This window comes from Crocodylus siamensis, chromosome 11 (genome assembly GCF_052110815.1).
Source record: "Crocodylus siamensis isolate JL-2025a chromosome 11, ASM5211081v1, whole genome shotgun sequence".
Taxonomy (NCBI): Eukaryota; Metazoa; Chordata; order Crocodylia; family Crocodylidae; genus Crocodylus; species Crocodylus siamensis.
Genome location: NC_143405.1, coordinates 20,503,532 through 20,575,039, shown reverse-complemented (window position 1 = coordinate 20,575,039; position 71,508 = coordinate 20,503,532). Strand labels below are relative to the sequence as shown.

Below are 71,508 nucleotides of genomic sequence, written 5' to 3'. Positions count from 1 at the left end.
CCCTTATGCAGGGGCAGGAAATTATTTTGGGCAGAGGGCCGCTTACTGAGTTTTGGTAGGGGATCGAGGACCGCATGACAGGCAGCCTAAGGGCAGATAAATATTAACTCTCTAAATTTTTTAGGGGCCTCATGGGCCGGATAGGATGGCCTGGGTGCCCATATCCAGCCCGCAGGCCATATTTTGCCCACCCCTGCCCTAGTGAATGCATATCGATCCTCTGGATGGCATTTTCAGAGAGAGGGGACAGAACTGTGACTGAACTTACTCCCCTTTGGGTCAGGAGTGAGACATGCTGAAGGAGGCAGGTGGTGTGATGGAAAACAGTCCTTCTGCTGCCTTTGTACTATCTGCCCTGTGAATAAAAAAAGGCATTCACTCAACTAAGTTGTGAATATGCCTGTTTCATTAACACTAACTTCCAACCAATCCATATTTCAACATTCCCTGTGGCTATAACCTGGGATGCTTCAGACTTTCATCCAAAAAACATCCTGCGGGCTGGGACTGTTAGAGCAGACCTTTTTGCAGGCCCCAACTGTGGCGTGCAGGAACAGCAGCTGAAAGGATCTCAAAGACATCTTCTTTTTCTCCATCAGTTAGGCTTCTGAGAGGGGACTGGTTCGCTCCCTTGCCTCAGAGGGAGCGTTTTACCTCTAGATGTTTTTAACCAGTTTGTTCAGGAAGGCTTACATGCATGGCTCAGAGAGGATGGTTTCCATGAATTTCTAACTTGCCACAACAACTACCCAGTATCTGGTATCTGCCTTGTCCTTTATATAGTGAGCTGTCTAAGGGAAATGCTGTAATCTATTACGTGGTTTACACAGCACTTGCCTCAGTGGGGCCCCTCTGGGTTTGGACATTTAAGTACTACCACAATTTAATTGCTGATTAATATCAAGTCCGATTGCTTGTCTCTTAGAAACTATCTGACCCCATAGATTTTGAAAACAGTCTAAAACACACAAGCTGGGATCCCACTCCACCATACCCCAGTCAGGTTTGTTTAAAGGAACAACTCATTTAAAGTCTTCAGAATTCAGGCTCAGACTTTGAGCTGTGCTGGAAAAGCTTAATGTGCAGCTCAGGTTGGGAGCTATCTGTGCATATGCAACTTCATAGTCCCCCTGTCCTGGCACTGATGATTGCAGACCTGATCTGCAAAATGTCCTCCACATTGTTCAGAGCTGAGTGAGCATCCCGCAAAGGCCACTCTACCTGTCTGAGTGTAAAGTTGTTCTGGTTATGCTCTTCTCCCCACTGGCTGGGCCCATTCCATCAGCAGGACATGGGAGTAGTAGTGCAACAGCCAAAGAATATGACAGACATCTGCTTTGTGCCAGAGCTGCTTAAAGGTACAATCCCTGACATCTTCCTTCTCTGGCCATACATAACAACCAGCATTCACATAATGCAGAATTTCAGACGTGTAAGAATTCTGCCGACGGTGTTCAGTCAGTCTCTGAAGTGCCTGGGCCAGATGTGTGGTCTCAAAGATCTCCTTTGAGACATCAGTACTGCTGTTTCCTCAGACAGAGTAACACAGAGCACTGAGGCATAAGCAAAGAAGAAAACAGAGTAAACCTGGAGAAAGCCCTCCCTTGCCCCGAACAATGAGTGCTCAAGGCTATTCATTAGCCTCTACTTTATCATTGACACTTGTTTCCTTAATGAGCCCAGAAGGGGTTCTGTTTGTGCACCAGGTTCTTGGCTGGATTTCAATATTTTTCCCAACTTTTGCAAAGGGCTTCATCAAGCAACTCCCTCCACCGTGCATTTCCAAAGAGGAGGCCATGAGCTGGTATTTATGCAATAATTCCCATGTCTGGGCAAGGTGCAGAAACAGGTGTTGAGTCACTTACCCTGGTGCAGCATCTCTGCACAGCTACTAGGATGATAATAACCTGGCTCTATAAGTAAAAAAATATAATTAGTGAATATAGAGCCAGGGTGTTTCAGATGTTGTCTGCTCAAGAGTATAAGCATTTCCTGCAGGTGACCATAAATCCTTTGATTCAGATGTAGGCGTAGACTAAAATTATCTGAGTTATCAAAGGTATGAATCACTAGGGAGGGACAAAAATCAGGCAGGATTAAATGTTCCACAATCCCTGCTTCAGGTGAGGTTTGCAGCCAGAAATCTAGTCAGTCAGCAGCTCTTCTCACATGACATCAAGATTAGAACAGGCAAAAAGAGTTATTTACATGGAGAGTCTTGATGTTGGAGGATTCCCTTGTCATTCTAGTTTATTCCATTAGGTAAATCATCTTGTTTGGGGAATTACCTATTGAACTGTTAATGTAACAGCATGAATGAATGAATGAATGAATCTCACAATTTTGAAATCTAGGTGCTTGAAATTCACCTCCTAAATCTGTATCTGAGTCATTGGCAGAAATTCAGCACAACTTCGATAGTCTTGGCTAGGGATGCTGTGAGCTCAGCAGCCCATGAAATTCAACTGTTTTCTTAGCTGTCTAACTTAAGCATTGACTTTTGGAATGGATTTTGTCCAATTTCTGTATGTAGCCTGAACATTGTAAAAATGAGACTGGATATTTGCAGGGCTACATGAAACCAGACAGCTTAGTGAAAGTGTTAGCAAGCAGAGACGCAAGTGAAAAATGCCCAGTTAAAAATCTGTGCTAAAACTGTTGCATCCTTTGTTCTTCACAAAACAAACACGACTTGAAGGAACCGTGCAGGCCCTGAAGGGTTCAGATAATTGTGTGTGTTGAAGACACACAGTGTAGACTCAAGGTACATGCACACAGCTATTTTAGCTGCATTCTGGCAGCTTCTAAAACATAGAATAGAACCAGTAGGACACTCCTTAGAAGATTACATACTCTGCTTCCCAAAGTGAAGGACAAAACTGGGCAAGTGCCATACTACTAAAATCACTATAATTTTATATACATATATACCAGTTCAGTCTGTGACACAGTTTATGATCTTCATGACTGTAACAGTCTCTGGAACAGCATCCACACTTTTTGGGCACCTGTTCAAGCAATGCCCCCCTTCTGTAAGCTGTCAGAGTCACTTATAGTAAATATGGGGACACAGCTCCTCCTAGTGCTGTATCACACATCACTATTTGCAGTTGTGGCATTGGCTCAGTCTTTTCAAGCATCTGCTAGAGCAGGGGTGGGCAGTTATTTTGGGCGGAGGGCTGCTTACTGAGTTTTGGCAAGCCATGGAGTGCCGCATGACAGGCACCCAAGGGCAGATAAATATTAATTTTCTAAATTTTTTAGGGGCCCTGCAGGCTGGATAGACTGGACTGACAGGCCGCATCTGGCCCCAGGCCGCATTTTGCCCACCCCTGTGCTAGAGCATTTAGTTGTTCCTTTGGTTCAAAAGCCAAAGAAAAATATTAAAACTTCTGTTTGAGCTGCCTATAAAGGAAAACCCCAACCAGTTTTTTATACTGGGCCAAACAAAATGTTTTAAAACCAGCTTGGGTATCTCTAGAAGAGCGAGACAAAGGAAGCAAAGGGGTAGACCTATGTGATAGTGGCACTGCTGACATCCCACATTTCACCCCTTAGGGCTAACCCAAGATGTTGAGACCAGGAGCCAATTCCTTCCTCTGTCAGGGGATTTGAACTCAGATCCCATCTCTTCCTAGATTGCCCAAGGTATTGTGATCTGGAGTGACTTTTACTCAGCTTCTCCTGCTGAATAAAATACTACTTATTGGAGCAGAAGTTTGAGCTAAAGCCTTGTGCCTCCCAGAAGCATGGAGTAAGCTAGAGGGAATCTTGGGGTAGATCTGATTTGATTCCTCCTTCTGGAGTAGATCCCTTTGTATGAAATATTTAATTATGAATTAAGTCAGAAAGTAAGAGAGAATGATTCCCTGTCTCTTGGGATCAGGAATGCTGGCTTCTATGTCACTCAGACTGAAGAGGGAATTGAACCGGTAAGAGTTAAGGCCCCAGTGCCTAGTTTAATGCTAAGCTGCCCCAGCTGAAAATTATTTATGTCACCTGGAGGAGACAGCGCCATGACTGTTGGGTGCATTTCTGATCCCCAGTCACCTCATGTCTATGGACAAATTTCTTCCAGGAAACGTTCACCAACCCTGTAGACTCCTTCTGGGAGCAGTGGGCTTTGCTAGCAGGACTGCCTGTTCAGTGTTCCCTTCTAGATCCCTAGTAACCTTCCCTGTCTTTTCTTCTGCTGTCCCAAGCCTCCAAGATATAGCAATCTTTCTCAGCTGCAAGACGTCTCCTCCCTGCAACCTGTAACTTTAAAAATTCCCTGTGTGATCTCAGACTCACCTGCCAGGTATACCTGAAGCATATATTTTTTTTATAAATATGGCCTCATGGCGTGTTTCTAAGGCTGCTGTAATTTACAAGGTGTGGTTTGCTAACTCCTTAATCTTTTTCTTATTTGTATTCATTGCTGGGCTACACCTGAGAAACACAACAGAAATGAGGAGAGGCCATAACCGGAAAGAAGATGAGAGACAAAATAATGCTACAATCCAGAAAGAATAAGACATAAAGGATAGGAATGTGATGACAGATGGCAAATATCCAGGGGTGTGAATGCTAACAGTCAGGATAATAAACCATAAGCCATAACTAGGAACCGTTGAGTGAAACTAAGAACATTTGGGATGAACATCCATAAGGGATTCTTAACATTGAGATCTACTGAGATGTTCACTCATTGTCTGCTGGAGGGAGGGATGGACAATTTGCCCTTACACCTTTAGCACTGGCTGAAGGCTTCTCCTGGTACCTCTAAGTCAAGGTAGAAGCAAAGATAGGTCACAAATATCATGGACCTAGAGGAAGAGAGCATTGTCTGCTTTGCTGCTGGGCAGTAAATCTAAGATAACGTTCCTGGTGGCTCTGGGTCACATCCCAGAATGCCCATTTGCCCCTGTTATTATCTACCTTGTGCCATCTGCACAATGATCTCTCACAGTGATCACTTCTGGCCTCCTGGACTGTCTCTGGTCCTCTCAAGTGTCCAACATGCCATGGCTACAGCTACCCATCTTCCTCTCCTCTCCCCTGGGATGCTTTCCCTGATTTCCTGCCTCTTACCGCATCAGATTCAAGCTCCTGGCTCTTACCTCCAAGACCCTCCACAGCTTTACACAGCACTACTGTGCTTTACTAACTTTATCCTTTCTTTCTGCCCGGGAAGCTCCCCTCATCTGCTTTGTAGCTTCTCTCATGCCAAGAAAAAAATTCTTCTCATGAAATTTCCAGCCCAGTAGTGCAACCTACTTAGGCCCTGAAGCTTCTGGACAAGTGCTTTTCATAGCTGAACCTCCACAGAGCCTGAGGTCTGCTGAGCTCACTGTAGCTGTGCTCACTGCTGCCTTTACATAAGTCTAAACACAGAGGCAGTAGAGGTTCTGGGTCTGGGCTGTGAATGCCAGGAACATGGCTATGGAGCAGTTAAGGATGACACCACCCATTGCTGCTCATGCAGCTGAGGCTTGCTAAATGATTGTGAATAAAAGGCTATAGGTTGAGCACGCTACTCTATCAAGATCTCAATTTGCCCAGTCATCTCTATTATATAATTAGTGAGAGTCGAACAGGAAATATGAGCAAGAAGGCCCAGAACTGCTCTATAAAACACAGGGCAGGGAAATCTCACTTGAATTAGCAGACTCTGAGTAGCACCCTTGGCATTGGCAGCAAACCTAGCTCCCACCTGTAGTTGGTCAGTCATAGCTAGCATGTGCTTAGCTTGGAAAGTGAATGCTTTCTGAGTCAGAGAAGTACAGTAGTTAATAACAGACTTCCTCTACAAAAGCTTCCCATCCACCTCCCCCACCCTTCTGCCCAGACACCAAGGCCAACAGCACTATTATTGGTACTACAGTAGGACCAAAAGGCACCTGTCAGTAGTGATGCTGCACTGGCCTGGACAGAGGACAAACATGGAGCACAATCTCTTGTGAAGGGTTTGCAATATAAAAAGACAAGACAGACAGTAACTGGATGGGAGGAGAACCAGTCTCAGAGAAAGCAGGGCCTCGCAAGAGGTTAGAAATGTATCCTAAAAGCACCTAACTTTTATACAGCACGTCCAAGGCAGAGATTTTGATGTACTTTCCTAGAGGAGGTCAGTATCAGTAGCCTCATCTTACAGATCTAAAAACGAATGCCCAAAGAAGGGAAACAGCTTGCCCAGGATCACCTAGGAAGTATGGCCAGGCTGGGAACACATCCAGAATCCTGTCTTTGGCTCTGTCCTGTCCTCGTCTATCTAGCATGAGGGAGTAGGAGGGAGCCTGGAGGTACTCACAGAGCCTTAAGCGCATGCCTCTGAAAAGTATTTCCAGGGCATTTGATTCCTGCAGAGACAGTCTCAGATGCAGTGATCATCAGTGTGGAGGTTACAGGGTTAATCAGACCCCTCCAGGTTGAATAGATCTCTCTGGACACATCTACATGTGCATTAATGCACCGCGGCTACTGTGCATTAAGTTTAGTACCTGTAATAACAGGTATACTAACTCAATGCGCAGTAGCTGCCTCTACTGCACAGCAGTGCCAGTGTATGCCTTTTAAGTGATGCTAACGCTCGATAGGCCGATTCTAGCACACATTAGCGCGATAACATGGCTTTCACCATGACACGCTAACATACAGTAGAATTAGTCTACTGCACATTTAGTGTCTCGTGTACATGAGCCCCCCGAGTGAGTTCTTCTGGATGGGAGGATAATGTAGAATAAAGGAAAGGCAATGTGGGTGAGCATGAGGGTAGCACAAGGTCTCCCCAAGCTGTTTTCCTTTGGAAGATGTAGCCGAATGGCTGAAGGGGAATACAGGACAGGCAGTGCCAAGACCATGCCTAAGTATAGCCCTGGAAGAGTGGGCTAGGAGGAAGACTAATTCATGGAGCATGTCAGGCAGAGCTCCAGCAATTAAACAGCACTTTCTCAGCCTGGAGAGAAAAGCTGAGACACCCTCCCTGCACATGGCAGGCTCCAGCAAACAGTCGCCATGCCAACGGGTACACAGGTGTAAATATTTACAGAACGCTCAGGCCCAGGAGGCCAAGCCTGTAGACTTCCCCGGCTCCTGGAAGAAGTTTTGCCCTTCTCTATCCTTTCTCCAGCGATGTTTACTGGTGGGGAGGTGGCTGCGAGATGCTGGAGGAGCAAAAGGAACCGTCCTCTCCAAAGAGCAGCATTTCATTTAAACCATCACACACACAAGTTGGGGCCCAGCTCAGTGAGGTGTTTTTGGTGCAGGTTTTCTCCTGAAACAGCAGTGTAGTCCACCATGCCTGTCTACTGAGGCATGCTGAGAAGGGCACCAGGTATTACACACCTCCTCAGTCCCCATCATCTGAAATATCTGCACAACCCCCCTGCTCTTGTCTTGCTGATTCCCCAAAGGCCAGATGTCTCCGTTCAGACACAGGCAGGTTCATAGGCTGCTGTGCCTGGAGCTGGACACTCCCTGGACACCAGCACTGTTCATGCCAGGGTAGGTCTGGGATCTTGAACAGCTGTGTTTCAGCTTGTCACACTTTTCATAGTCTTCTCTCTGGTCCTGGAGACATACACACACCCACACTCATGCCCACCCCCTTGCATTATTATCTTTAAGAAAGGAACAGGATGTAATTTCATGCATTTTTTTATTTTGGGTCATATTTAAAGGGCTTCCAGAAGGTCCCTCTGAATGGTCCCCTTCTCCAAAGAAATCCTCAGGATAGTGAAGCAGCTGTCTCCCTCTTCTGGCCCAGCAGCAGGCATGTTTAAGGAACTAAGCAGTAGAATAAAGCTGGTGCTGAGAACAGCAAATTGCTGCGACCACATGCTACCTTCTGGAGGCCCTGAGGTCCGGAGGAACCCGTGTAGTGGTGCTGTGCTGGGGCAAAAGAAGGCTCAGGAGAGACCATCAAGATATAAAGGGCAGCAAGGGCAGATGCAGAGGGGATGCAGTGGTACAGCTGCACTCCCCTTTGGGATTAGAGCACAGCATGAGAGCCTCTGGGGACTTTTTAAAGTCTCCAAAGGAGGTGCAAGTCCCCTCTCCCATCCCCTTTCTGCTCAAAGGCATGCCCCCTCTCTGCCTGCCTTTCCCCACTGTCCAGGGGGCAGGAAAACACCAGACCCAGTCCTGACCCAGCCTGTGCAGGGGCTGGGTTCAGCTGTGGACTAGGACAGTGTCTGCTCCAGGGCAGGGCAGGGCAGGGCAGGGCAGGAAACTACTCTCCAGATGCATTGTTGCTGCTGTCCCCTTCCCAGCTGAATCCCTTCGCCACTCAGCCCCACTGGCTCTAGATCTTCCCTGCTACAGAACAGTAGAGAAAACAGCAGGGACAGGCAGGAGAATGGAGGGAAGTGCCTCTGAGCAGGAAGGGGAAGGAAGGCATGATTTTTATCTGCTTTTGGGACTTGAAAAAGTCCCCAGAGGCTCTTGCAGCACCATCTGCCTGCACTGGTGGGGATGGAGGTGGCTGGGAGCAGGGGATGCACCTACCCTCACAGGATGGTTTGCTGCCCCACACCCCTTTTGGGAAATCCTGGACCTGCCCCTGCAAGCCAGCATTTCCCTGGAGAATTCTGAGCCTTGACTGTTCGCTTAGCTGTGTCACCCTGAGTCTCTGTCCCTGTAAAAAATCTTTCCCACTTTGATCTGCAGCAAGCTGTCTTCATCTCCTCAGATTTCTGCTTCTGCTCCTGGCCTCAGACGACAATCGTGGGCACTGAGGATACTATTGCTGTCCATGAATCTCCCAGCACCCTGCCTGCAATGCCTGGCTTTGAGCCTATGCCAGTGACATCTTCACCATGAGTGGATGTAGAGTCGGGCGAGGAACAAAAGCAAACACTGCTCAAGCACTGCCTCAGAGCAGAAGGCAGATGCCCCTTTCCTGCTTGCAGATGACAAGTGGTATCAAAGTATTTTGTGCTTAAGGCAGATATTATAGCTAGACACAATACATTTCTTCAACACAGAGCCTTTAAGGGAGCTGGTTGCATTTGGAAAGACATCAGAATGACTGGCGGTACTACAATGAATCAGTGAAGCAGGACTGGAATTCAACTTTGCTAAATGCTGCTTCACAAAAACAGTGTTGTCTGTTGTCGGACTGAAACCTGACCCTAGTCATGTCATGGTGCCACCACTGAAAGACTTGCAAGCATTATGTACTTTCTGGGTCTTACATCAAACATCAGCTTATGTAAGTTTTATTTCAAACTATGTTTCAGACAATACAGCTAAGAACACTGTTTCTCAGAGCCTAAAGTTTTTCTTGGATAGGTGGTGTGCAGGCCAGTTTGGAAACTCTGAACGTTTTGATCTTGACTAATCGGCACTTGCATTGTTTGATCCTGTGTTATCCTCAGTTGTGAGTATGGACACCTCAAACCATGGAGATCGAGCTGTGCTCATCCAGATCCAGTAGAACAACTCCGAAAAGATAGTTGCATTTGTTTCAAGAACATTTATAGAAGCTAAGAGAAACTGTTCAGTCATTAGAAAGGATATGCCTTCTTGTGTATGGGCTGCAGGACAAACAACTACCTTACACCTAGAGGTGTGGATTAAAATTGTGGGCATATTAGATCAGTGGGCCTTTAGATCAGTGGCTCTCAGCCTTGTTAGAGGCCCTTTGGAAAATGTCAGCTTTTAGTTTTCACTCATTTTTTACTACCAAAAAAAATACTAGAGCAATACTTTTGTTGCAAAAAACTCAGACCGCAGCAGGTCTGAACACTTTTGACACTGTGGATTCTTGTTTGAAATCTGTGAGTTTATCTTATGAATCATGTTTGCAAGCCTACTAGTACTAAAATTGCATGGCATCCCTAGTCACCTTAAAAGGATTTTATGGCACCCTGGTTGAGAATCACTGCTTTTGATGAAACTGCTAAGAAATAAATAAGTCTGATGAGTGGAAATGAAGTTTGCCAGATGGCTAGACTGTCATTTACACATGACACAGCATAGGCCAGGACTTAAAAAATATGACCCCTGATTGCTTCTCTCTTCTGCCTTTATTTCTGCACATTTCCAGATGGACGACAAGACAGAAATAATAACACTTCTGACAAGTGCACTTTTCCCGGTTATCAAAGAACAAGTCAAAACTCAGTATGTCTGATTCAACAGAGACTCCATGAATTCCTGACAGTCAACAGCACTTAGATCCAACACTTGAATCCAGCTTTCCTGCCCTATTTTAGCCTACAGAAAGAACTGTCTGTACTGGATGGATGTGTGATGTAAAGTAGTCACTGACTTTTTATTTCAGAAGAACTACAGGCAAAATGTACACACCTTGCCTATAATACACACAGAGCAACTGTCGGAACAAAATGATAACAACAAGATCTATGCTGGCAACTTTTATCTGATTCAGCAAGGGGAAAACTTACAATTGACATTGTACGATCATTTAGCAATGCTCCACTGGACAGTTGCTATACCAGAATACTGCAATAAGTATCCGGGAGTCGCATTTCCATCACAGGTCACTTCTGTTCTTGTCTATGGTCCTCAGCAAAGAAGGAAACCTGAGACAGTTAATATCTGTCAACAGGTCACAGGTCACTGCCTTAGACTTTGAAACTATACCGAAGGAGCATCACCTGTATGAAGGGAGCATCACCAACCAAGTGTATGATCAAGCCCACTGAGACATGAACCCTTTAACAGAACTTTGAAAGAGGGCTTACAGGCAGCTAGTCAGAAGGAAAAGCTTGGAATATCTTGACCCCAGACTTCCTACAGACTTAGAGACTACATGCCATACAGACATAGAAACTGCTTGTGGAATTACTCCATGGAAAAGAGGTTTATCCAAATTGCTGAATTATGGATGCCTAACAGCAGAGGGCTCAGTGGAGACAATTCAAGGACATGTATACAGTATTGATTCCCATAGGTCTTTCGAACCTTGTCTGTTGCCATAGGTGTGCAGCTGTATCAGCCCCTGGCAGTGCATGGGTCTGGGCGGACTGATAATTAATTGTGTGTTCAGCCCCGCTGGCTGCTACTGCTTTTCTCTGCCCCAAAAACCTCAGTCCTCCAGAGCAGGAGCCCTTCAAACAGTGAGATCCTGAACTTACGGACCCGATGTCAAAGCACAGTGCGTTGGTGGAGAGCACTGACAGGTGGGGCCAGCTAAAAGGCAGCAGCCTCAGGCAGTGCAGTGTGCGAGCACCAGTGCTGGGCCAGGCACTGCCTGGAGCCTCAGACCAGAACGAGTGTGCTCTTCACAGGCACTCACAGTGTCCCCAGCCCTCACCCTTAGCCTCACCCCACATTAGTAACTGCTGAACGGTGACAGGCCCCCAAGTCCTGTCCTCGCCTTGCCCATGCTCTACTGCATCCCTCCCAGAATGCTGTTCGCTCTCCTCCAGCCCCAGGAAAAGGCTGAAGTCAGCTCCAAAAGCAAAAATGTGCTAAAAAGAGATGGGTACAGGAAGCAATCAGTTCCTGTTGGCTCATTGCCAGAAGGGACCACAATCTATTAGGCCTGTGCAAAGCAGCTAGTATTCACTTCGGATTCAGCCTATTTGGGGGACGGTGATTCAATTTGGTGATTCATATCACTGTCCTGATTCAATTTGGCCAAATCTGATTCAGTGATTTGGCAGCAGCCAAATCTCTGAATCACCCAGGCCGGGCCCATCCCTACCCCACTCCCAGCCCACCAATGGCCACCCTGCCTGCCCCAGCTCCCAGCACTTGGGGGGGAAAAAAGCCCCGGCTCACCAGGTGCTGCCAGGTGGGGGGCGGTCCCCGCTGCCCCCCACTGCCCCACGCTGCATGGGGGGCTCCGCGTGAGCCTCCAAATGTCCCCTCCCCACTCCCCCAGCCCCCCAACAGGTGCCCCATATGGGCCAGCTCCGGCCCTTTAAGAAAAAAAACCCTGAAGAAACCCCAGGACTCACCGTTCCTGCCGGCGGGGGCCCCTGAAGCCTTGAGGCTGAACCACGAGAGGTGAATCCCGAGGCTTTTCTCGGCTTTTTTTTTTTTAAAGGCCAGAGCCCTGGCAGGGGGGTTGGAGGGCTGGTGCAGAGCCCCCCATGCAGCGTGGGGCAGTGGGGATCGCCCCCCACCCGGCAGCACCTGGTGAGTACCGAATACCAAGCTGGGGTGGGCAGAAGCTGCCATGGGGGGGCTGGCAGGGGTCCTCCCATGGCCCCCTCCCCTGCCCCTAGTACATACCAGCTCAGAGTTGGCTGCAGCTCCCTGCTGCAGCCACCGGGGACTGCCTGAATCATCAAAGCTCTCCGCAACTTTGCGGAAGATTTGGAGAGCTTTGAATTGATTCGGACCTTTAAATTGGTCCCAATTCAATTCAGATTCAGACATTCGCCTGCCGAATCGGGTCGAATCTCCTCCGTATTGAATCACCACCCAAAGCTTCGCACAGCCCTACTACCTGTCACCCAGGGTGGTGCTGTGGGAGAGAAGTCTCTCATGGTGCAGAAGTGACTTCTGCATCCAGAATGACGATCAGTTCAGAGTCAGAGTCCAAACTACACTGTGGTTCTGGGCCTGGGGAGCGAACCCTGGTGCCAGGCAAGACCAGCCCCATTAGGGGCATCACTGGCCCTGGGAAAGAAAAAGCAAACCTTTGAATCCAGGACCTCAGGGCTAAACCTACCGAGCTCCCAGGCTGTCCCTGCAGGTGTCCAGATCCAGAATCACCATCCTCAAAAATCCCTCCTCATTTGGCACTTACCCCCAGAGTCACCCGCAGTCTGGCCAGTCAAGTTCCCTAAGTACCTAAAAGATTGCTGCTGGGCATGCCCCAAAGCAACCAAATCCTGACATTGCCAAGCACCTAGCTCTTGTCTGTGTGAGCTCTATTGGGCTTTACAAACTGGGTATTTCCCCACCAACAGGGAGGTCTGCAGGGGCAGACCTCAAACCATGCTCAGTCGGGGAAGAGGGTGGACTTGCAGGGAAGAATGGTAATGCCCTTTTACTCTTATGGCTAGAGCACTCACCTGGAATGAAGCAGATCTGGATGCCAAACCCACCTTTGAAGGCAGCGCTTTAATTACCAAGCTACAGTGATGCCAGGACAGGTGTCTCAGCCTCTTCTGTTGAAGTTGTCCTACTCTCACATGATTCTTAAGCCTTTACCATTGAAGGCTACACCAGGCATCTGCGTTGACCACTTTCATAGTTTCATAGTTGGTAGGGTCGGAAGGGACCTGAGCAGATCATCAATACTTTATTGTGTTACTCCTGCGATGACAGCTGCCCCCCCTGCCGGGGCTCTGGCCCTTTAAGAACAAAAAAGCCAAGAAAAGCCCTGGGACTCACTGCTCTTGGTGCAGCCTTTGTGGAGGGGCTTGTGCAGAGCCCCCACGTGGCGGCGGGGAGGAGCCCCTTGGCTCCATCTGACCCAGAGGAAACCTCCCCTCTAACATGAAGCTAATGCCACTCTCAGGCACTTCTGTTACTGAAGCCTGTTGTCAGATGGATGCTGCCGTGGCTTCTGCATTTCACACAGCTGCCTTGTGAGCACAGGGCTTCTGCAGTGCTGCAAGGGAGTAAAGTCACAGCATGGGCTCACTGCTGTAATTCATCTGCCATTGCACCATGGCAACAATGCCTGCTGTGGAATCCCAGGAATCTTCCGTCTCCTTATGATTATTATTACTGAGGGGTTAGAGATCCACAGAGCTGCCCATTGTCTCACAGGGCCATAGAGAAACATGTCAAAGACATCAAAATACACTATAAACACTTCATGCAAAAGATGGTGTTAGGAGACCCCTCGGTTCGCAACGTGAAGTACTCAAAAATCAAGGGTTAAGCTCAATTCTGCTGCTGTGCATATGTAGGATCCAGTTTTTACTTGCGTGGCCACATGCTATTACTTCTGCAGCATCCTGCTTCTGGATACACCCTTCCCTTGGTACACAGAGACAGAAGCAATGATCTAACTTTTATGTTGATTTATCCTCCTGCTTTTTTCCTATACAGCATCCATCCCATTGATTAACAGATCAATTTTTATCTCATCCCCACTGTATACGTAGTGGATTCGTTTCAGACCTACGCTAAACCAACTGCAAATAGAATTTGGACAAAAGTAAGATACACAAGTATCAGACCCAAGCTTTATTTACTAAGTAACTCGTTTTGTGCAGACAGTATTTCACGTGCATCTTTAGATATCAGAAACTCCATTGTTCACATTACTCATGTGCATGAGCATGCAGTGCCTGTAGACTGTTTGTAACACGAGTGCTGTGTATGAAATACATTTTGAATCCCTTAACTCTTGGCCAAATCAGAACTCAATTTTCAGTGGATCAGTTAAAGATATATCTACAGTTCAGGACAGCCTTCCTTTCAAAGCACTCATTTCTACCCCCTCCTCCTTGCCTCCAGAAAAGGCAACATTTATGATGTAATGGCAAAAACACTGTCTCCCTTCACTGCCCCTCCATCTTCAAAATCCCATCTCCATTTTATTACTGAAGCATTTCTCCTAAATCCATCATTACTAGACAGCAGAATGAGTCAGAGACAAATCTAAGGAACAGCAGAAGGCATATACAGTTCTGCAATACGCTTGCTCCAACCAGTCCCTGCAGGATGGACTCCCCATTGGCACATGTTTCTGAGGAACTGGACAGCAGACAAGGAGCTAAGCTATTGCACTGACTTTGTGACTTGTTCTCTGGCTTCTGTTCCACAAGTGCAGGGCCAATTGGATGTTATGGGGTGGGGGTAGATGAACAGAGGAAAGGAAATGGGAGAAGAGTGACAGTTAGATGCTCAGTGTCCCACGTAGGCAGGCAAGGTTCTTTGGTTAGATGTGATATCTTTTATTAGACCAACTGAGTAGTTGGAAAAAAGTTTTTAGCAAGCTTTAGGGCATAATCACCCTTCTTCAGGCATAATCACCTTTGGCTTTTCTTTCCCCTGCTTTTTCCCCCCTCCCTCCCCTGCTTTACCTTTTGTTTTCCTAATTTCTACCTATTTACATTCTTAGTGACATCCTGCCACACTTTTAGCTTCTCTCAATCCTTAGAGTCTCAGAACAGCAGAGACTTCTTATGCCTGAAGAAGGGTGATCTACTAAAGATCACATCTACTAAAAGAACCCTGCCTGCCTATGTCCTTAGATCAACATGGCTGCAACCAAAAACCCTGCAATCCCCTGCATGTTCATCACCTACTAACAATAGGGTAGAAGGGAACTTTAAGGGATAGGATGCAAAACGCATCAGGGAAGCCTATCAGTGTTATGTTCCCCTTCTTCTTACACCCTGAAAGAGGAAATTAAACTCCTTTGCAATCAGCATTTAAGGAATCAGCCTGAGGGTGTCTGGTTACTCAGTCTCCATGAATCACCCACCTGCCGCCTGAAAGACTGGCTCATTCCTCCCTCAGCACAGCACCTGGCTAAGAATAGTTCTGGCTCCAGTTTGAGGCTTCACAGAGCATCCTGATGGGCAGGGCTGGGGGACAGGTGGGAACTTGGGCTGTCTGAGTCAGGGACTGAGCAGAAGGGCAAGCCCAATGAAGAAGGGCAAAGTGTCCTTGGCTCCACACCATCAGGAAGCAAGCTAGAGTCCAGCAGAACTTGTTCTAATGAGCTATGGTTTTATGGAACCTGGGATTTCCTTTCTCTATGCACCTCTGAGTCACAGAGCATTGTCTGATGAGACTGACTGGCTCTGGCCTCTATACCTTTATCCTACCTGCACTCACTTTCAGGTGTCCAGGCCAGGGTCCACCTTTTGAAGCAAGAGTTTTACAGTTTCTGGCAAGGACAGGCCTGGACCCTAAATATGCTATTCACCCCGGGACAGCTTCTGTGATTGTTCTCACCATCACTTTTTTACCAGGTCCCCTAGAGAAACTATTAAGCAAGAGCTAAGGATGTGAATATTGGTCAGACTTTTCTGAGAATAAAGAACCCAAATTTAAAATTGGTGTTCTCACCAAAACCCTCACGAAACAGAGGGCTTGGAAACTCATACAGGACGATTTCAGTGGTCTACGTCACCTCTCCAGTGTTGGGAAAGAGGGTAAGATTGTGAGGTGAACGTGTGCTAGAACTGTAGATTTCCGAATCATCTGTAAGTGCTTTTAAATTGAGTTATAAATTAACAGATACATAAGTGTTATGATACATAACAGATACATAAGGGATGCCCAGCTGCCACCACTTTGTCATCACTGTGTTGATGGATGTCAGAATGGAGGGGAGAATTATGGACTAGTATTAAGCATCTCTCATATACAGCATTTGATATGAAGGGGTTTGTGTGGAAGATTGTGAGTAGAGCTCTGCTATGGCAGACCAAGTAGGCGGGGGTCAAAGCTGGCCCCACTGGTTGAGTGGAGGGGTAGGCCAACATATGTTGGAGTCTCCCAGTGTTGGAGATTCTCTGGGTCAAAATCCATGGTGAACAAGGCAGAGGGGACACAATGGCAGGGGTCTACTACAGACCTAGCCAGGATCAAGAGCTTGATCTATAATTCGCCAGGGAACTAGCTGAGGCTGCATGCTCCCAGTGCATGGTTGTCATGGGATGTCAACTACCCAGACATCTCATGGGAGGGGCACTCAGCCACATCCAAACAGTCGCAAAGCTTCCTCTTGTGTGTGGATGAGCTCTATCTGACTCAAGAAGTCTATGGACCGACGAGAGGCAAAGCGCTGCTCAGCCTGGTACTGGCAATGGGGGATGACCTAATCAGCGACCTAATGATTGAAAGGAAACTGGGAGACAGCAACCACGAGCTCATCACCTTCACCATCCACTGTAAAGCAGGCAAGTCAGTCAGCAAAGCAGAAGTCCTTGACTTCAGGGAAGCAGACTTTGACAAGCTCAGGAGGGGACCATGACCCAAAGGGGAGGGGTGTTCAGAAAGGGTGGTTGCTTCTCAAGGGAGCTACCCTGAAAGCACAAGCAATATCTATCCCATCCTGGAGGAAAGGCAGCAAAAGGGCACAGCAGTCCCCTTGGCTCTGCAGGGTACTCCTGCATCTAAAAAGAAAGGCCTATAATGGATGGAAGGCTGGATCCACCCCAAAGGAGGAATATTTTCCACTGGTCCGGACCTGCAGGGAGGAAACGAGGAAAGCCAAGACTGTGACTGAGCTCCAGCTGGCTACATGTATCAAGGACAATAAAAAGTCTTTTTTTAGATATGTAGGGAGCTGAAGAAAAAGCAAGGGTAACATTGGACCCCTGCTAAACCATATGGGTCAACTGACAACCAAAGCCCAGGAAAAAGTCAACCTGCTCAACAGGTATTTTGTGTTGGTTTTTCACCAGCCCTAAGGGACGGCCCTGCCCAATAAGGTATGGGACAGCCCAGGTGAGGGAGAATTATTACCCTACATCAATGTTGACCATGTGAAGGAACACCTTGAGAGGTTGGACACCTTCAAGTCAGCTGGCCAAGACAGCTTACACCCCAGGGTACTTAAGGAGCTGGCAGGCATCATAGCTCGGCCACTGGCACGGATCTTTGAGAACTCGTGGCACTCAGGCGAAGTGTCCAAAGATTGGAAGAAGATCAATGTGGTGCCTATCTTCAAGAAAGGGAGGAAAGTAGATCCGGGAAACTACAGGCCTATGAACCTGACCTCCATCCCCAGGAAGATCTTGGGGAAAATCATCAAAGAGACCATTCTTGACAAACTGGCTGAGGGCAACATCTTGAGGGATAGCTGGCATGGGTTTGTTGCGGGTAGGTCTTACTTGACCAATCTCTTCTCCTTCTATGGCCAGGTGACAGATCACCTGGACAAGAGGAAGAAATTGACAATATATATCTTGACTTTAAAACAGCTTTCGATTTGGTATCCCACAATTGTCTTATAGAAAAACTGGCCAACTGCAGCTTCGGCTACATCACAGTCTGCTGGCTGGGGAATTGGCTCTGAGGTCAGACCCAGAGAGCGGTAATAGACAGAAGTCAATCATCATGGTGCGAGGTGACCAGTGGGGTCCCCCAAGGCTCTGTCCTTGGGCCTATCCTTTTCAACATCTTCATTAATGATGTGGACATTGGTGTCAGAAGTGGACTGCCCAAGTTCGCTGATGATACCAAACTTTGGGAAAAGCGTCCACACCCGAGGACAGGATGGTGATCCAGGCTGACCTTGACAGGCTCGGAAAATGTGCGCATGAAAACCTGATTGCCTTCAAGTCCGAAAAATGCAATGTACTCCACCTTGAGAAGAAAAACCCGCATCATGCTTATAGGCTTGGCAATGCTATGCTTGCTAGCACCATGGCCAAAAGGGACTTGGGGGTCATGATTGACCACAAGATGAATATGAGCCACCAATGTGATGTTGCAGCCAGCAAAACAAGCAAAACTCTGGCTTGCATCCATAGATGCTTTTCTAGCAAATCCCAGGATGTCATCCTCCTTCTGTACTTGGCCTTGGTGAGGCCGCAGCTGGAGTACTGCATCCAGTTCTGGACTCCACAATTTAAAAAGGATGTGGAGAAGCTTGAGAGAGTCCAGAGGAGAGCCATGTGCATAATCAGAGGACAGGAAAACAGACCTTATGGTGAGAGGCTGAGAGCTATGGGCCTCTTGTCCCCCCACCTGTCCCCAGGGTTGAGGCACTGGAGGGGCAGGTGGTGGTACTCCAAGCAGAGGTTAGCAGGTTGAGGGGGATCAGGGCAATTGAGAAGGAGATTGATGGGTACTTCCCTTCTCTGCAGAGCCAGACACCAGGCAGAGGAGCAGACTGCAGAAGCCCCAAAGCTGATACGGAAGGATGGACAACAGTCACCTCCAGGGCCAGGCTGCTCGCCACAGAAATGGATCCACTGGTGCAGTTGGGAAACAGATATGAAGCCCTGGCTGCACTGGAGGAGAGTGCAGTGGAGGAGATGGCATGGAAGGAGCTCCAATCCATCCCTGAGCAAGCTGAGGGCCAGACAAGCTACTGGCGGAAGAGGAGATGTGTCATTATAGTGGGCGACTCCCTACTGAGAGGAGCAGAGGGAAACATCTGCCGCCCAGATCCCATGGTGCGTGTGGTGTGTTGTCTGCCAGGGGCCAAGATCCAGGATGTCATGACAAGGGTTTCTGACCTGATCTGGCCCTTGGACTACTATCCCATGGTCCTCAACCATGTGGGAACCAATGACATGGCCAAAAGTAGTCCTGACCATGTCATGGGTGACTACAGGGCTGTGGGGGTCAGGCTTAGGGAGACAGGGGTGCAGGTGGTCTTCTCGTCCATCCTTCTGGTCAGAGGTCACAGCAGGTGTCACAGCACCTGCATCAGAGAGGTCAACCTGCGGATCAGGAGTTGGTGCTATCATGCAGGATTTGGCTTCCTGGACCACGACCCACACTTCCTAGCAAGGGACTTCACCTCTCAGTGAAAGGTAAAAGTCTTTTCTCCAACAGGTTGGCTGATATCCTACATCGGGCTTTAAACTAGCTCAGATGGGGGACGGGGAGACAGAAGAAGGAGTACATCAGGAATCTGAAATCCATGGGACGTCCAGCAGTACAGCACAGGTAAGCAATAAGCAGGTAAGCAATAAAGGGCCCATTGGGCATCAGAGCTGAGGGGCAACAAAGCCGACAGTCACAGGGCTCAAGTGCCTACACACTAATGCTAGGAGCATGGGGAAGAAGCAGGATGAACTAGCACTCCTGCTTGCAGAAAACACTTACAACTTAGTGAGGTTAACAGAAACCTGGGGGGACTCTACCCATGACTGGGTGGTACACATTGAGGGCTATAAGCTGTACAGAAAGGATAGAGTAGGGAGGAGAGGGGGAGGGGCTGCGCTTCATGTCAAGGAGCGTTATACATCGACCCTTAACAAAATGGAATTGGAGGAGGAGAAAGTAGAAGGATTGTGGGTTAAGACACCTGGAGGTCAAGGGGAAAGGGATTTAGTGGTAGGGGTCTGCTACAGACCCCGACACCAAGGGGAAGAAGTAAATTTGGAACTCCTGAGGCATCTCTCGGAGACCATAAAGACTAGGGAGGCGGTAGTCATGGGGGACCTAATCTACCCTGACATCTGCTGGGAGACGCAGACAGTAAAATCCCACCATTCACACAGGTTCCTATCCTGTGTACAGGACCTCCACCTGATGCAGGAGGTATATGGTCCAACTAGGGGGAATGCCTTACTGGACCTGGGACTGGCAACAGGGGATGACATGGTAGGGGACCTACAGATCAGTGGTCACCTGGGGAACAGTGACCACCAAATAATAGAATTCACTATAAGATATAGAGTGGGTAAGGTGGAAATGCTAGACTTTGGGAAGGCTGACTTCAGAGAGCTCGGGCGTTTGGTCAATGACGCACTGCAGAGTAAGAGATTTGGCAAGATGGGAGCCACACAAAGGTTGGCTGTGCCTTAAGGAAGCAATCCTTCAGGCACAGAGGGAGATGATCCCAATGCGGGGGAAAAGGGGCCAAGAGACTTTCTTGGCTGACCAGAGAAATCCAGAGCAGCCTAAGGGCAAAAAGGGGGGCATATAAGCAGTGGAAACAGGGAAAGATTACTAAAGAGGAGTATACCTCCTTAGCTCGCAGTTGTAGGGAGGCAGAAAGGCCAAAGCTACCATGGAGCTGAGGATGGCATCCCAAGTTAAGAATAACAAAAAATTGTTTTTCAGATATATAGGGAGTAAAAGGAAGGCCCAGGGTGGAATAGGACCACTACTGAATGGGCAAAAGCAATTGCTGACAGACAGAGGGGACAAGGCTGAACTCCTCAATGAGTTCTTTGCCTCAGTGTTCCTGAACAAGGGGCAAAACAAGTCTCACAATGGGATCGTAGAGAGACAACAGCTGGGTGCCAGACCACCAAGCGTTGACCCTGAGATAGTGCAGAGCCACTTGGAAGGACTGGATGCATTTAAGTCGGCAGGCCCGGATGAGCTCCATCTGAGGGTACTGAAAGCACTGGCTGATGTCATTGCTCAGCCACTGGCAAGAATATTTGAGCACTTGTGGTGCACAGGCCAGGTCCTGGAGGACTGGAAAAGGGCCAATGGCATCCCTATTTTGAAGAAGGGGAGGAAGGAGGATCCAAGCAACTACAGGCCAGTCAGTCTCACCTCCATCCTTGGTAAAGTCTTTGAAAAGACATCTATGGGAGAGCCCAGCAGGAAAAATTATGCTGAGGGGAAACCAGCACGAGTTCGTAACAGGTAGATCATGCCTGACTAATCTAGTCTCTTTTTATGACCAGGTTACAAAACACTTGGATGCAGGAGTAGGGGAAGATATCGTTTACTTAGACTTCAGGAAGGCCTTCGATACGGTATCCCACCCCATACTGGTGAACAAGTTAAGAGGCTGTGACTTGGATGATTACACAGTCCGGTGGGTGGCAAATTGGCTAGAGGGTCGTACCCAGAGAGGGGTAGTGGATGGGTCAGTATCGACCTGGAAGGACGTGGGCAGTGGGGTCCCGCAGGGTTCGGACCTTGGACTGATACTCTTCAATGTCTTCATCAGTGACTTGAATGAGGGAGTGAAGTGTACTCTGTCCAAGTTTGCAGATGACACAAAACTGAGGGCAGGGAACAACTACAGACACACCTGGACAGGGTGGACAAATGGGCAGAAAACAACTGAATGCAATTTAACAATGAGAAATACAAAGTGCTGCACCTAGGGAGGAAAAATGTCCAGCACACTCACTGCCTAGGAAATGACCTGCTCAGCAGCACAGAAGCAGAAAGGGATCTCAGAGTCCTAGTGAACTCCAAGATGAACATGAGTCATCGATGTGATGAAGTCATCAGCAAAGCTAACTGCATTTTAACATGCATCAGCAGATGCATGACAAACAGAACCAAGGAGGTTATATTTCCCCTCTATCGGGCACTGGTCAGACCATAGTTGGAGTACTTCGTCCAGTTTTGGGCACCACACTTTAAGAAGGATGTGGGTAACCTGGCGAGGGTCCAGAGAAGGGCCACTCGTATGCTTAAGGGCTTGCAGGCCAAACCCTACGAGGAGAGACTAGGGCACCTGGACCTCTCCAGCCTCTGCAAGAGAAGGTTGAGAGGCGACCTTGTGACTGCCTATAGATTCATCATGGGGGCACAGAAGGGAATTGGTGAGGCTCTACTCAGCAAGGCGCCCCTAGGGGTTACAAGAAATAATGGCCATAAACTAGCAGACAGCAGACTGAGACTGGACATTAGGAGGAACTTCTTCACAGTTAGAATGGCCAAAATCTGGAATGGGCTCCCAAGGGAGGTGGCACTCTCACCTACCCGGGGGGTCTTCAAGAGGAGGTTAGATAGGCATCTGGCTGGGGTCATCTGAACCCAGCACTCTTTCCTGTCTATGCAGGGGGTCGGACTCGATGATCTATTGAGGTCCTTTCCAACCCTAACATCTATGAATCTATGCCCGCGTCTGAGCTGTGTCATGATCCCCACTTCAGTGAGTCACTGCCTGTCTCTGAGCCTCTCTAAAGGTCATCCAGTGATATCATAGTAAAATCCAAGTGGAAAAAGGTCACCTGGTTCCCAGTGCTCCAGGCACTACACCAACACAAATAGGGGAAGGAGGAAATGGCAAGGAGAGCTGGGTATGGTTCAGAGCTTTCATAACAGAAGAAGCAGGATCTGGGCTTAAATCCACACAAGCAAAGAATTTCACAGTTTAGGTGAAAAATGAAGATTGAGCTCTGTCTGCCAGGCAAATATTGCCTGAGCTGCATTATGAATCCAGGTTTCAAGTTTGCATCCTGTGAAATTGATTCAGCCTGGATTTGTACATCTGAATTTCCCAGGCATCTTTTGTTAGGACAGACTCAGCTATCCAGTACTCTCCCCCTAAATTGCAAAGTCACAATCTCTCTTTCTCTGGCCCTCTTTCTTCTTTAGCTACTAACTGCCCTTCTCTACAAGGTATGGTTTCACAATGCTGCGGGTCAAATATGAACCCATTTCCAACACACCACAATATGCAGGAGTACTATGCTCAGCTAGCAATGCCAGGACTTGGATCATTTGTGTCCAAAGAATGGCAATGTCTCTCTTAGCAGAGAACTTTAGCATCTGACTCCTTTAAGAATGATATTATAATACTAACAGGAAGTACCTGAATAGTCCGGTTGGTTCTGTGCATGAAAAACCGGGACAAGGTTCACTCACAGGCAGCAACATGTTCCCCCATGCTACATTCACCCATGTGTCTCTATAGTCTGGATCATCAATAAATCTCTGGCATGTGCCAGAGAAGAGACAGCCCTCCCTTTTCCTCTCCTTTCCCAATCCTTTGTGTTCAAACCACTGATTTCTATTTAGAAGCTCTGCTTTCTGCAGCTCCTTCATAGCATCTGATGAAGTAGACTGTTGCTTATGAACACTTATGTATCTCTGATTTAGTTAGTCTATAAGGTACAACTCTGCCCTACCATGTGCCAGGGAATCCAATGAGCACAGTTTCACAGCATTTCTGTAGCATCCTCAATGAGAAATGTGGGAGGGAAACCAGGTTAGAAAGAAGCCTAGAAAATGAGCATTCAAGGGTTTTATTGGTGGTATTCTGGTTTTTGGTCTGGCACCAGTTCTGATGATGGAAGTCTTTGGGACCCAGGATTAGTGACAGGCAAACTTCACCCCTGACACAGATCTTCCCATTTCTCATGTATTGATTCATAGCCAATATGTCTAAAGGGATCTAGTCACGCACACAAACCATAACGAAGCAAATGCTACAGGTGGCTGAGCAACATGGCCCATGCAAACCAAAGTTCTTTCAAAAGTGCTTCTAGGCAACAAATACACATAGAATCACAGAAGTCGGGTCGGGAGGGACCTTGCAGATCTTCAAGTCCGACCCCCCGCCTGGGCGGGAGAAAAGACTGGACTCAAATGAGTCCAGCCAGGTAGTCATCAAGCCTCTTGTGATATGACATGGTATGACATGATACCTCATTCCCTCCCACTGGCATCAGTGGCAAGAAACTGCTTGTCTGGCATCAAAGAACCAAGAATAATGCCTTACAACCCACTAAATTCAAGTCAAACAAGGCTGTGTCCACAGTTCCTAATGTCATCCACCCACTTTCCTTCATTACACTTCCTTCCAGTCTAACTAGTATGTACGTGTTTAAGGAAATGTAACCATGGGAGAAATTTGACAGCAATGGGCTGATTTTGTGCAATTAGGAGACACAGAAAAGCTAGACTACAATCAGTGTTTCCAGTTAGGATTTAATGGCCCACGCCAAAGCAGGTGTATACATTTCTCTCAAACTCTGCAAAAAACAAATTTCTGAGCCAGAAATGTTATAGAAGAAAAAAAGAAAGAAATAGAAATTCATCATGGAAGCTGGAAGTTACTCTCACCATAAGAATGGCAATATAATTTTTTCAGTGGTGTATAACTCCTCTCACGTTCCTCTTGCAACCTGCATTTTTTCATGTTTTTCACCATCCCTGCACACAGAGCAGTGGCTTCATTGAGCTCTCCACAGTGAGGTCACTTGGGTTTTTCCCCCAAGAGTAGTTGGTTTAGACTTCAGCGGCATGCATAAACAGGTCAAACTGGCTTTTTTGATGTGCATTACCTGACCTCTGTCGATAGCCAGTTAGGATTTTCCAGATAATAAACCATGAATTTGCACCCTTAAGAAAAGAAGCAGCAGAGTTCATGCAAAAGGTGATTTCAGTAAAACCCTTTAGTTAAGCAGATAGCTGCATGCTGCACTAGCTAATGTGCCCAAGTAATCTTCAGGGCTAACTCTAGGAAAATTGTATTGCAGGACTCTAACCTAGAAGTGACAAAGATTAGGTTATTAATGGTTCTGAAGGGCTACAGCTTCCAAGCTGATCAAATATGGGAAAACACATTCCAGGAGACTCCCATCTCCTGGGAATCAAAGAGTGCAGAGCACTGGGATTAAGGGTGTTTGAGCAACAGTCTCATTCTTCAGTTATTTCACATGTTCCTCCTGTCTACCAGTTTCATCTCCATCCATTTAGCCTATATATGAGATCCAGGTAGTAGAAAAGCAAAGGGGCTACAGAATTTGAGTTTGAGGAAAGAGGGAGATCTAACTAAGTATGTTGAGTCCAAATATCCCACCATCTCCCATATACCAATTTGCATCCTCCTTATACATGCTCTGTGGGGTTTATTCTCACCTTCTAGGCATCCTAACACAACAGCAATAAATACTGGAGAGCTACTCTGGACTTAGTTAACAGGGGCTTATTTATAGAATTGTGGGAATTCAGTGGATAAGCCCCAATGCATGAACAGGAGAACAGAGTTTAGCCAAACAAGAGGTGATTGGACTCTTCTGTTTCATGGAACCCACTTATGTGCTAAGTGTGACAAGGTCATATCTACCTGCTTGCGGAAAAGCAGCATGAGCCAAATTGTGCTGTCATTGCCAGCGCAACGAGTCTGGAATGTCTCAGTTGATTGCAAGTTACTCAGAGCAGGATTTGACTTCTTACTTATACAGGTTGCTGTAGTAGACTGACTTTGGTCCCAACATGCTTGCAGCCATTTTTGGAGTACTGCCGGCCCCCTGTAGTGTTATAACAGAGCTGACTTGCTAAATTTTCTATATGGCTCTGATTAAGATACAGTCCCTCCCTCCTTATCTCCTCCATGAAGCATTCTATGACATGACTCTTCTCCAACAAAACAAAGGGGATGATATCAGCAGAATGCCAAAGAGGATGGATGTGGATCAGTAAAGGCTGGATGAGAGCTGGGAGTTCTTTGCTGAGCGAATCCTCAGTGAAAACTTTCTGAGTGACAAACTTAGTGATTTCACTATCCCCTATATTGCTTATTAAAATGTAGATGGCATTGAGGAACTCATTGGTCTGGTTGGGTTCGAAGAATCTGCTGAGCGTGTCTAATAGGACTGGAGGTGTATGCTCAACCTCATCCAGAATAAAAAGTGGTATTTTCTCCTCTGTTTCTGCTCTGGTTACCATGTCAGAAATCTTTTTAGACAAATCCAATTGGCAATCAAAAGTAGCCTCCTTATTTGGGCAATGGTGCCTCACAAAGTACTGAAGCACAAAGTCACTGTCCATGACTGATCGAAAATGTTTGGCCAGCAACCATCCAACATGACTCTTCCCAACCCCAGTAGGGCCATTTAAAGAGATTACTAGGGGCTTGTTGTGTATGTGAGTTGCCAGATAGTCCTTCAACAATTCCATAATTTTCTCCACTGCCAGCTTTTGCCCAAACACTTCCCGGTGCATAGTTTTCTCCAGTCCGTCTAGGTCATACTTTTGGAGGTTATCATCCAGATTCTCAATAGCATTTAGAATCTGCAAAAAGATGATACCAGTGAGCAGGAAAAGACAACGCTTTGCTTTACTCTTCTCTGCTGTGGGAAGGTACTTTCTGGAGCTTTCTGGGTATAGAACTACCCTGGATTTTCTGCGTTGCTTCTTGCGTTTGTATTTATTCAGAGTATGTTGGTCAGTAGAGGTGTCAAAGGTGAAATACCGGGAATTTTCAAAGCTGGCTTGATTAAAGAGGGATATGGAAGAACTGCACAAGTTTGTTCGGTTCAGGGAAATCTGCCTTTGAAGCAGCCTAGTTTGGACCAGCTCTGGAGATTTGTCCTCGTTGAGATCCACTTGTAAGCGGTTTTTCTTCTGGATCCGGACTTTTCGTCGCAAGCGGATGACTGCCCTCATGGGAGAGGAAACGAGAGAGATCTTGTAAGGAGGGGTGGGAGGCTTGGTGCAGGGTGGCTCTCCATCCATGCTGCTGCCTTCTCTGAACCATTCAGACTGTCTTCTCTGAAAAACACAAGGACAAAGTGAAAATAAGCTAAAACAATGGGAGATCCAGAGGTGAGGTGATCATAGTGCATCTGTGCCTTTGCAGAGAGGCAATAGCATGCTCATTAATCTAGCAAAGAAAGTAAAACAAGAATCAATGGCTGGCAAGGAAAAGTAAACACATTCAAATTAGGAATATGGGGTCCATTTTTAACTGTGAAGGTGATCAACTGTTAGGTAAGCTGGCAAAGGGAAGTAGTGGATTTTATATCTCTGGAAGGATACTGGCTGCCTTTCTGGAAGATAGATAAGTCCATGGGGTGACAACCTATGGCCAGTCAGCTGGATTCAACATGCAGAGCTCTTGGATCTGGCACTTAAACATGGAGCTTTGATGGTGAGGGGCTTGAGGTGGTTTGCCTTTACCACCAAAGGGAGAAGTGCTGGCTGTGGGCAGGTCCTAGTACCCACCTACCCTTACACCTGTCTCTGACTCAAGGTGTGTCATTCCAGTCCACAACTGGGAAAGATGGCCTACTATTGTACCAGTCAATTACTAGTTACTGGACTCTGGGCAGAAGTAACTATGGCCTTGGTGGTCAACTTAAATGATCAACTGGTTTTACAATCTAGTAATGATGTAAAGCAGTTGCTCCTAGTATCCATGCCCGCTGGGAAGGGAAGCCCAGAGTAATTGTAGCTACTCAAGTGAAAGTAGAATCTAAAAATTGGGTTGAAGCAGTGCTAAGACAAGTAGTAGTACAATAGGATTTGGCTCAGACAACCTGTCCATTATTATTTTTTATTTAAAAATACTAATTGATTGGGATTAACAATGAATTTTTTATTTTATGATTGTTAATAATTTACAAGATAGAGGTCAGACAGGCTTCAGAGGTTTCTTGCACCATATAGAAACTATCAGCTATAAATAAATAGCATTCAAATAAGATAGCCTAATCTAGCCCTTTCTCGTTTATGGAAACCCAGGCCACAGCTCCAACAACCCATCACATTTATCAACAGGTGAAAAGCAAAACTGGGCTGATTTCCAATGCTAATCAGCACACAGAAAAGACTACTCAACTTCTGGTGCTGCCTCACAACAAACACTGCCACCCACCACTAAGTACCAGAGTAGGCAGCAGCCTAAACCCAAGTGGAAAAAGGATCCAACCCTACATAGTGCAGTCCGAGTTCAACAGCTCCAGCCTCTGGGTCACCTAAGCAAACAACCCTGCTCCACACCAGAACATGCAAGACTCTAGATCAATGATTCTCAACCCTGGGGTGCCTTGAGAGCCTTTCAAGGGTGTTGCAGGGTGCCACACAATATTAGCACTGTTAGGCTCACAAACACAACTCACAAAACAAGCCAAGAGATTTCAGATAGAAATCCATAGCTGTGGTCTTTCTGAGTTCTTTGCAACACAAAAACTACTTTATTATTTTTCTGTAGTCAAAATAAGAGTAAAAAACTAAGAACTAGTGTTTGCCTCAAGTCTATCGCGGGTGTCTTGAGTCTAAAAAGGTTGAGAATCACTGCTCTAGATATTACAGGAGCACCCTACATGTATGTATATATAACCACCGAGCGAATAGATAGGAGCCAATTGACAGTACTCAAGGAGACCACAGTTCTGGGTGTACTGGGACTAGTAAAACTTGTGCACTGCAAATGGCTTCCTCTGATAGCTGTATGTACTAGACCAGAACCTAAAGTACCAATCTAGGCTTTCTAGGAACAATAACTGTAACATAGCAGTAAACCTGACTGCTGGCATCCCCCCCAGACCTATCCTGCTGGCAAAAACCTCCCCACAGGGGCACATGCAAAGTTCAAGCAGCCTCTCTCCCCAGCCAGGCACAAAACTCCCTCTAAACCCCAGAAAATAGCAACTGCTCAGTCAGCAGGAGTGGAGTGGGGCAGGACATTTTTCCTGAAGTGCCCTGAGTATGAGGAAGTGAGAGAGACTCCTCCAGACTATCAGGAACCAGAGAAAGCATCTCAGCAAAGAGCAAGTCAGGAAGCTGATGCCTGACCCTGGGAGACAAAAACAACTTGTGTACTCCATCAAGATTGGCCACCAAGTGAAGGAGATAGTGCTTCCACTGCCTGCTGATGTGTAGCTCTGGGGGTGGATCCAGAGGGGCTGCAGTTGCACCTGCCACCCATGCCCCAATGATGTGTGGTCCACCCAAAGTTTAAAACCAACTGCCCAGCAGTGGCAGCAACATTTCTATTCAGGCAGCAGTGAGGGAATCTCTTGACTTCAGGGCCATTACTTGATTCCTTCTGAACTCTTTATTCCATAGGTGATAACAACCCTCTGTCCTTTCTAATGGGCTTGATGTCCTACTAATTAAGCTATCCTTTCTTCTGCAATTCTGCTGTCTCTTAGCTACTGCTCTTAAGGTAGCTCCTATTTCACAGCCCTGCAGACTGTTTTTACCTCTAGCTAAAAACATTAAGTCGGGTGAACATTAACTCAGGTGTGAAAATACTTTCAGTGAAGCATTAGATGCACTGTCAAGATGCTCAGAAAGGCTAGATTTTGTTTTATGAATGGGAAAGAGGTGTACATTTAATTCAATGACAACAGAACCAAAGAAATCTCTTTTGAGACTTTTGGCATCATCTGTTGTGTTCTAATACATAATGTATGATATAGCAAATTAATTCACATTCCAATAAAGTTAATTTTCATAGAAACATAGGGCTGGAAGGGACCCCGAAAGATCATTGGGTCCAGCCCCCTGTATGAGCAAGAAAGACATCTGGGATCAGACAACTCCAGCCAGGTGACCATCCAGTCTTCTCTTGAAGACCTCTAGGGTAGATGATTGCACCACCTCTGAGGGGAGCTTGTTCCATCCCGGTCTGGACACCCCAGTTGTAAAGAAGTTTTCCCTAATGTTCAGCCTGAAACTATCTTCCAGGAGATTGTGACCGTTGTTTCTAGTTCTCCCCCAGGGCACCCTGGGGAACAGCTGTTCACCGAGCCCCTGATGTATGCCTCTGATATAGCAGTAAGTCACAATCAGGTCCTCTCTCAGCCCTCTTTTCTTTAGGCTGAAGAGTCTGAGATAGTTTCATAGTTTCTAGGGTCGGAAGGGACCTGAGCAGATCATCTAGTCCGACGCCCTGCCATGGCAGGAAAGAGTACTGGGGTCAAACGACCCCAGCAAGATGTTCATCTAACCTCCTCTTAAACACCCCCAGGGTAGGAGCCTGCACCACTTCTCTTGGAAGTTGGTTCCAGACCCTAACCGCCCTGACCGTGAAGTAGCGCCTCCTGATATCTAGCCTAAACCTACCCCCTGCCAGCTTGTGACCGTTATTCCTGGTCACTCCTGGCGGTGCTCAGGGGAACAGTGAATCCCCCAATGCCTGCTGATCCCCCCCTGACTGGTTTATAACAGGCCACTAGATCCCCCCTCAGCCTTCTCTTGTGGAGGCTGAACAGGTTCAGGTCCCGCAGCCTGTCCTCATAGGGCCTGCCCTGCTGTCCCCTGATCATACGAGTGGCCTCCTCTGGACCCTCTCCATGTTGTCCACATCCCTCTTGAAGTGCGGCGCCCAGAACTGGACGCAGTACTCCAGCTGTGGCCTGACCAGTGCCCCATAGAGGGGGAGGATCACCTCCTTATACCTGCTCGAGATGCATCTGTGGATGCATGACAAGGTGCGGTTGGCCTTCCTGACTGCCTCCCCACACTGTCGGGCCATGTTCATCTTGGAGTCAATGATGACCCCAGGATCCTTTTCCGCCTCCATGCTGACGAGGGGAGTTCCCCAACCTGTAGGTATGGTGCCGGTTGTTCCTCCCGAGGTGCATCACCTTTACTTGTCTGTGTTGAAACCCATCCTATTCTCATCCGCCCACCCTTGTAACCTGTCAAAGTCTGATTGTAGCCTGTTGCGTCCTTCTAGTGTGCCCACGTCCCCCCACATCTTCGTGTCATCAGCAAATTTGAACAGGGTGCTTTTTACCCCCTCATCCAAATCGCTGATGAAGATGTTGAACAGTGAGGGCCTGAGGACCGAACCCTGGGGGACCCCACTGCCCACGTCCTTCCAGGTTGAGAAGGACCCATCCACTACCACCCTCTGGGTGCGGCCCTCCAGCCAGTTGGTGACCCATTTGATTGTGTGGGTGTTGACACCACAGCCCCCCCGTTTCTTAATGAGAACAGGGTGAGAGACAGTGTCAAAAGCCTTCCGGAAGTCCAGGAAGACTATGTCCACTGCTACCCCTGCATCTAATGATCTGGTGATCTGATCGTAAAAGGCCACCAGGTTGGTCTGAGAGGCCCTGCCACTGATGAACCCATGTTGGTTGCCCCTAAGCATGCAGTCCCCTGCTGGCCCCTCGTGGACATGTGCCAGAATAATTTTCTCAAACAGCTTGCCTAGGATCGAGGTAAGACTAATTGGCCTATAGATTCCCGGGTCCTCCTTCTTCCCCTTTTTGAAGATGGCAACCACATTGGCGTTCTTCCAGTCCTCTGGCACCACACCGGAGCACCACGAGTGCTCATAAAGCCGTGCCAGGGGTCCTGCAATGACCTCAGCCAATTCCCTTAGTACTCGGGGCTGGAGATCATCCGGACCAGCTGACTTGAATACATCCAACCCCTCCAGAAGCTCCCTAACTAAATCCTCACTAACCCGTGGCCCAGGTGTGCCTCCCCCAGGGCCTGAGGGGGACCCAGCAGGAAGGTGACTGTTCTGGTCCCTACTTAGGAAGACAGAGGCAAAGAAATCGTTAAACATGTTAGCTTTGCCATCTGGTGTGATGACCAAGTTTCCGAACACGTCCTGCAAGGGCCCCACATTACCCGGGACCTTCTTTCTACCCCCTATGTATTTAAAAAAGGACTTCTTATTGTCCTTAATCTGGGAAGCTAGTCTCAGTTCCATCTCTGCCTTGGCCTTCCTAACTACCCCGCTACATCCCCGAGCAACTACAGAATAGTCCTCCCTGGTGATGACCCCTTCTTTCCAATGGGTGTAAGCCTCCTTTTTAGCAAGGAGACATTCCTGGATGCTTTTGGTGGGCCACGGAGGCTTGTGTGCTCTCCTGCTCCCTTTGAACCTCGTTGGGATTACCTTCCTTTGGGCTTGGAGGATCGTCTCCTTAAAGAGCGACCACTCTCCTTGGACACCTGGCTCCCCTCCCCTCTGGGACCTCAGCGCTTCTCCAACTATCCTCCTTAGCTCGTTGAAGTCTGCCCTCCTAAAATCTAGGGCTGCTGCCTTACTGCATGCCTTTGCCACCTTGCGCTGGATGGTGAATTCCAGCAGGCGATGATCGCTGTCGCCCAGGTGGTCGAGCACCCGCAGCCCCCTCACCAGGTCATCAGCCGTGGCCAGCACTAGGTCCAACAAGGCGTCTCCCTGGTGGGGCTGTGCACCTCCTGGGTTAGATGGAGGTCCTGCATTTGGGCTAGGAACTTACGTGAGCGGTCAGACCTGGCTGACTGCTCCTCCCAGCAGATGTCTGGAAAGTTCAGGTCACCCATGATGATCATGTCCTTTGACCTAACTACCTCCATGAGCTGACCCAAGAATTCCCAGTCAAGCTCTTCTCCCTGGTTGGGTGGTCTGTAGTAGACTCCCACCGTTAAGTCTCTTTCCCCTCAACTGCCTTGTACTCTAACCCAAAGCACTTCAGAGTGCCCCTCCCCTGACTCCTTGCTAATTGACGAGGATGTGTATTCCTCCTTTATATAGAGTGCCATGCCCCCACCTCTCTTTCCTATCCTGTCCCTCCTCTACAGCCTATAGCCCTTGACATTCACCGCCCAATCATGCGTTGGGTCCCACCACGTTTCTGTAATCCTCACTATGTCCCTCAGTCCCTCCTTGTATGGCTTGCCATGCAAGTCCCTGATCATACGGGTGGCCCTCCTCTGGACCCTCTTGAGCTTTAGCATGTCCTTGTGGAAGTACGGCACCCACAACTGGATGCAATACTCCAGCTGTGGCTGCACTGAGTTGAGTAAAGCAGGAGAATCACTTCTTTGGATTTACTGGAGCTGCATCGATTGATGCATGCCAGAGTTTTATTGGCCCTAGCAGCAAATGCATCACATTGCCAGCTCATATTCATGCTGGGGTCTATTGTTACCCTCAGATGCCTTTCATTTGTAGTGCTAGTCAGGTGAGCGATGCCCAGCCTGTAGGTGTGCTGGGGGTTCTTCCTTCCCAGATGCAGCACTTTGCATTTCTCAACACTGAACCTCATCTGGTTCTGTGCTGCCCAACATGCCAGCCTGTCTAGGTCTGTTTGTATCTGCAGTGTATCTGCGGATGTGTCCATGCAACCCCATATCTTGGTGTTGTCTGCGAACTTGGCCAATGGGCTTTTCACCCCCTCAGCCAGGTCATTGATGAAGATATTGAACAGCATATCTGGGCCAAGATACTGAGCCAAGTACTGACCCCTGGGGTATGCTGCTGCCCACATCTTGCCAGGACAACACTGATCCATTCATCTGGACTCTCTGCGTCTTACCCGATAACCAGTTTCACACCCACTTGACTGTCCCACAGTTGATCTCGATATCTTCCAGTTTTCTGATCAGTACCTCGTGGGATACCAGGTCAAAGGCTTTCTGGAAGTTGAGGTATATGATGTCAACCGCTTTTCTCTCATCCAGGTGATGAGTCACCTGATCATAGAAAGAAATGAGGTTGGTCAGACAAGACAATCTCTCAGGGCATTCTCTACTAGTGACCTGAGCTTATTGAAATTTGCATTTTAAGACTTTGAGTTTGGTATCTGTTTTGTCAGCCTTGCAACGGACCATAAATGTAATGATTTCATGGTCACTATTGCGTAGGCTGCCATATATGTTTAAGTTGGTCACCAGGTCATCCCCTTTGGCCAAGACCAGGTCAAGAACTGCATTGCCTCTAGATGGCCTGTGCACCTCCCAAGTCAAAAAAAGCTCTTTGGTGCTGGTCAGGAAGGATCGTGATTGATCCCAGCTGGCCAAGCATTCCTCTCAGGTTATGCCTGGGTAGTTGAAGTCACCCATGACAGCCATGTGCCATGCACGTGCGGCCTCTGTTAGTTCACAGGCAAATGCTAGATCAAGTTCCGCCCCTTGGTTAGGCAGCCTCTAGTATACACCTACAGTCAGGCCTCTCTTGCCACACCTCCCCTGAAGCTTGACCCAAAGGGTTTCTGTCATATTGAATGTAATAGTTTGAATTCTTGTGATAACTGCCTATTAGCCAGTTTAGACAAAAGGCAGGGTTTATCTTCTTATCTAGGCCATTGCTTGCTTCGCCTGGCCCTCCAACAAGTTTGTTTAAAGTCTTAGGTTCTCAATCTTATCTTTAGAGGCCTTTGACAAGTTAACCTAGGAACAAGAAAAATGACCCTTAGGCAAATATTCCCAGAGATCAAACCGTAGAAGCCTTTGAAAGGGGGTTGGGAAAGAGAGATGCTTCCAGTGTTGTGGAAAATCTCCCAAAAGCACCCAGTAAAAATCTGTTGAGTAAGATCCAAGCCCAATTTGGGATTAGTGACAGGTTTGAATAGGAGGGGCCTATGATGGCAACTCACCCCGTATATAACCTGTAACCTATAGTCCCAATTTGGAGGTAACCTCACTTGCAGAACACCAAAGGAAGACTCGCAAGTGTAGGCCAGATCAGACTGATCACCTGAACCACCCTCTCTGTGGACAAGAGCTCCCGTTCACGCTGAAGCCACGGAGCGCCTGAGTGGGACCAAAGGAAGGGGACTTGTTCCTATCACTGCTGAGACCAACCCTAAAACCAGAGCTAAAAAATGAAAGTATCCCTGGAGATTTGGTTTCTCGGAATTCTAGGATTGTATCTGTTTTTGTAACACTAATTCTTATAGCATTGTTTGGGAAGGAAGTGTCTTTGGAGCATTGTTTCTAATATATGTAGTTATTGTGTTTTTAAAGTTTGTGGTATTTGTTAAAGCTAAGTGTCATATGCATAGTAAGGAGTTTTAATAAACATATTAAAGGAATAAAAATCGTGATCATTGTGAAAATGAACAGGGCTCAACCTCACCCCACCAGCGTACTGATTTGAACCAATATATCGTGTGGGACTACTCTCTATCCTGTAAACCCATAAGAGATAGTTTCAAGCTGTTCTCCTTTGGGGCCAACTTTGGCCTGTAGGGAGGCGTACTGCTTCTTCACATAGAGGGCAACACCCCCCCCTCTCTTCACTACCCGATCCCTTCTGTGAAGGATGTAGCCCTTTATGGCTACGCTCCAGTCATTGGTTAGACTGCAGTTGGAGTACTGTGTCCAGTTTTGGGTGCCGTACTTCAAGAAGGATGTTGATAGACTTGAAAGGGTCCAGAGGAGAACACTTGTATGGTCAGGGCCTTACAGGACAAACTCTATGAGGAGAGACTGAGGGACCTGTACCTCTTCAGCCTCCGCAAGAGAAGGCTGAGAGGTGATCTTGTGGCCGCCTACAAATTCATCAGGGGGATGCAGCAAGGGATCGGAGATGCTCTGGTCACCAGGGCGCCTCTTGGGGTAACAAGGACCAATGGTCACAAACTGACAGAGAGCAGATTTAGGCTAAACATCAGGAAAAGCTTCTTCAAGCTAAGGGTGGCTAAAACTTGGAATGGGCTCCCAAGGGAGGTGGTACTCTCCCCTACCTTGGGGGTTTTGAAGAGAAGGCTGGATGGGCATCTGGCTGGGGTCATCTGACCCCAGCACTTTCCTGCCCAGAGCAGGGGGTCAGACTCGATGATCTGTTGAGGTCCCTTCCAACCCTAGCATCTACGAATTTATGAATCTATGAATGAGAGGAGTCCCACCAGAGCTCTGTGATCCCTACTAGATCATAGTGCCCAGTGGAAAGCAAGAGGACTAGTTCCTCCTGCTTGTTCCCCATGCTTCTGGCACTGATGTACAGGCACCTAAGTCCTTCTACGGAGGTCACTGGCCGCCTGTTGCATTGAAGGGGAGTTTTGTTTTTGCTTAGATCATGAACTAAATAGTGTAGCCCTAGGCCCCCAACACAGTAGTAAAAGTAAAGCTCTGGTTTCTTTTTACCTGGAGAAAAAAACTGTGATGTGTTATAGGTGGTGCACTTCACCATCTGCACTCCCCTTTTCAAAATCCTAGGTCTGCCTATGTGTAGCCCTCCTCTAGCTGGCACTAAGCAGCCCCTGGGAGATGGCACATGTGCAGCTACTCATGCAAGTGAAACCTTGTTGAATTCAGCTTTTATAGGACTTCTAGGCTGTAAGGCTCCTAGATCCAGCTGAAATGCAACTGTCCTGGAATGAGATGGCAGTAGTTCAATCCAACCGCAAGGAATAAAGCATCCATGTAGCACTACTAAGAAACAGCCAGACTGCCAAGTCACAAAGTTCATGGCATCTCCAAGAAAGGAGGACTTGAGTTCTCACTGCACTGCAAAGCTGACTCCACTACACCCCAACTCATGGCAACAGCTCAGTGACACCTCTAAAGGGGAAGGCCCACTTGAACTGAGTCCTCTCTGCATCTTCAGAACAGGCATTAAAGCAAGCTCAGCTCTTCACTGTTCCACTCTGCTAAGAGCAGCTCTGACTCTACAGTGCCATAATGGCTGTTTCCAAGACAGACCTCCAGTCCTCCATCCAAGCTCAGTCACAGAGAGCAGAGCTCAGGCAACTGTGGCACGTTGCCTATAAATGCTTTGCGTCAACACGGCCCACTGGCCAGAAATTTGTAATGAAGCCACCTCTCCAACCAGGCCAGAAGACCACTGCTTCTGCAGGTGGCTAATTCTGCTTTCCACACGTGGGAAGCGAGTTCTGTGCCCCTGCCGGAAGCAGCAAGGAGCACGGAGAGGTTGTTGAACTCTGTCCCAGGTATGAAGCAGCTAACCCCTGCGGTCTCTCTCAGCCAGGAGCTACTCACCACCTCCAGTCCAGAGGGGCATGTGAGGGCGAACAGCCAGCACCCCAGGTGTGGTGTTGGGAAAGGGAAGGAACCATGGGGAGGGGGTACTGAGAAAACTATTGAGGAAATGGCCAGAACTGAGCATTGCAGTGAGCCGAAGTTTTGCCCTCACAGTGAACAGACAAGATGCTGGAGTTGGTCTTCTCTCTCTCTCCAGCCTTCTTCCAGTGTAAGCCTGATGTCCTGATTCACCTGGAGAGGAAGCTCAAGGGGAAAGGCGCACTGGTGAAAGAGCGAGTGCGGGTCTACAACAGTTGCAGCAGTGAGGGAAGTGCTGGTGAGCAGCCGTGCACGGCACAGGGGAGAGCAGGCAGATTGCTGGAGGGAGTCCCAAGTCAGAGAGGAGCGGCAGGCAGGTGGAAGCAAGGAGCTGTTAGTGCAGCTCCACTGGCAGCAGCAGAGCATGAGGGTCAGAGGAACAGCAGCACCAAAGGTAGGACCCAGGAGGAGGAAGAGGAGGAGGAAAGTGAGCAGATTGCTCGGTGTCATTTAGTGTCCAGTGTCCAGGTCTGGAATAGACTTCCCCCAACAGTGGTACAATCACCTACTCCGGATATCTTCAAAAGATGTCTGCACACACACCTTGCTGAGGTCATCTGACCCCAGCAGCCTTTCCTGCCCAAGCACAGTGGGGCTGGACCTGATGGTCGCGAGAGCTCTCTTCCAGCCCCTAACATGTATGAACCACCCAAGAGAGCTTAAGCCCAGGCAGCAGCCCAGGTAGCAGGGAGCTACCTCTCTTCATCTGACCTACTTCGATTGTGGGGCAACGGCAGGAGTGAGAGAACCTTTTCCCAGCCTTCCCAAACCTTTGTTCCTAGAGGCAGCAGCTCCATGGTGGTCTGTCATTTAAATCTCCATAACACACCATTCAGAGGCTGGTTAGTGCTAGCAAGGAAATCGGGCTGGAAGCAACCATATGCTTGCAATCTGCAATGGGTCAGACCTGCAGTGGAGACAGCTCAACACTCACCTGCTACTCCATCAGCTGACCCAGAAACATTTGCCAATAGCTATGAAGTTCACAGGGCAGAAATGCTTTTCAAGATTTGTGCCCCACCTTTCAGTTTCACTTGGGGAAGCAGAAAACAGTCAACCACCTCTCACGAAATGTTTGACTTGCAGGAGAGTTTTGCTTTGCTCATGGGAAGCTAGTCATGAGTCAGTCACCACAAAGCAGAGCAAAAGACAGACAGAAACTGCACGTTCCTCAGCAGGCATTGAAAAAATGTGCTGCTCTCCTCTTCCACAGGGCAGTCCACCTTCCAGGAACTTGCTGCATCATTCCAGCTTAGAGAGCATGTGGACTAGGTACAGAAAGCAAGGAAGAGGGAAGATGTCATAAAGACTGGGTCATGGGCAGTCTAGCTTAGTGGTTAGGTCCCTGGAGAAAGTAGGAGCCAGAGGTGGAGTCTAAAGCACAGGCTAAGGCAAGGTTCAGGAGTCAGGGATCTAGTTACCAAAGCTAAGGAGAATTTCAAAAAGCCAGAGTCCAGAAGCAGAGCTGAGCAGGGTCCAAAATCAGAAAAAGAAGAGTAGAGGCTCTTTGGGCAGACCTGTTGGCTAGCCTCCAGTCTGCTTCCCAGGTGGACTTCATGCTGCTGAGGCTACCAGGCTCCTCAGTCAGGAGGCCCTGACATGGGCCAGCTGGTTCACAGCCAGTGGGGCTGCCAGTTAGAGCCTCAGGCAGGCTAGGCAGTTAGTAAGGGCTGAGATGCCTGTTAGGGCCCCTGACAGGCATCCAGGACTTAGCATTTGCTTCTGCCTGGACAATAATGCCTCGTGAAGTTGAAGGAACCATTGTACAAACACTTTTCTACTGGAATGCTAATTCTCTTAAGAGAAATTTTAGGGAACTTGTGACCATGTCACCTTCAGGATTTCTGTTTACCAGAAGGAGAACCAGCCAGTCTGGATTCCTAGAAGTTACCATAGAAATGCCATGGAACAAGCCGGAACTGAAGCTCATTAAATCTGAATGGTCTGCAGCAATCAGAAGAGCACAGGCAAGCCACTTGGCATACTGGAGATCACTGGGCTCCCCACGCTTGAGCCTAAGGGCACTTCAGTTCAGTTTAATTCTTGCTTCCTTCCTGCTACACAAGCCTTGGTTTTGAATTGTTCCCTGTGAGCAAGCGTGCGAGGGGGGAGGACCCCAGGCTCTATACCAAGGCTCGGACTCTCGTGCTTTGTGTCTGACCCAGGAAGAGGCCTCCTCAACCTGACCCCCCTGGGGCTGTATGAAAGGTGCCGGCGCAGCAATGAATGCCTTGCGCCTCACTTCAAGCTTCTCCTCCCTTGGTTTCTGTTACTATGGCTTGCACTTTTGCATTGTCCTTTAGCATGGACCTAGTGGAGCCTCTTCCTTTTCACTCAACAGCTACAGGAAGATGGCATACACAACTCCAGTAGTACTGCTGATAGCAACAGCAGTGGTGTTCAATCCATGGAGCTGCAGGCTATGGTCCCTCAACATCTGAGAGAGTGAGACTTTCACGCAGTCAGGGCAGACCTGGCTTGGACGCAGTACATTTGTGCACAATGAATAGCTTTTGCTATCCTCTATACTTGAGCAGCAGTGCAGTTACTACATGGGGCTAGGGGAAATGTTCTGTGCTGGAAATGTTCAGGGGAAGCTGTGGGAATTTATGAGGGTAGAGTTTACAGGCCTGCTTGATTGATGCTGACAAGGACATCAGAAGACATGTGAATGTTTCCCTCCTTTGCCCTGATCTGCTGTCACTTAACTGTTCTGTTCAGTTATTGCTGCTTGATCTACCTCACACTGAGTTTACCTGATTGTCTGTGATGTAGTAACTGCAGCTTTCAAGCCAGGCGGTCCATATCTTGGAGTTGTGTGCTAGGGAGAGCCTCACCTTGAACACACAGAGCAACTGAAATCACATGGGAAGCCCTGAGCGCGATTACAAGCCTGCTCAGGTCAGCCCTCCCCTTTCTCCAGGTGGGAGACCCCAAATTCTCAGCCTTGATGGTAAAAGCGTGACAACAATCTCAGAGTGACGCGCAACAGGACTGGGGTAGAACTGGAAGTGGAGGAGGAAACTTATCTATTGATTTCATAGACTTCATAGACATTAGGGCCGGAAGGGACCTCAGAAGATCATTGAGTCCAGCCCCCTGCCCCAGGCGCAGGAAGTCAGCTGGGGTCAAAGGATCCCAGCAAGATAAACATCCAAATGTTTCTTAAAAGTGTCCAGAGTTGGTGCTTGCACCACCTCTGGAGGGAGCCTGTTCCAGGCCTTGTAAAGACATTTTTCCTTATGTCCAGCCCACTTACCATTCACTGGTAAGTGGATGTGTCAGTTCTGTTAGTAACAAGATATAACATGGAAGAATTCATACCTGCTCCTCTGTCTTAAACCTCACAATCCAGATTTTGACTCTTAACATTATTTTTCTTTGCACCTGACTATAGCACAACAGAAATTTATAGAAAAATGTTAACTAGTCAGTAAAACTAATACAAAGATGTTCAGGAACTTAGTCAGAACTACTTAAGATTGGTGCAATTTAGTTAAACAATGCCTGCATTCCTGTACTACCCTTCACTGTATAATTTATTTTAACATCAAAAAAGGAACATTGCAGTATAATTTACCCAATGTTCTGCTGAGCCAGCTCAAAAATAATGAGTCTAACAATCAAAAGCAACCACAAAACAACAGCCTTTGGCTCTGAAACTTTTATTTTGCAGTTTGCTTTGCAGAGAAGTACATAGCCAGTGCCAGCAAACACCATGGCCAGGATTCCACTCTGGGGTAGCTTGTCCATAATTACAACAACAGAAGCTATAAATCTCAAGAGCTTTAAACTATGACTCTGTGTGAAAGAAGCCAACATGGGCACAGAGACAAAACAAAAAGAGCTCTGCCAGCACTGTAGCTTCTGCCCTTATGATCCCCAATGGAATCACATAATAAACTATGAAGACTGGCTAATAACCAATGTGTTTTTGATATCCCAGTAGTTCCCAGAAGCCTCGGTTATTTCACTGAATGAGGCACTGTATAAATCTATAATAAACAGTAGTGCTGGCCTCCAAGAAGCTTCTGGTACAAGACATAATAGGTGGCTGACTAAAAAACAGGGGGTGTTAGGTGCCTAATTCACTTAGGTGCTCTTAGAAATGCCATTACAGGCCCATATGCATCTTTAGGTACCTAAATAGCTTTGAAACTCTGGCACTAAGCTTGTGAAGTATTTACCCTAAAAGCTTTAAAAGTGCTTCCTTTAAATTTTTATTTTTACAAACCTGCCATTCTTTGTCAGTCCCCTCCCTGTCAGAGTTACCTAGCACAAGAATCATTTATATGTAGGTAGATCTGGATATTGGCTCCTTTAGTGGTCAGGTTAGTGAAACATAATTTATAATTCCCCATCCCTGGAGCTTTTTGGAATCTACTCTAGGAATTTTTAGGAACATGCTACTATCAGTTCAGCTGTTGCCGCCGTAGTGCAGATAGGCATCCTCATGTAGAGAATACTCTCCCTGCTTCATACCATTTTTAGCATCCTGTTCTTTATCCCAGCAAAAACTGGAATAGACTTCCATAATTCCTAGCTACAAAGGTAAAGTTTCTCCTAGGGGGAATTTAACGGGTCAGGTCAACCTGCATCAAAACATTTCAGTTTGCTGAAGCTGACTGAAACATTACAGGGCAGTGAAACACTTGAGTTGAGTCTGCCACCTGGCCATACAGTCTCCTGGGAGCTGTGGTTTAGTTGTCTCATGCTCCAGTTCTCACCAAGGACTGGATGCCCCGGTCTGGTATCTCACATGATGCTCCACAATCCCCTCTCTTGCTGACCTGCTGTGCGTCTCCATGGACATTAAGTGAAAACAAAAGGCAAAATGTCTATATAAAATTCTTCAACATTTCCGAATTGAAACTTTTGGATTTGGGCCCCAAATTTTTGGTGCTGGATAATTCTATTTTCTGACTAAAAGTTAACAGTTTTTCACAAGAAGCAGAAATGTCAACAAAAAATAAAAATAAACCCACTGTTTACCTGAAACCCCCCATTTTCAATCTTTAGCAGAAAAATTTCAACCAGTGCTAACAGATGGGACAGATAAGGAAATGAACTAAAACTGATGGAAGCATCAGAGCTGACAAAAAAAAATGCTCATTAACCTGCAGCGAACAATATTTGCAATCATTAGAATTGGAAGTTTTCTGTAGCATTTCCACAGCTGCAGAATCTTAAATACTCAGAGCTGTGACCAGGTGAGAGAGAGCAGAGCTAGGCGGGAAGGCGCAGGACAGCATCAGAGGAGAGCACATGCAGGCAGCAGTAAATAGCTGGTTCTGCAAGTTTAGAAGTGAGTGGGAAAGCTGGAGTCCAAGCCAGTTTTTTTCAGAGAGGAGATCCTATGGCTGGCTTGAACTTTGTGGAAAGAGGGAAAGAGAATGGTAGAGCCAGAGTGAGAGTGAGCAGGGGACGTAGGAGAACAGGAGGTCCTTGTAGAGAGGTATGGGCTGAGAGACAGCTGGGAGGACTGGAGGGAGACAGAAGCGGGCACTGAGAGAGTAAGCAGCAGAAGGAAAGGGGGAGTGGTGGAGAAGGTGGTAGGGGAAATGATGCTGGTTCTTATCAAGTGGTCAGGGAAGCAAGGTTGTGGGCAAAGACAGGCAGTGAATAGGTGAGGGAGCTGGTATACATAGGGGAGTGACCCTCGGCTGCACTAAGCCAGGGAGGGAAGTGGATATTCCTCCATTTCCCAGGACATGGTAACTCCCCAATGCTGTCAAGTAAGTTCTGCACAGGGACCTAATCCTGCAAGCATTTTGACAGGTCCTGTCGCCCTGTGAGGCCAGCACGTTTGCACTCTGGCCCTTTTGAGCACTAGCTTTATTTTCTGCCTGGCCATATATATGTGAACTGGAGTGCTGCAATAGCCCAACTGCCTCTCCTTACTAAATCAGGAAACAGCCCAGGGACAAGTCAGGCCACTGTCAGGATGCCACAAGGCAGAGACTAGTGGTCGCAGCTTAGGGCTGATTGCTAGAGCTGGTCTGAAGGGGTGCAGCCAGGGTCTCAGAAATAAGCAAGAGTCATTCCTGTGGTTCAGATGCTGCCTTATATCAGCAGTGCAGCAGACTGGAGACAGATACCCTGTGGCCACCAGAAAAAAGCACATGATGTAAAGCCCTTGGAACAGAAAAAGGCAATTCAGAGAGAGCATAAGGAGGAGCGGGCAGAGGAGCAGGACAGCCAGAAAGAAAAATTGGAGGCATAGAGTTATTACCGGGTCACACCGTCTCCTGGGCCTTACTGGGAGATCACCATCCCTTCACCAGTGCCTTCAAGGCAATGGAGCAGTACAGTCAATCCAGGTGGGGGCTGAGAGGAATCCTGGAGCCCTGGGACTGGATGACTTCCCCCGCTGAACACAGGCTCGTTTCACTCGGAGGGCTTGATCAGTGAGAGGAAATGGCAAGGGGGAGTGGCCCCTGTCTGCGCTTCCTTCTCCCAGTTGCATGAGGCCTTATCTGCAGTCTGCTCTGCAGCTGCGCTTGCCGCTGGCTTGCTCACACTGTCTGTGTCAGCGTGTTCACACACACACGACACACATGCTCACAGGCTGCTCAAGGAAGTTCACTTCTGTTCTCCAAGCTCTTCAGAGGCATGTCAAAAAAATAACCTGTCACCAGTGGCAACCCCTTTAGGCATGTGAAAAGAGATGCAGTCATGTCACAGAGCTGCACTGGACAACAGGGAACGGGGACAAGATGCAGGTAACATTATTCCCTATCCAAAATTCAGCACTGCTCCAACTCCAGCTACACTGAATGTCCCATATGTACCTGGGTCACTCCGAATCCACCTCCAAGTCAGCAGGTATAAGGGAAGCCCAGAGCAGGGCTGGGGTGCTGGGAAATGGAGCTGCACACAAAACATGAAAGGATGCCTGCAAGGAATGTGGGGCGAGGGGGAGTAGGGGCAACCAATCTGCAAACCCAGGACTAAAGCAGAACCACGGTCCCTCTAGCTCAGGACTTCTGACTACCTGGATGTCAATCGCTAGGATGGCCATCATAGAGGACAGTCCAGTTGTCCTCTGTCTTCTACTGATACGAAACCAGACACCTTTATGTCTGAAAAATAGAGGACATAAAGGCATCGGGTTTTGCATCAATAGAGGACAGAGTAGCAGAAAACCGTAACGTCCTCTGTGATGGCCACCCTAGCAATCGCACAGAATTTCCTCCAGTTATCCTGCTGTGGCACCGGCTAACTTGTGTTTGTCTCAAGAAGTTGTCTCTAACCTTTGCTGGCCTGGAAGCAACAAGAGCGAGCAATCAACACAGCAGCGTGGCCCTCCACTTCCTTGCTTAACTCAGTTAAAACTTTCTAATTTCCTGTCACTGTGCACTCAGATAAAAGGGAAAAGTGTAAATTCAGGCAACCATCCCTTGTCAGAGGGAAAAACAGCAAGCCTCTCCAATTTGTGCCACCAGCTCCCAGCAAAACCCCAACTCCCTGGTGGTCTGTCAGTGAGACCCTAACGCCCTACTGCTCTCCCCCCCTTCACACTGCCCAGCCGCTCTCTTTCAGTGAGTTCAGCTCCACATAGTGCTCCAGCCAGAATCAGCAGGTGCTAGAGAAACTGGACAGCACTGTAACCAGCTGAGGTCAGCAAAGTCATTCCCATAACTCAGGAGCATGTGAAACCAATTTGGGCTGAAGAGAATGAGTGGAATGCATGCACCGGGCTGCTGAGCTCAGGGTCAATGGGAGAAACCTGAACCTGCTACGTGGCCTGTGCTCATTTGCCTTTCTATTCGTAGGCCCCTGTACATCGGATCTCGGGGCCTCACAGCCATGAAAGAACCTCCTCAGCATCAGCCCATCCCCTCTCCTGTAACTCGGTCCTGCATCCCGCCTGGCTGAGGCCCTGTGCAAGGGAAGCTGGCCAGCACAGAAAAGAGAGTGTCCACAGGGGCACATAAGGCAGACGGCAAGAGCAGAACAGGAGATCAGGCAGGGAGCAGAAAGCAGAGCAGCAGCTTGGACAGGAGAAGGGGACTGAAGTAGGACTTGAGGAGGCTGCAGGGCTGATTTGTGGCACACCTGCTGAAAAGGTTGGTCCCTCCAATCTAAACAATAGGTCCCCGAAGACAGACTAGACCCTAAGACTAGACCCAGCTCTATAGCTTCTTTGCTTTGGGCTCTATGCAGATGTTGCATCCATCCCCAGATAAACCATTTTATTCTGGGACAAAGTGCAGTCATGATGTTCATGTCCATTGTCCTGGGACAGACCCTAGAAATGTTCACAGGATAAGAACTGTGAACAGTTTGTGCTGGGACATCTCAAAGCACATCTGAATGTTTTCCTTCAGGTTACATCACTGAATCAATGGCAGAAAAGTGGCACTGCATTCAGCTGCTCACTAAACCCTGACTGGAAGAGCGATGTGTGTACTCACCAATATCAGGACATTTCTGTTCTGGGACAAACACAAGCAAAAAACTTTTCAGGGACAAATGTTACTTGCCAGTGAGGTATTCACAGGCTGCCTCAGACACAGGCTGCCTCACAGGCAAAAGCATGCATACACATACACGGAGGCACAGCCAACAATACACCCACTCACACGCACAGGCTCCACACACCTGCAGCATTACACCCACCAGCAAGAAAAGCAAACATACCCACAGGTCCCCCTGCACGCACACATGGGCATACAGGTCCACCACACTCCCTTTCAGTCACACACAAAAAGCAGTAACACTTGAATACACAAACAGAAACACAAAAGACCCTTATAACCTCAACAAGTTGCTTCTCCTACAGGCTATGTTAAAAGAGGCAGTGGAAAAGAGTGAAACTTTTAAATAATTATTTCTATTTTTAAATATATGGGCAACACTAAGATAGAAAGCCAGGAAGGGCAATGCATCCTCCGAAGTATGTTATCTTCACAGTTGTGGTTCCAGATCAGCTTTTGTATACAGTTAAATTTTGCATCTTCTCTGAAATCCCCATACATATTTAAACTGGGCCAAACTTTGGTGGACAGATCATACCCCAGGGGAAATTTGAGGCCATCTGTCAAGGAGGTTGTGTAAAGAATGAGCTGCAGGCAAAGTTTTTAAAGCCTTCTATTCCTTTTTTTCACACACAAATAGGGGGAAAATTGGAGAAAGTTTGTATTACTGGAACGTCTCCGTAATATCTAGGATCTGAAATGAAAAGTCTAGTCTAACCTTTGAAATGTAAAATGTAGCAAAAATTTTTGGTGTTATGAAGTGGCATGGCTCTGTGTTTGTGCACTATTACTAAGTCACATGCACTGTGGGCAGGTATCAGAAAGCTCCATGGGCACATCTAGGATTTTGAAAAAAGGAGTGCAGATGGTGTGGTGCATCATCACATATAACACAACACAATTTTTATTTCAGTTCAAAAGAAACTAGAAGCTTTAATGATAGGCTTAGGGGTCTAAGGCTATATTATTCAGTTCAAGTTCCAAGCAAAAAAAAATATAATATTATGGAACTGTTATGGAATTAATTTACTATACCATATATGGTATTATATATACAAACACAGACTAGGCAAAAATAATCAAGAGATTTCTTTATTCCTGTTGTCATTAGAATTAAATGTACATCTCTTTCCCATTCATAAAAACAAAATCTAGCCTTCTTGAGCATCTGGAAAGTGCATCTAATGCAAGGGTATGCAACCTCCAGCACACGTGTCAGAGCATGCCAGGCAAAGGCATTTTGCTTGGCACTTGCACCTTGGAGAAGGGGCCCAGGCTGCACTGCCAGAACAAGGACTGGGCTCCTTGCAGCTCCCCCTCCGTTCACCCCAGCACAGCAACATCTTACAAATCGAGGTTGTGGGTGTTTTTGGCACTCTGCCCAGAAACATTGCCGACCCCTAATCTAATGCTTCACTATAAGTTATTTTCACACTTGAGTTGATATTTATTCACCCAAGTTAATGTTTTTAGCTAGAGTTAAAAACAGTCTGCAGGGCTGTGAAATAGGCGCTACATTACCAGGAACAGCTAACAGACAGCAGAATTACAGAAAGAGTGCTCAATTAGCGAGACATCAAGACCACTAAAAAGGAGAGAGGGTTGTTAAAATCTATGGAATAAAATGTTTAAAAGGAATCAGGTAATGAGCCCTGAAGCCAAGAGACTTCCTCACTGCTGCCTGAATAGAAATGCTACTGCCTCTTCCAGACAATTGGTTTTCAACTTTGGGTGGACCAGGAATCAGAAGGTGTAACTGCATCATTGTACCCCCTCTGGATCCACCCCTGCAGAGAGCTTCCCAACAAGATACCCTTCAGACTCCGTGAGGGGTCTCCAGTTCTGATCTAAGAGTGCTAATCTTTTCACTCTTGTTAATGTTCCTCTGGATTTCACAACCCTTACCATGCACCGAGGCCCCATACCAATATCTTGAGGTAGACAGCTGTCATTCCCTATACCTAACAGCTAGACTAACAGAGAAATTTGCACAGCTGTTTTTCTGGGACAGCTGGACATAGAGTATATTAGGGAATGCCTTACTTCCACACTGCTTTTTGGAACAAATGGGACCAATTTGTGTACTTGCCTAGATTGTTTGTGTTCACTGATTTATTTTTTAGGCGATACTTCCTGGCCAAAACTAGGAAAGGCATACAGGAATCCCAGTTCCCCAAACTGTACAGTTGTCTAGCAAAACCATCTCCCACTGGCAAAATGTTCAGGGACTAAAGGTCTGTGAGAACATCTGAATGCCCCCTGTTTAAACCTTTCAGCTGATCTATGTGCAGATCAATACAGTTCCATATGATGAAGGCTTTGTTCAGTTAAGGTTCTGCAGCTGAATTTCTGCAAAAATGGCATCCTTTGTTAACCCTTTTTTTTAAAAAAAAAAGCCTGGAAATTGGTAGGCCAAGGCCTCCCAGAGACTGTGGAAAGTAATATCGCTCTGCTGCTCAGAAAGAATGTGTCAGTTTTCCATATCAGATATGGGATCTGCAGAATCTGGTTGTTCCTGCATACCCACCCCAGCAAGCATATGGATGAATTTGCCTAGCAAATACATGCAGATGAGAAAATTTCTGGGTAGTGAACAGACAAAGAAATCTGCCACACAAACAGGAGGCAGATTCGACCTGTATCAAATCAACCTGTATCTCTATTTCCCCTTTCTAAAAGAAGGCTGGTAATGCTCTCTTACCTCCAAGAGGTGCTACGTGCCTAAACTTGGTAACACTTGAAAAACCACAAAACCTAGAGCTTCTGTCAGGAGAGAGGTGTGTGAGGAGAGGCACTGGTACTAGAGGACATGAGAGACCCAGATCTTTTTCAGGAGAGCAAAGGGAAATTGTGGAGGTCTGTGCTTGTGTTGGGGCCTTTTTATAACAGCATTTTAGAGAAGTGGTGGGACCGCTTCTCCCATCAATGATGCAGAAGTGGAGGGCAGGTTATAGAGGGACCATGATCAACAATAGCACAGAGAAGTCAAAGGAGAAGGCTCTGGGCCACCCCAGTTAAGTGACTTCTGGGATACCTGAGAATAGGACAGGCTTGGGGCCAGTGTTGGGATGCAACAGGCTTGCAGGGCTGGAGCCCTAAGTTCCTGATGTTGTCTTCAGGAGCCTGACATCTCAGCCACAATAAAGCTAATCCATTGATAGGGACACATCAGGAACCCCTGCCAGCTCAGCTTGTTGGCAGGCTTCAGGGAAGCAAAGGAAATGTGTTTACTTGGATACTGGTTCTGTGCAGCAGGGCTTTTTGTGGTGCCCAAACCCTAGGTTTCCAACCCAGCATGGAGGAGACCATACCAAAAGTGAATACATCGCACTGTCAGAAAGACAGCTCCTCTGCTGTGCGCCAGGACGATCTCTCACCCCGCCAAGACCCAACCGTGGGGTGCAGCACAAAGGACTCCAGGAGAGTGAGAATGACATCAGGCCTTCCCTTCCTATCAACAACTGGCACCTCAGACTCACAGTTTTCACTGAGGATGGGAATAGTTTTCATCAGGAAAGAAAAGGGACAAATCTGTGGAGAATGGAAGGAACCTGGGGGCTGAAATGAGTGGGCTCCCTCAGGATATAGCAGTGGCAGGGCTGGGGAGTGCTGCCGCAATGGGGTGAGAGTCTGCTCGCTGTGCGTACAAGCAGACCCTGTAACTCCCTGAAGCCTCACGTGTGGAGGTGGAAACAGCTCAAGTTCCCTGTCATGGCAGTCCCTCTGTCTGAAGCCTGGCCTAGGCTCAGGAAATAGGTTGGCCACTACAGTTAGCTGAAATCCACCTGTGCTCTGTGTCACTCCATCATTCCCGTTTGGACTAAGGAAAGGAGAGGCATGAGGAAAGGGCTGAAGGCCATATGCACATCAAAGACACCAGCTTACCCCCCAGGCTGCCTTTTTAGAGCACAGCAAGTTTTTGCATTTCCCCCATAACTCGTTTTCTATGCAGATTTGCTGTGCTGGGGCTAGTTCAGTGCCTGCCCCCAGGAGTTTCCCCACATCACGGTGATGAAACCTTGTCATGTGGCAATGTAACACCCCGAGCCAGAGGACAGAGCAAAGAATGAGGCATGTTGTGGTCTTATTCCTCAGTAGGAGGGCAGGCCAAAAATATGCAATGTGCAGACCATACATAGGCTCTGTGCCATGGCAGTAGAGCAGGACCCAGAGACCTACACCGTGCCCAGAGACCCCTTCCTAGTAGTGGAACCAACCCTTTAATTTTTGTCTCGGTCTCACAGCTGGTCTGAGGTCACAGCTCCTTCTTCCTTCTCTCCCAAAACAGCTGGGCTGGGCTAGGAGAAAGCACAAGAGCTCCTGTCCATCCTCTGTTTAAAGAGCCTCTCTAGTTTCCAGAGCAGTTTTCTGTAAAGGGATCTCAATGAAGCTGTGCCCCAGCCCAGCCCCACCACAGGTCTCACCTGGAGGCATCCAGAGGAGCTGCATGTCTTCAAACCCACTGGTATTCAGAGATGGAGGGAATCGTAGTAAGGGTAACAGCTCTCACTTCAGTCAAAAGGGAAAAGGAAACTGTTACTCCCCTAACTGTGGTGCCCACAGGGAAACAGCTTTGTGCTGAGGGCAGGAGATAAAGCTGCTGTTCGTCCCACTGCCCTTCCTGGAGGGCTTGGCAAGCAAAGAATGCAAATCATGTGTAAACAAGAATTTCTACTGCCTGTTCCTGGGAATGCACCTTGGCCAGGGCTGCAGTGGCAGGAGTGGGTGCCCTGCTCTGCAGAACTCCTGCTGCTCTATTTCAGCACCCTTCTGAGCCCTTGAGATGAGCGAGTCCCTTCTGCCTATATCCCTCGACCACATCCTGCCATGTGCACACAATAGGGGAGCTGCCTCAGGACTGTGCTACGCTGACCCAGATGTGAAGTCTGGCCTCTCGAGGTGCTGGCTGCAGGAAGATGGCAGCACCAGTCCTCCTGGCAGGGCACTACCTGCACTGCTCAGTGAGTGGCATCCACCTGGCTATTTTTCACCCTTTCCTATGCCCCTAACTCTAAGCTACACTGCACTTCACTTGGCTGAGATACCCCCAGAAACACATGCAGAGAGGCTGGCAGCTGGGTTTGTTGCAATAGGAAGCTACAGCTGGTGGCTGCTTGCCCGTTAAGGAACCAAAATATTGCACCAGTTCTCCAGGAACCTCACCGGCTTCCTCTTTCATTCAAGGGGCTCGTTTGGTCCAGAAAACCTTATGCCAAAATGTTCAGAAGTCAACACTGGCAGCGCTTCCACTGGAGCTCCCATTCATGGCTGTTACCTAGGCCCCTGGGTACTACGGGTGCTGCAAGCCAAAAGCAGTGGGGTTGGTAACTCTGCTGCCATCTTCACGAGCACTCTGTGCCCCTTGGGCACCTCTGATTGGTTCATGTGATGGACAAGCTGCAGCTACATGGGGCACCTTAGAACATGCACATAGAGAGATTAGCTCAGGCTGCAAGGAAGAGTAAGCCACAGGCTGGGAGAGATGGGGTAGGAGGGATGCATATAAAGGTTTGCAGTTCACAGTGCAGATGTATCAGCCACAGCCATATCATAGAATCATAGAAGTCGGGTCAGAAGGGACCTTGTAGATCTTCAAGTCCAACCCCCTGCCTGGGCAGGAGAAAAACTGGACTCAAATGAGTCCAGCCAGGTAGGCATCAACCCTCTTCTTAAAGATCCCCAGGGTAGGAGCCAGCACCACTTCCCTTGGAAGTTGGTTCCAGCTCCTAGCTGCCTTGACTGTGAAGTAGCACCTCCTGATATCTAATCTAAACCTCCTCTCCAATAATTTGTGTCCATTATTCCTTGTCATGCCAGGGGGTGCTAGGGGAAACAGTGTCTCCCCCAAACCCTTCTGGTCCCCCCTAGTGAGTTTACAGACAGTCACCAGGTCCCCCCTCAGCCTTCTCTTGTGAAGGCTGAACAGGTTTAGGTCCCGCAGTTTTTCATTGTAGGGTCTGCCCTGTTGTCCCCGGATCATGCGGGTGGCCCTCCTCTGGACCCTCTCCATGCTGTCCACATCCCTCCTGAAATGGGGCGCCCAGAACTGGACACAGTACTCCAGCTGTAGCCTGACCAGCGTCGCATAGAGGGGGAGGATCACCTCCCTGGCTCTACTTGAGATGCACCTGTGGATGCACGACAAGGTCCGGTTAGCCCTGCCAACCGTGACCTTGCGTTGTCGGCCCATGTTCATCTTGGAGTCAATGATGACTCCAAGATCCCTTTCTGCCTCCATGCTCTCAAGAAGGGAGTTTCCCATTCTATAAGTGTGCTGTTGGTTTCTACTGCCCAAGTGCAGCACCCTGCACTTGTCAGAGTTGAAACGCATCTTGTTTATGTTAGCCCACCTCTGCAACGTATCCAGATCTTGCTGCAATCTTTCCCTCCCTACTAGCGTGCTCACCTCACCCCAAATTTTGGTATCATCAGTGAATTTAAACAGGTTGCATTTCACCCCATCGTCCAAATCACTGATGAAGAAATTGAACAGTGCAGACCCAAGGACCGAGCCCTGGGGGACTCCGCCGCCCACTGCTCCCCAGGTCAAATATGACCCGTCCACCGCCACCCTCTGAGTATGACCCTTGGGCCAATCTGCAATCCACCTGACTGTGTAGGCATCAATGCCACAGTCGCCTAGTTTTTTAATGAGGATGGGGTGGAAGACGGTGTCAAAGGCCTTGCTGAAGTCTAGAAAGACTACGTCCATGGCAACACCTGCATCCATTGCCTTTGTGACCTGATCATAAAAGGCAATCAGGTTGGTCTGACATGACCTGCCCCTAATGAAACCGTTCTGGTTGCCCTTGAGCATCATCCCTGAAGCCGGCCCATCACAGATGTGCTCCTCGAGGATCTTCTCAAAGAGTTTCCGTAGGATTGAGCTAAGACTGACGGGCCTATAGTTGCCCGGGTCCTCTCTCTTCCCTTTTTTGAAGATAGGGACCATGTTAGCTATCTTCCAGTCATCTGGTACCTGGCCCGAGCACCACGAGCACTCGTAAAGCCGTACCAAGGGCCCTGCAATAATCCCAGCTAGCTCCCTCGACACCCTGGGGTGGAGAGCATCTGGACCCACTGACTTGAACACGTCCAGCCCCTCCAGAAGCTCTCTAACCCGGTCGTCCCCAGCCTGAGGTCTGGAGGCGTTCCCCTCAAGTCCATCTGCCATCACAGCGGTGAAGTCCCGGTCCCTGCACAAGAAAACAGACGTGAAAAACTGGTTAAAGAGTTCCGCTTTCTCCTCCTGCACAACCACCAGATTGCCCAGCGTACTTTGCAGCAGCCCCACATTATCCAGTGCCTTCTTCATCCTCCCTATATATTTCAAAAAGGACTTTTTATTATCCTTGATCTTGGACGCTAGTCCTAGCTCTATGTCCGCCTTAGCTTTCCTGACAGCCCCCCTACAGGCCTGAAAAGAGGAGGTATACTCCTTTTTGGAGATAGCAACCCCCTTCCACCGGGTGTACGCTGCCTTTTTGGTAAGCAGGTATTGCCGGATGCCCTTGGTGAGTCAGGGCGGCTTTCGGGCACTCTTGCCCCCTTTGCTTCTTGTTGGGATGGACTCCCCTTGGGCCCTGAGTATCGTCTCCTTAAGGAACGACCACTCGTCCTGGACACTGAGTTCCCCTCCCCACAAGGACCCCAGCGCCTCACCCACTAGTCTCCTCAGCTTGTTGAAGTTGGCCGTCCTAAAGTCCAAGGCTACTGTCTTGCTGCAGGCCCTTGGCACCCTGCGCTGGATGGTGAATTCCAGCAAGCGATGATCGCTATCGCCCAGGTGGTCAAGGACCTGGAGGCCCCTTACCAGGTCGTCGCCTGTGGCCAGGACCAGGTCCAACAGGGCATTTCCTCTGGTGGGGCCGTGCACCTCCTGAATTACGTGGAGGTCCTGTATCTCAGCCAGGAACCCCCTGGAACGGTCCGACCTGGCTGACTGTTCCTCCCAGCAGATGTCATGGGTGATTTTAATTACCCGGACAACTACATCCCTTGCCTTAAGTGCCTCTACAAGCTGGCCCGAAAATTCTCGGTCCAGCTCCTCCCCTTGGTTGGGGGGTCTGTAGTAGACCCCCACCATCAAATCACTGTCCCCACGGCCCCCTTGAATCTTGACCCAGAGCACTTCAGCCTGCCCTTCCTCTGAACCCATTCTGCTGGCAGAGGATGTGTGTTGCTCCTTGACATAGAGCACCACACCCCCAACTTTCCTTCCTTCTCTATCCCGCCTGTAAAGCTTAAAGCCCCTAATGCTAACTGCCCATTCATGGGACGAATCCCACCACGTTTCTGTTAGCCCTATAACATCTGGGTTTGAACTAGCTATTCTGAGGGCGAGTTCCTCCTGTTTATTCCCCATACTGCGAGCATTGGTATATTAGGCATTTAAGGCCTTACAAGACTGTGTGTGCCACCCCGTTTAGGGAGACTGTCTGGACCCCCGTTCCTTACCTTATCCCTCCTTGCCTTTGTCACCTGTCTCGCTCGGATATTGTCTCCTCGTCTTCCTGTGGCCCCCTCCCCCAGCGAGGCTAATTTAAAGCTCGCCGAACGAGATCAGCCAACCTGGAAGAGAAGACACGCTTGCCTTTAGCAGAGAGATGAAGCCCATCCCACCCCAGCAAGCCCCCCCGCCCAAAAGCATGGGTCATTATCATGGAACCCAAAGCCTGCCTGGCGGCACCAGCTGCATAAGCGCCGGTTGACCACGCCAATGCAGGCCTTGTGTCACTGTCCCCCATATGCTATATGCTATAGCCCAGCATGTGAACTTGCAAGGATGATGGCATACAAAATAACCAAGGGGGAGGTAGGAAAGAGGGAGGCTGGCCCTTGCTCAGAGACAGTGAGGAAGTTACATTCTGCAGACAAGGTTCTTACCCCAGGAGAACCTCCCTTAGCTTCAATGAAGCGCAACCTAACCGGGAGGACAGGACTACCCTCCCGAAGCTATATGGGACATGGCAGCTGGCATGAGGCTGTATGATAAACTGGAAGGGAGCCTGGAGGAGGCACAACCTAGCTATGCTTTTTCAGTACTAGCCATCCTGAGCCCACTAACCAAAAGATTATTTAAGAGGCCATAGAGGACACCAATAGAACATGCCAATTTCTGTCCCCTGCTACCTCAGCACCATGGTGGTCCACAGACAGGAATAAGCCTTGGGCAGGTATTCTGTGAGACAGCCCTTTTTCCTACAGCCATGGCTGTCTACCATCTTGTCCCAGGGTTGATTTTGAGGAGAGTTAGGAATCCAACCTACTTAGGCAATCTCTTGTCCATTTTGTACCTCTGGAAATCAGGCTCCTTATCTAACACCTCGTGTAACAAAAGCCTGGAATTTAAGCCAGTAATTCTAGTGTAGCTAAATCAGACCGGGGGGGTGGTGTATGTATGCATGCATGCATGTATGCATGTGTGTGTGTGTATACACATAAGCACACACATATATAAAGACCACCCATTTTGCTTTAAAAATTTCCATCCTGTGACTCACTTTTAGACTATAAACCAAGAGTGGGCGTCTCTTTTTTGACGCATGTGCTCTAGCTCAGTGGTTCTCAACCTTTTTTGTATCAGGACCTATTTGTAAATATTGATGGCCAGTCACGGCCCAAAAAATAGTTGAAAACACGCAAGTATTTTTGCCCCAAAATACTTATTACACACTACAAGTTAAAGCAGCTCAACAGTCATAATTTTAAAAACAGAAATCAGTATCAGCAGGCAAACATTAATAGCAATATCAACATGTGGCCCTACATTACTCCCAAGGAACATTCTGGTTTTTCTACGTTTTTCCAGGATTGTTCGCAACCGTTTCATATATTCTTGCAACTCACTTTTAGGTCATGACCCATGGGTTGAGACATGCTGCTTTAGTTTACCAGGAAATTGTATACTTGATACAGAAGTTGCTAGGTTTGGTTCTCTAGCCTGCTCTTTGTAGGAGGTTGGGCCATGGCATAGTGGTTCCTACCAGACTTTATTCTATACTCTGCTCCTGGAATGGTCTCACCATTGTTATTAGAAGACTTAAAGCCCTTTCCTTTCTCCTGCAGGATATTCATAAGTGGTGAGGTAACTCAGTTACTGAACTGTTCCAGGACTCATTCTTCAGTCCAGTGAACTTATCATGGTTTGACCTAGCCCCTGTTAGTGCTGAACAGTTTACTTTACAAGAATTTTAGATCAGCATAACCGCACTGTCTTGTAACGCAGGCTGTGAACTGACACTACCCCGCTCTCTGCAGGGTAGGAGAAGGTACAGTCAGCTGAGAGTCATACCCCAACACTTCACTTTTCACCGCAACAGCTTCCCTTTTTAACGGGAAAAAAAAAAAAGTAGTGCTTGCAGCGGGGGCAGGGCTGGGGCTTTTAGTTTTTTGACCAGGGCAAATCTCCAGGCCAGTTTCTGCAAAGTGGCTGTTTCTGCCTTCCTGTTTGGGGAGCTGGAGCAGCTGCAGCCCTAGATGCCGCGCAGAGCGAGGAAGGGGGAGTGGGGGGAAATATCTGTACAATAAAGCCGGTCCCGTCCAAAGGGGCCAAGTTTCATCAGCCTTTCTTTGGGTACTTCCTTGTTTATTTTGGGTGTGTGAACAACACAGTGGTTCCAGCATGGCTCATCCACCTCCCACAGAAGAGCAAGTCACTGGAATCACGGTCACTTATAAGCAGGCAGGCTGGCTGTTGCCGATTCCAGTATCATGGCGAGGCAGTCCTTCCTTTGTCTAAACCACGGCCTAAGACTGCTGTAAACAAGAGGAGGGACTGACAGGGCAAAGGGAGGAGAAAAGGAAAAAGAAGTGGAAGGAGAAAAAACTCAGAATGCAGAAATGCAGCGTATATGTTTCTGTACATTATGTTCAGTGTAAACAATGTAAAAAAAATAAGAAGCAAGGGAAGAGGGAGTGAAAGACAACGGACTGACTCGTCAGTAGGGCGTCCCTTCTGCTTGCAGAGAAGCTATTGGCTTTGTCTGCTCTAGAAACACAGGAGTCCAAAATAGCCCCTGCCTTTCTTGCTGCAAACACCAAGCTCTGACAATGGAAGAACTAGTCCAGCCCTCCAGCAGCTCCCTGAATGTGACCCTGGCAGCAAAGCTTCTTCCAGGGTCTGCAAAGGGCAACACAATAAAAAGGTGGGAAAAAGCTGAAGAGCATGTTCAGAATTGTAATGAGAAGTAAGCTGTGCCTTCTTGCTCCCATTCAGCCCATGCCAAAGCCCAGATGCAAGGCAGCATAGCTGGTTTGGTGGAGTTAGGAGCATACAGCAAGGTTCAGAGTTGATATACACTTGCCAGCTGTTAAAAACTTCTCTATCCCCATTTATATTTCAGTACTTTGCTTAGTCCCCTAATCACTAATTAGAGCTACAAGAATGAGTAAGATGCAGACACACAGATCTGTACTCTTAAGTGAAACCATGTGACAATAGTTATCTTCATATCCTCAGTTCACAGCATATAGTGACATTCAGTGTAAGCATCATACACAACAGACTGAATGCAGCAGACCTAACTACAGTATCAGCAATGCAACAAGCAGCAAAATGTGAAATTCTAGTCACACAGCTATTGCCAGATGTCATTATATAGAAGAGTTCAATTTAAGTAAACACCTTTGTTATGCAGGAAGCTAATACAGGTGAGGAAAACAGGAGACCAGATATATCATAGATTTGGAGTCCTGCTAACTATCACCTGCCTTTGTACAAGTTTTGTCAATTTAAAAATTAATTCAGCCCACATGGCACATCCTCATTTATGAATCCCACAGAGTCAGGCACATGTACAATCTAAGGCTTAGGTCCTCTTCCACTTCCAAAATGTCAAGGTGTCAGATATGCAGCTATTAGGCATAAGCACAACTATTTGGCTGCATGCAGCAGCCACAAAACTGCTAGGCCAGGGGTTGGCAACATTTTTGAGTGAGTACCAAAAACATGCAAAACCTCAATTTGAAAAATGTTGGTATGCCAGGGGTGGATGGCAGGAAAGCTGTGAGAGGCCAGATCCTTGTTGAAGCAGCATGGTCCGGGCCCATTCCCCGCTATCCACCCCAAGGCATGCATGCACCTGCTGCCAGGAACGAGCCAGGCTGATGGTCCCTGGACCCCAGTGCAGCAGCTTGCAGCCTCCCTGCCGCTTGCTGTGAGCAGCCCAGGCTCTGTGGTGGGTAGCAAGGGCCTGCCCAGAGCCTGGGCCAGCTGTGGGAGGTTTCAAGTGGCCGCACTGGAGTCTGCAGAGCCCTGGCCTGACTAGTTGCTAGCAGGTGCACATGCATCTCAGGGCAGGCAGCAGGAAAAGGGATGGGGCTGCGCTGCCACAACAAGGATCAGATCCCTCATGGCTCCCTCATCATCCACCTCAGGTGCACATGCACTCACTGCAAGCAACAAGCTAAGCCGGGACTTGGCAGACCCCCGTGCAGCTACTTGCAGCTGCTTACAGCATCCCAGCTGCCTGCCACAGCTGGCCCATGCTCTGAGCTGGCCCCTGCCACCTACCATGAAGCCTGGGCTGCTGGTCCTAGAGCTGTATCTAAAAGTGTAGTTCAGGTTACCTCTGCACAGTGCTGCAAAGCCATACAGGCTTATGCTTCCTGTCCAACAGCTTTTTGGACTCTCCTGTTAAACAGATTGTGTATACTCTAAGTCATACTACTTACAAAGTTTTCCGTAGGCATTAAATCTTTCTCTCACTAAGAAATTACATGGTTCTTTCTTCTTGGAAGCAGGCTGGCAGCTGTGAAATACTGTTTCACAAGACATTTAGTTGCGAGGCTTAAATGGCAAGGCTTCCCGAGAGAGCATGGGACTGACCTTCACAGACCAGCTAGCTCCTTTGTGCCTTCTGCCTGGACTAGCCTTTCCCCACAATGTTTGTCTTAGCTTTGGGGAATTTCCCTACAAGGGGGTCTCAAATACCTAGGGATGTAGAATTCAAAGTTATAAATAAAGAATGAGACCCTGCAGCTTATTAAATAAGAAGACTTGTTAAATGGACTTAATTTTTCCCCTTTCCAGTGGGGGGGGGGGGGGCGTGTTCTTCCAGTTTCATCAACAGACCTGTCTGAAGTGTGGACCATGTTGCTGACACTTTGTATGATGCCACATGCCATGTGTGCATCCTCTGTGCCTCAGGAAGATGGGAGAGCCTGGACTATAGAGTCACAGCAACCTAGTTATTTTTGAGGGTTTGAACAAAACCAGAGAGCCTTAGCAAACATACTTGTAACAAGAATCCCCCTCCCCACCAAGCGATGTAGGAAATAGTTCCCTGGGGGAATCCCTGAGTATGGTGCTCGCCCCATCCTTGGGGGTCTTCAAGAGGAGACTGGACAGGCACCTGGCTGGGATCACATGACTCCAGCGTTGGTGACTCTTCTTGCCTGCCAGGGGCAGGGGGTCAGACTAGATGGCCCACTGAGGTCCCTTCCGACTCTATGAATCTATAAACTAAGTTTAAAAAATCCTTGAAGCAAAAGCACTGACTGCTCCACACTACAGGACCAGTCTGCAGGATGGCTACCACTTCCTCTGCAAAGGCAATAGCATCCCCCAGTGGGCAGCACTAGGAAGCACAGTAATTAATATTTCAGCTGCTTCTATTCCAACAGCAAAGCAAAGCCTAAGCTCTCATAAATCTCATTAGTATACTAAAACTGAACGACCCCATTTCATTGCTTGAATAGTTGAGCAAAGACATCAGTACAGTGTTGCCAGCTCCAAGGATAAAGCAAATAAGTCAAGTCTCCCAACGTCCTACAATTAGCTTAAAATCAAGAGAAGATAAATAGCTGGAGTTTTGCCTTTGGCTGTTAGGTTTTCAGGCCCTTGGGGGACAAGTTTCCACATTTTCCCAACACCCATGAAGGCAAGAAATGGTTTTGCCTAGTGAAAACTAAAAGAAACATTGAATATCATGAGAAAGCTAAGATCCACTGGCTGGAAGGAGAAGCTAGACACATTCAAATAAAAAAAATAAGGCACCAGTGTGTGGCACTAAGGGTAAAAAAGCCATTGGAAGCCATTTAACAAGGCTTGTCCTGAATTTCCAATCATAAAAGATTTTTACATCAATATTGCATCATTTTACAACAATGTTATCTAGTTGTTGAGCCTCCAGATTCTCCGGCCAGTTGGAGATGTCTCTGGTCCATGGCATGACTCACACCCAGCTGCCCACAGCCCCAGTGGGAGGTTCAGCACCTGGAAGGAGAACAGAGAGGCATGTTGACCATGCCACTGCTCCCTCAGCCATACCCCTGCCCTGGAGCTGGGTGTAGACATGGTGTGGGGCCACTCTGGCAACTCTACAGCACACAGGGCAAGTCCCAGGTAGACAGCAGCATTTGGTGCTTTTAATCTTTAACAACAGCATAAATCTTTGCTTTGCCCCTACTGGTTGGGATGCTCTAGTCCAAGCTTTGCAGGAGATTACTCTGGGGAAACATAACAGACCTTTCTGGCATTATTGACTACGAAGATTTTACTAAAGTCATGCTTCTGAGAATGCATCTATTCTATATTCACATGCTCTTGGCATGGCCAGTGAACTTGGCAACCCTCCCTCATTATTTTAACTAAAGCCAAACTCTGGCTGCCTACAGTATGTATACACTGAGCTAATCTGGTATTCCTATGCAGCTCTGTGCTCTGGGGGGAAACATCTCAAGTTCCCTATCACCAAGCAGAGCCCTTCTAGGAATTTGCCCAGGGGGCATTATGAGGCAACTTTTCTTTCCCGAACAGCCCAAGGGAAGCATTGGTTTTAAGCAGCCATCACATGCAGCTTTGTCAGCCTAGTACACTGATTAATTATATGCTTTTATAAAAGTGGTCAGAGCCATGGATCTGCACCTGACTATGGCCCAACTGTTTATGGCTGAGAGTCCTTTCAGGAATCACAGCAACGTGCAAGAGCACTAGATGGAGAGAGATGAGTTGTATATATCTGAGTGCCCTTCCCATGGAGCACACAGCAAGGGACTATCAACTACTTCTGCGGTTTAAACAGGAAGGCCCTAAGGGAGGGGTGTTTTAGATTGTTGTGCACCAAGTAATTTTACTCCAGAAATTACTAAAATGGTAGCTTACTGAAACAAGCAGCGGTAGGACCCATATTAATTGGATGCCTTAACGCTCATTCTGAGAGGTGACCCCCCACTGCTTTTAGACAGATGGGGGTTTTCACCAGGCTGCAGGGGTACTGTAGTTTTGAACAATGCCTGTTGGATTATTAAAGAAAAAGAAAGTAGGAAAAAAAACAGTCATTACTGCAATTCCAATCTCACTTAAAGCTTTTTGCCTCAGGACATACAACAGAAGTTATACTTGTGAACATGAGGATGCTTCTGGAGGTGCTCTTTTTAAATAAGATCGGTATATGTTACTTGCACAAGTTGTAGTGAGCTCTACTTTAACCAAAACAGTTTACAGCTAGGCAAAGGAATTTCCTATTAGGAAAAGTGATTCTTATTAGGTTTATCATGAATAATCTAAACATTTATACATGGCTAAAGGTTAATGAACTTTAGCTAAGCTTTGGGAAACCAAGGTAAGCATTTAATAAATCCATAAATAAATAAAACCCATTTTGAGAGCTGCTTGAGATAGGCAAATGAATAGTAATGCTCTTGAATTCAAGCTAAACGTTCTGTTTGTCTGTCAAGGTTCAGATGCATCTACTCTCTAGGAATACAGTCTCATTTATCAATAGAAACTCTTACTGCCTGAAATTAAAACTATATTTCAGTATCCCATTACAATCATGAGAAAATTGTAACATTTGGCATTGTTTTGGCAAAGTTTTCCCTCCATAGCTGAAGTCTTGGTTATGTCATTATATTGCAAAAATATAGTGCCACCCTCAGAGAGATGGTATCAGAGAGCAGCAACTTTCCAGGGTGGCACTGAATTTTGCAATATAATAGGGTTGTTGCTGTTTGCTTCTTTGACAGAGATAAGAGGAGAGATCTGAAACAGGAGTGGGGTGAAGAGAAGACAAATGTGCACAGAGCAAACCACTTGCTTCATTCAAAGATCAATAGCTTTTTCCTTCTCCAGTTTCATAAGAGAACTGAGAAACACTTCTTTTAGGGCTTGTACATATTGGCTGCTGTCACTTTTCCATTAGCTCCACACCCTTCTGGGAGACTCCTGGCAGCATGTTCAGCCCAGGAAGATTTACTGTTACCTTTGAAATATTTAGAGAATAGTTATGGGACTTTAACACCCCTTAACTAATGACTGCTCTTGTTTTAAATGCCTTTACAACATTTAAGGTAACCTGAGCCAAAGCCCTGTGTATGTGCCAGGGTAGTAACCAACTTTGCCCTCGTGTCTTCTCAGAACGTCTTTAAAGTTTGGGGTTGTAACTGCTTGTGTTTAGCCCATTTTCTGATATATTTGTTTAGGGTTTAGTAAGAATTGAAATCCTGCTGGGAATAAGTCCAAACACAAACATTTTTTCACCTTTAAATCGCCATTTTAAATTTGCGTCATTCTTAATGAGCATTTGTGGAATCCAACAGCCTGCAAAAAAGCTAATCAGTCCTCATCTTTCTATTTTGGAGAGATGACTCTTGGTATTTTTTTGATTTCCTAAGGAAGCTGCTTAAGCACTCCAAATAACTAGCTGTTTACATTAATAGGGAATGAATTATCTTCAATGATTTCCAATTTTAGTAATGAGTGATCATACTAAAATGTCCTTACTATATTTATGCATTAATGGAGATTCTGTATAAATAGTCAAATGTTTGAAATGCATAATGTTTGCAAATAAACAACTCAAAGGAGCCAAGTTCTAAACAATTGTGGAATAAACCAAAGCTGGATATAAACCATTTCCCAGGTAAACATATTTTCTTTAAAATCACACATGAAGTGTTTTGCATGAATTCAAAACTTCCGGTGGCATCCAGTTTCTACGAGTCCAGGAGGAGCTGCGGTGAGCAGCACAACTGGGTACAGTATTTGCTGAACACTTGTCCTAGGCAAGGAATAGCAGTTGTTCATTCGTCTCTTGCTTGGTGGTTGATGTAGTTGCACATTATGTGGGGCTGAGTGTCCCGAGCAAGATTCAGTTCTTCCCGCTGAAGATGGTGTAGAGACTTCTTGCTTTCTTTCACAGCAAATGGACAGTGAGCTGCAGAGACTCAGCAACAGGGCAGGGCTGACCTAGGCAAAGGATTTTAAAAGCCAGGAAACAAGTGACCAGAGAGTTAGTAAACAGGGGAGTTTGTATGGCAATTGGGGTGATTTTTTTCTCTAAATGCAGGAAATGGAGGGAGGAGCCAATGATGGGGACAGAGGCAGCAGTGGAAGAAGCCCAAGAGTGCAGAGATTGTCCTGACGTATTTCTATTAAAGACAGGGACTTGTTAATAAACAAGGCCTTGGTGAGACCACATGTGGGCTACAATGTACTATTATGGTTACCCATGTTCAAGAAAGATTAAATAACTCTGGGACTGGGGCAGAGAAAGGAGTATGCAAACTAAAGAGCTTGGCTTGTAGTCTAGCAAAATGAAGGTTGAGTGGGGTCATGATAAACATGAAGTAAATGAGCTATTTGACTTAAAGGACAATGGTGACACAACAAGAATGGGTATGAACTGACTGTGAAATTAGGTTTGTAGCAGAGGAGTGATCTTCTGGAAAGGCCTGCTATAGACAGTAGTGCAGACAAGAAACCAAACTGTTTTTAAGGTGGAGCTTGCTCAATGAGTGGAAGGGTTTGGAAGATATCATTACCTGTCACAGCAGGGGATTGGATTGACTGAACCAGGAACTCTCTTCTGGTTCCCTGTTTCTGTTACTCCTTCACAGAGGTTCTCTCCAGCTCAGCAGTGGTATTACTGCTAGTCCTGACAGTATTAAGGCAAAGCCATCCCCAAAGCCATGAAATGCATGAATCACACGTGCTGCTGTCTTGACCCTGAAGCACATGGTCTCTGATTAGACTGTGTGCTAGGGTGAAGGTGTGCATTGGTTGCAGTTGGGGGTTCCTGCTGCTTTATGGCATCTGTTGTCAGTGAAAGCCTCGGGACACAGTAGTGCATTATTGTCTGCCATGGAAAGGAACGCACACGTCTTCCCCCGATATTCTTTCTGCCTTGCCATTCAGGTTATTGGTAAATGAGACACGTCCTGTCACAACCGGAACTGCCGCTGAACATAGCTGTAGTTTGCTAACATACAGCAGAGTTTCTCAGTGCCTTTCCACCCTGTAGGAGCCTCAAGCACTTCAGCCCAGGTCTCCTAAACCAGTCAGACCTGAAATTGGTTTTTGCCCCACCATCCCCACCTCCTCACCAGCTCTCAGAAAAAACCACGGGCTGCATGCAGATGAAGCCTGCACATCACCAGCTCCAGGTTCTGAAAGACCAAAGAGGGTGGCCAGTTCAAAGCTAAGGACTCTTCTTCTGACACCAGGCCCCCTGTTTCTAGGGCCAGCAGTGGATTACCATCTCAAACGTTGGAACTAACTGCACTGAAGTGCTACCCCAAAATAAGGGCAAGGGAGAAAGGGGTGGAGAGTGCAGAGCTCAGCTGTGTGATATCAGGCAGGGGAAGTAGATAAAAGATCAGAGGAGATGGTTGTAGGGTTGGCAGCCAAGCCACCCCCAAGCAAGTGGACACACTTGCCTTCTGGCTGCAAGTCTCCTTGATGTTATCCCTGGAAGCTACAAACTGAGATGAACATCCTGCCTCTCTGGGGAAAACACAAGGGCTGTGCCTAGCTTGTAGCCAGTCCTCACTCAGGCAAAGTTCCCCTACATCCTTCCATGTGGACCTCAGCCAGAACTGCAGGATTTGGCCTCCGGCTTGCAAAAGAACTCAGGGAAGGTCCCAGTGTCCACAACCCTCCCAGCTCTGCTGAGTCTGTCTGTTCCAGGGCTGAACCCTGGCCCAGCCCACTGCATGGCTGGGATGCTGCACTAGCCTCTACCCATACCTCCTGCCCCCCAAGTGGCGTCAAACTGTGTTGAGAAAATCAATCCACAGTAAACAAACAGGAAACAAGCCAAGGAGTGTGTGCCTTTTCAGTAGGGCCTGAATAAATATCCAGATATTCTCCCCTGACATCATCTCCACAAATTACCAGCCAAAGAAGCTGTCATGGGGAAATGTCAAGTGTCGGATATAATTCCTTGCTTTGGAGCCAAAGTCACAGACTTGTTTTGAACAGCAGCAGCTCAGGGGCAGTTATGATATCCCAGTGTCCCCTCCTCAGGAGGAAAGTAGCAGCCCCTGGTACTGTGGACTGGGTTCCCTTCTGTTCTGCTCAGCAATGCAGAAGGGCAGTTTGCATCTTCTCTATGCAGCTCCTACAGCCCCCACCAGCAGTCAGCAGCCAGCAGCCAATGGCCAATATGCCAGCCGAGGGCATCCTCTTTGGCCTCTGTCCTTCCACAGTCCTTGTGCTACATCTCTTGTAAGGGAACCCCAGGCCTGGGGTCTCCCCCTGCCCTTTGGCTCCTTTGTACCAGCCTTACTGATGCAAAGAAGCTGCTGCAACAAGAAATAAGCCTGGTAAACCCAGCACAGAAGAGATTTGCTTCATGCACTAAGTTCCATTTGTTGTTCAGTCCCAGCCTATGCAGCTCTGTAGTGCTTGCCCCCTCCCTGGCTCTGCTACACTTGCTCTAGAGTCACTGCTGCCAGCTCACTGCCCTCTGCTAGGGCAGCATCCACCTCCCCGAGCCAGAATCAGGCTCCCTCTTAGTTGGTTTCTCTCTCAACTGCCCAGCAACCTGGTCTCAACAGGAAGGTGCTCTCAGTCCTGCCTAGCCTGTGATCTGGTGACTAGGTTGCTCTGCTGTGGTGACAAAAGTCAGGATTTGAATCCCATCAGGGAAAGGTGAGCTTAGAGTCTGGATCCACCAAGTCTCCCTGATCTTGAACAGGTGCTCCAACTGATGTGCAAAAAGTAGGACAGACACACAACATCAAATACCATTTTTTTTCATCTGACTACAGTTTCAGGGGATTATGCTACCCTTCGGTGTGCCCCCAGGGGACTGAATTACAGCAAAGTAAATGGACTTAGATGCTTCAGGACATCATGGGATCACTTCCAAACACATGCAGTAGGAACAAATCTAATCCCTTGGGGATAGGGTGTCAAAGAGCCCTATCAGATGGTGTGCAACACTGCCTGTGGGTCCCACATTGGATCAGCACAGTGCGTGTGATGCATTCCAATCCTGTGTGCTGCACACACCACATGGGTTTGGGGCCAGTGCATGGCATTCAGCATGTGGAGCTGGTCCGGGCACACAACGCATACAGTGCCCACACCAACCTGGCCCTGTGAACAGGGTCTGGTGTGCAGGCCAGTCTGGGGCCCAATCCAGCCCCGGGGCTGGGCCTGAGCCATTTACTTGGCCCACAGGGCCAATGAGTTTGATATCCCTAACTTAGGGCAAAACTGTAACTGTGAACATACAGCGCAGGCCATGATGGAGGTCAAACAGAATGCAGCTGGGGGGCTTAGATGCCGAGGAACTGTGTAAGTGACACTTCTGTGCTCAGCAGTGAAACAGGATTCTGCCCTGGTGCAAGTGCAGCTGCTGCTGATCATTCAGCAGTGCATTCGTCAGAGGCATGCTACAGCAGTGCTCCAGTGTCTCTGCTAGCCAGTTCACTTGTACTTCTACCTGAAAGACTGAATTTTACCTTTAACAGAGTTGAGCAATAAGTTTGATGGAACAGTATTTCCTTTGGAAAATGCCATTTTGTCTAAACTGAAAAATCTGATGAGTGTCAGTTTCAACAGCATTTGGCAAGTATCGTTTCAACTTGTTTCTTTTGCTAATGTTGGCGCCTTTCAAACCAAATTTGTTTCGATTGATTTCACTTTGAGGTTTACGTTCCCTGGAAATGAGTGCAGCCTTGGCTATATTTAATAAATGATATTTTGAAAGCACCAGAATGAAACAATTCAAGCTGAGACATTTTGAGGCTCTCTCACAGGAAAAGTCAGTTTTGAGTTCTGTAGCAGAATGAAAATGGAATTCCTGCTCTGAAGGAAACCATTTTCTGATCAGCTGTACCTGTCATGGGTCTCTACATTAGGTTTCCTGCCTGATATTGAAAGGCAGTTGTCACAGTAAGATTTACTCAAAGCCTAGTCATATCAGCTTTGCTAGGGAGAATCCACCTCTCAGCCATTTCAGCTCCAACAGTAATAAGATAACTGGCATAGATGCTTCTCAGTTTTAACCCACTGGGCCTTTCAAACAGGCTTTTCCAACACAGTTGAGCCCATAATAGCTACAAGTTTTATTGCCTGGAAACTTAATCCAACCAACACCATCTACAGCAGCCCACTCACTCCCCTCAGTCTGGGCATGGTTATCATCTCAGTTAACATCTGAGCTATTAAAATTCCCTGGGGATCAGAGTTCTGGCTTTGCTTATAGGCTGAAAAAAAATCCTGGTATATTTTCTGTAACACCCATGGATGCTAAAAGAAAGCCCCAAATCACAGGACTGCTTATACCTTCCTCTCCTTCCCTTCATACCAGACCTACAGTATGCCTTACCTGGGGCACAAATAGTTGGCTGAAACTCCCCATTCTCCAAACCACGTCAGACCTCCAAACCTCACTTAGGCGGTGCGAAAATCCTCTCTGCTCAGAAACCCCAACTGTCTGAGCACTTCCTGTCTTGGGTGCATGGGAGAACAGAACTTGTGCTGCATGCCTTTGCAGTCACTGAATCAGCTGTTCCAGTATGGACTTGTAGATTAAAGCTGTAATGGACTGTTATGATACCCAGAGTTTGACCTCCTGAATAGACAGCCCATGTTGATAGCAAAGGTAAAAATAGTTTCTGGAGCAAAACAGGCAGAGTACTGTTTACACTGCCTGGAAAATACTATTGTTACCAGTTCCTGAGAAAGCTCTACTGGAAAATACAGCTTCACAAGAAAAAGTGTAAGGCAATTCTATTTTTGCTAACTGTGGTGTGCCCAGCTCATACCTGGTGGACAATCGTCCACTGTTTAGATTTTAGCTGGTGCATTTTTAAGCAGTGAATGTTTAAGCACATCCCCATTAGAGCCACTCCAACATGCTGGTAGAAAATAGCCAAGTAATAAAATACGCCCAGGTCAGGGACCGTTTTAAAACAACTAGAGTTTTCTTAGTCTTAAAAAAAATGCAATTTGCACCAGTCCCATTGCTGCACCTCTCAAGAGAACACCAGATTTGGGGCTAACCAGGACTCACCACAGCTGCATTCACTTGGCTGCATCAGAAAATAAGACAGGACACAAATACAACCTTGGCATTGCCTTATGAGGGCTAGGCTCCTGCCATATAGTTGGCATCATCCCAGCATTCCTATCAACTTAATATATTCTTCAGTCATGCTATTTAACTAATTACCAGAAATTAACTTGGATCAATAGTTTGGAAGTGCCCCTTTGCTCTTCTCTTTTCCTTTCCTCCACCCCAAGTTCTAGTGTTAGAAACAGGAATTCTCTTCAGTTCATTTTACCAAACCAGAGGGAACTTGCTCTAGTAATTAGAACTTCACTATCTGAGAGGAAAGCCCATTCTGAAATTCAGATGCCCAAAGATATTCAAAATGGACTAATTTACCATAATAAAGTTATCCAAAAGTAGATGTGCTTGATACTGAATAGCAACCATGCCACAAATCAATTGCTTTAATTTTCCAGAGACTGTAGGATAAGGCCCTTTTAAGTAGCTGGGTTGATTTCTGAGCACTTTTTTGTTCTGTTAGTGCCTTTCATCAGTCTTTTACAGACTTCACCAGCAAATTTAGGTCCTTTCATATCAGCGTTGCCCTTTTACAGATGAGAACACCAAGGCACAGGTTGTGGAAGTGAACTGGCCATCGGGGGATTGGCAAAAGTAAGGTGAAAGCTAACAAGAGGTCCAGTCTGCACTGCAATTCCTAGAGCCCCCTGACTCTCAAGGAGCTACAGCATTTGTTTCAAAGCTGCAGATGGCATGTAGGAACTACACTAAAGGTCTTCATTTCCTTATATTTATAAATGAAGGTCATGCCCTTGCTAAGTACCCACATTTAAAGGAACCATCTACATGAATGCATCTAGAAGCACAAACACATGCCAGAAATGTTACTTGAACCTAGTAAACTTCTTCCTTAAGTAACTGGACCAGCACTGGGGTTATTTCTGGAGGGTCAGGGTGGGGCCAGTTCTCATTGGTCAGGAGTTGTAATAAATATTAGCTTACCTGTGCCTGCCTTCTAGGCACTTTGAGTTGGTTGACAGCACAGAGGCTGCAGTACTGTAAATGCCTAGGATTGCTGCATGAGGGCTTGCTAAGCAGTCTTTTCCACCAGGTAAGAAAGAGACATGCTCTGTCTTCTCTGATTGCTGCTTAGCTCCACCTGTTGTCTCTTCTCATCTCCCTTCCCCTGAGTCAAGGGTCTAGTTTAAATGCAGTAGCTGATCCCTTTTCTTCTAGCTGGAAAGGTCACTGATTCTAGAGGAGGATGGCTAATTCCTTTATGTCACTCACTCCTACTTACCTCTTAGAAGTGAGACAGGGGACTGAGAACACTTAAGCTGTACACAGACAAACACATACACTGCTTGGCTGTTGTGCAGCATTCTTGCAAGCACTACCTAGATAGAGTCTGGACTTTCTTAGCCCTATGCTGAGCAGAGCTGTCTCCTGTGCTAGCATGTTCACCTGGGCTGGTGGGGCATTTGCTTGGCATAGCTCTGGGTGACAGCTGCTAAATGGAAGGCTGTGTGTGTGCATACAAGCAGTAGAGCCATAGCAGATACTAATGTTTTGCATCCATGTGTTCTAGAGTAGGGGGAAGTCCTGTAGCTCCAGTAAGTATCTCATTCATACAATGAGTTTTTCCAGGGATGATATATCCATGATCCCCCCACCTCTCCCCCCTGTCCCCCCCCCCCCAAAAAAAAAAAAAAAAAGCTGGGGGAGAGGATGCCTGGAAACCATAATGTAGGATGGAGATGCACATGAATGCTACAAACACAAAGGGAGCACTGTGCTGTTGAACAAAGTCCCAACCAGCTCTGGACAGGTCTCTAAATCTAGCAACAAATAGAGGAATTCAGCCAGGAGACTTCCTGCTGACCAGCTCTATTCCCACCACCACCCTTGACAATTCAGGCAAAACAGTGCTGTGGAAAATCATCAAGGCTGGAGCTGAAGAAATTCATCCATGTTTCTTCACCCCCAACTCAAATGTGCTTTCTCAAAAAGCAAAGGCAGCCAGTGGGGGGAATGAATCTGCACAGCTATCAAGTCTTGTGCTGCTCCATGCTTGATTTGTATATTTGAGAACTTGCACTGATCCAAAAACTTAATTTTCTTCCTGCCATCAGCACTGGTGGAGCCAGGACACTGAGGGATACACAGCTATGGTTGGGGAGAGGCAGGTTCCAAGTGCAGCTTGGGAAGCCTTGATCAGCATGACTAATCCCCTCTGTTGTCCAGAAGACATACGCTGATGAACAACAGATACATACAGGCAGTTCTCTAGGACACAGTTAAGGCACTGTTTTCAGGAATCAAGTCAAAACATTGTAACTTGGAACCGATTTCTGTTCCCCTGCCCCTACTGGAAACAGTGGTTCCTGAGCCAAGGCCCTATACCCTATTTGCACCAAAAATAACCCCGAATTTTGTACTTAATCAATTAGAGAGGAGTAATATAGCTACATTAAATATTTCTATTGTAAACAGCAATCATACTGATTTGGAAGGACTTATTTGAGGAGACTTTGCTGGACTTCTTGAAGGGCTCTTGGCTGGAGTCTTCTCAGGAGTCTTGGCTGCAGGTTTTTCTGGAGTCTTGTCCGCTTTCTTAAAGTGTCCAAGGAAGTTTGGAAGGATGATCTCCAGGGAGATGGGTGACACAGTGAACTTGCTTGCTGACATGGCTTGGCATCAGATCAAGTGTTATAAAGTTGAAACTGATGTCAGAAAGCTGAAACAAGGTGTCAGTTTAGAAACGTTGCAAGTGTGAAATGTTGGAAGCTGAGGACTGCCTGTACTTGTATCCCATCTTGCATGCAGCTGAACCTGGACTGCATAAGATCTGGACTGGGCTGTGGTAATGCTTTGTTTAGCTGCTGATGGCCTGAGTATCATACAAGATATGAGCCAGTATCAGCCCTCTATCAGTTCACACAGCCAGGGTGCGTGAACCTGCATTGTCAAAACCTGCCTGGACACAGGACTCCAACATATTGGGGGAGGCAGTTTCTTGGCCTTGGTTACAAAATGTAGCAGTTCTCCCTTTGCTTGCTACAGAACAGAACAAGCACCCCTCTGCCAGGCAACAGGCTCCCGTACCTACAGGGGAAGGTGGGTGGGGGTAGATCTTGGGCAGCTGGCATATCTGTAAGAGTTTGTGGGCATTTATTAAAGCCTCTTATTGTTAACCACTGAACAAGACTGAAGTTCTGCCAATGGTTGTGGTCCAAGCACAGGCCTCCGCCTCACATGTTTTGTTTTTTGCAGGATTTTGGGAGGGAATCTGAACCAGCTGCCAGCAGAGGCTATGGCCAGGCTGCAGGGTGGTCAATAAAGGTGCTGAGACTAGCTGCACTGCTCCCCCTATGAATCCTGACACAACCATGCAGGCCCAACCGATTGGTCAGGATCATCCGGATGCCCCTGAACTGGGCTGCCTGTCCCAGCCTGACACAAAGCCTGGAAGCATCAACTATGTGCTCCTAATCCCGCTAGCAAGGCCAGAGTGCCACCCTGCTTGTACTGAGCAGGGACAGTCCCACGTGGTGTCTGGCTCTTCCAAGCCCAGAAGCTGCCCCTGGAAGATATTTCTGATTGTCTTGGGTGTTGTGGTCATCACTACATTAATGACCCTGCTGCTGTTCTGGAATTACAAATGCATTGTCATCGACCAGTACTGTGAGGGGAACAATGAGGTGCTGCCTCCTCTGTTCAAAGTCCTTTAGAGAAAGGGAGCATGAGACCAGGCTGGGACCCACTCCAAGGCCCCTCCTGAGTAGATGACTGGTTGTCCTTGACTGTGCCCTATTGAACATCTCCAGCAGGGACTCTGCACCAACAGACTCTTACAGTGGTGATTCCTTAGCAGCTAATGGATCATCTTGTCTTGACAACTGCTTGTTCTAGCAGGTTCCTGTTCTAGTTGCCATGTAACCCTTTAGCCCCCTGCTTGCTTTCCCTAGCATTTGGGGAACATTAGCATTGATGCCCTATCTGAACAGTAATATAACACTGTAATTTGGACTAAA

At 47.6% G+C, this 71,508-nt stretch overlaps 1 protein-coding gene and 1 long non-coding RNA gene across 4 annotated transcripts in view; one reads left to right on the top strand and one right to left on the bottom strand.

The window, feature by feature from the left end:
* Positions 1-24,172: 24,172 nt before the first annotated feature.
* On the bottom strand, positions 24,173-49,770 carry TOR4A (torsin family 4 member A). 3 transcript variants are annotated; one of them, XM_090021772.1, is made up of 3 exons: positions 42,980-43,169; positions 33,261-33,417; positions 24,173-26,757 (listed from the first exon to the last, which is right to left on the bottom strand). In XM_090021772.1, exon 3 carries the CDS (start codon positions 26,719-26,721, stop codon positions 25,441-25,443), a length of 1,281 nt encoding a protein of 426 aa, XP_089877898.1. In that variant the 5' UTR covers positions 26,722-26,757; positions 33,261-33,417; positions 42,980-43,169; the 3' UTR covers positions 24,173-25,440. The 3 variants fall into 3 exon arrangements, with proteins under 3 accessions (XP_089877898.1, XP_089877899.1, XP_089877896.1); XM_090021773.1 differs by lacking the exons at positions 33,261-33,417; positions 42,980-43,169 and adding an exon at positions 49,652-49,770; XM_090021770.1 differs by lacking the exon at positions 33,261-33,417.
* Positions 49,771-68,492: 18,722 nt separating this feature from the next.
* LOC149855575 (uncharacterized) overlaps positions 68,493-71,508 on the top strand; it is a 3,848-nt gene continuing 832 nt past the window's right edge. The window contains exons 1-2 of the long non-coding RNA XR_016438480.1: positions 68,493-68,585; positions 70,748-71,508. The exon at positions 70,748-71,508 is cut by the window's right edge and continues 832 nt beyond it. This is a non-coding gene — a long non-coding RNA (uncharacterized LOC149855575). The remainder of the gene's footprint in view (positions 68,586-70,747) is intronic.

Excerpts from the sequence above, each read along its gene's own strand:
- TOR4A (XM_090021773.1), bottom strand. The coding sequence starts at position 26,721 with ATGGATGGAGAGCCACCCTGCACCAAGCCTCCCACCCCTCCTTACAAG.